Genomic DNA, 72,089 nt, shown 5'->3' with positions numbered 1-72,089 from the left:
AACTTTGAGTTGGCCTTTCCCTTACTCTCCCATCTTTGCAAACATATTCGACTTAGAGGATGTGATGCGGACGGGAAGCAATCAAGCTTGATCACTGCCCTTATGTCATTAGTATCGTCACCAAAACTTTTTCTTACACATCTGAATGCAGTGTATGATATCACCCTGGACATTGTCAAATCAATATCAAACATTTTCTTTGCTTAAACAGCCATTAATTCAAAAGCAAAACGTTTCCCCATCTGTGGGTTAGAGAGCTGGTAGTGGAGTGGCATCATGCCTATCTTGGTCGAATACGTCCTGCTAACAGAGGTTACCATTATATTCGTTAGTGTATCGGAAATGAATCAGCTGCGTTGTGGATTGGGTTCACATAGTCTCTGAAAATATATCAGAGTACATTAATATCTGCATGAAAGAATATTGCAATTATTGCAGGCGAAATTTACATGGCGGATTCATTATGGATCGATAAAGAAAAGGTGTAGTTACCTTCATTTATTACAACACTTAAAATTATTGCCGTAAATTTACTATATCTGCGGCGGCTACCTCACTAGGTCCTTAAGTAAGGCAATTAGCTCCCATTTCCTTGGTACACCCACCCCACGTAAATTTGCCTTGACCGTTAGTAAGGGAAATGAGTCATTATATTGATTAGTTGGAATTCAAAACAACTTTCATTACTTTATTGTATATATAATACCGAGGAAACGGAAGTTAAGAATCGTTTCCAAGGACACATCGAGAAAGTCGACTAGCGCTGACTTGGGCGGGTATCTAACCCGTGACTCTCGGATTTCGAGTCCATCGCTCTGCCAACTAAACTACCGCAATTTCCTTCGAACAGTTAATCTTTTCTTTTTCAGACATAGTAAGTGATTTTTTGTTGTTGTTTCGTTTGCTTACTTTCGATAAAATAAACTAATTTAGTTTCATATCTTTCCAATCCAATACGTTTGTAACTTTACATAGCAATTGCGTATATTGTTTACGATACTATTATTGTCTTTACAGTCTTGATGATTTCTAAATTATTTTCTATTTACATCATTGCTTTGGCTAATAAACATGTTTATGAGGAAACTGGTTAATGTTGTTGGACTAAGTTAATTGCAGTTGGAAAATCGAACACGAAACAACAGCAGTTTCAAACTATTCTGGCTTTGAATGATATGTAAGTGACTCTTAGATGACTGATTGATTAATCTGAACACAATTCGAACAGCACCCTTCCTGCCGCGACTCTGACACCCTAACTACTACGCTATTACGGTTCCTAATTTTGATGTGAACTGTCCACGAGGATGGCTACATCAGTTGATATTTTTGACAATGCCAAAGCAAAATCAATGAGTATTATGGATACATAATTTTCTTATTTTAAAAAGAACTTTCATTACGGACTGTACTGGTGTTCTGCTGTCCGTTCGTGTGTCTGTATGCCCATTCGGCCACTCGAAATCGGCGCTTTCACACATACACTATTTGATATAAATAAATTCTGAATTATGCTAATGATCTAATTTGATCGGTAAGACTACTTGTTTGGATATGCTAGTGACCTAATGCTTATGATAAAACTGGATACGTTAATGACCTAATGTTCATAAGACTACTTACATGGATATGTTAATGACCCTAATGTTCATAAGACTACTTACATGGATTTGTTAATGACCTAATGTTCATAAGACTACTTACATAGATATGTTAATGACCCTAATGTTCATAAGACTACTTACATGGATATGTTAATGACCTAATGTTCATAAGACTACTTACATGGATATGTTAATGGCCCTAATGTTCATAAGACTACTTACATGGATTTGTTAATGACCTAATGTTCATAAGACTACTTACATGGATATGTTAATGACCCTAATGTTCATAAGACTACTTACATGGATTTGTTAATGACCTAATGTTCATAAGACTACTTACATGGATATGTTAATGACCTAATGTTCATAAGACTACTTACATGGATTTGTTAATGACCTAATGTTCATAAGACTACTTACATGGATATGTTAATGACCCTAATGTTCATAAGACTACTTACATGGATTTGTTAATGACCTAATGTTTATAAGACTACTTACATGGATATGTTAATGACCTAATGTTCATGATAAGACTACTTACATGGATATGTTAATGACCTAATGTTCATAAGACTACTTACATGGATATGTTAATGACCCTAATGTTCATAAGACTACTTACATGGATTTGTTAATGACCTAATGTTCATGATAAAACCACTTACATTGATATGTTAATGACCTAATGTTCATAAGACTACTTACATGGATTTGTTAATGACCTAATGTTCATGATAAAACTACTTACATGGATATGTTAATGACCTAATGTTCATAAGACTACTTACATTGATATGTTAATGACCTAATGTTCATAAGACTACTTACATTGATATGTTAATGACCTAATTTTCATAAGACTACTTACATTGATATGTTAATGACCTAATGTTCATAAAACTACTTACATGGATATGTTAATGACCTAATGTTCATAAGACTACTTACATCGATATGTTAATGACCTAATGTTCATAATAAGACTACTTACATGGATATGTTAATGACCTAATGTTCATGACAAGACAATTACATGGATATGTTAATGACCTAATAATGTTCATAAGACTACTTACATGGATATGTTAATGATCTGATTTGATCGGTAAGACTATTTACACGGATATGCTAATGACCTAATTTGAATGTCTAGAATACTTGCATGGATATACTAATGACCTAATTTGGTTATTATGCCTTTTTAATCGAAATTTGCTTGATTTTATACTTGTGGACTTTTTCATAATAAAACATTGAATGCCCGTTTACGCAGAAGCAGTTCGTCATAGGATTATCAATTTTAAGCATGTTTATGTGCATATTGAGCCGACCTGATTATGTTCTCATGCTATTCCATTAGTGATGGTAGTTCTTATTGTTTGCATTATTATTATTATTATTATTATTATTAACATATGTACATGCATATGTAGAAGATGTAATTCATTTGATATCTTAACTATTTGTCTATTTGTACTAGTTTTCTTCAGATTAGGCACTAAAACGTTTTTTAAATTGAAACCTTGCAAGCACACACACACACGAACGCGCATATATATATATATATATATATATATATATATATATATATATATATATATATATATATATATATATACACACACACACGCACACAGACTACACTGACCAGTTGACCAGGAGTTCTATGTTATTTGAATGGATCTTACAAGCGTGATTTGTTTCAGATATTTTGGACTTTAATCAATTTTGTGTATTGTGTAGCTATAGCATTTTAGAACTCAGAACTCAATCTAGTTGTTTTCACTCAAACAATATCCCTATTTATTTTAAGTGTAAAGATTATTTATCATTACATATTAGTAAGGTTCATTAATAGTGGCATTCTATTTAACCGTACCCATCCTAACAGTTTTCGTATCAACCAATGATTGCTACAATAGATTCAAAATTGTAGTTTTAACAAATTTATGTCCTTGAATGTACTTTTAGAGGCGCCCACTGTGGATATAGAATAGGTACTTGTGGCCTCCTGCATGTCATCATACGCAGCAAATTGAGGTAGGAGACGCGGTAGCGCAGTGGTCAGCGTGTCTGACTCGACCTAAACGGTGTGGGTTCTAATCCTACGGCCAGTCTGGGGCGGATACCATTATGTTTCCGTGGGTATAAAGGGTACAATACTCCAACTGCCTCCAAACTAACCTCAGTTGCTCTTCTGTACAACATGAGACGAAACGCTTCCCGACATAAAGCAAAATGTCATGATGCAACATGTGGTTTACTACGATAATCAGGATGTGAATCGAATTACGGGAAATACAGGAAGTGGGATTGACTGGCATGTCCAATATATATCTCATCTGCATACCAATTGCACATGACGTGGGTGTGTATACAAATTCTGAATGTGACGCGCGAGTGCTGATAGCTGTTGAAACATGACTAGACGGCTTATTTATCAATAGGTAATTAGTATAGGACCAACTGTTTCATTTTTTTAAACCTAATCTTTGCTTTGTTATTGTAAGCATTGTAATTTTATACATGATAAATTTTATGTCATCTACTTTTTGTGTAGCTCATAAAATTTGAAACAGTCAAAAATATTTCAGACATTTTATGCAGAAATATATATCAATGCAGGGGCCTCCAACTCAAACCACCCTGAGGACCGCATAAGGGCATTTTCGATGGCCCAAGGGCCGAACCACATTTATTATCTCTTATGACACCTTGTGACGCCATTCATTTTGCGGTCCACAGAATATGGCATGACAGGCCGCATGCGGCTCGCGGGCCGCGTGTTTGAGACCCCTGCATTAATGCATTCACACTTGGTTTGCCAAAAATGAATAAGGGCAGCTGTGCTGCAGAAGGTCATACCATTAAAGTATTTAAACAGTGTAATCAAAATCTAAAGAATGGCGTATTTGATTCAGATAAATAAATAAATAAATAAATAGACCATCGGTGATTTCATAATATTGGTACACACACAGAGTGTTAAACGTACACTGTGTGCTATGGCATAGCAAGAAATCAACCTCCACAAAACTTAAGTTTTTCCCCTCACCCGATTTAAAACGCAGTATGCCCCCCCCCCCCCCCCAACTGGGCCTGCCTGTCTCCCACAGTTTAGGCGATTCCTATGCCACCTACCGCACCAGGATGTTGATTAACTCACCTTTGCTACATTGACTTATGACGTTACTGACACGTACCTATCAGGAAACAATTTCGATCTCCACTCTCGCCTCGCACCATGGGTCAATGATAAGAGATCAAACGTACGAATCTTGAATTTAAAAGACAGAAAATGCGCGCGCCTGCCATATCAAATTCATTAAATTTTTACTGAACATTCCAATCCTTCTTCCTAACCACCACACCATTAACATTCCTTAACAGCGATGCAGGGGCTATCTCCTATGAGTGTATGTTAAGAATGGTTTTAAAACATGTCATTATAATTATATTTTTGTACGTTTGATTATTGATCCTTCCTTAATGGACCTCAGGGGCGGAAGCCAATGATAACTGGTTACCAAAGAGACAGCATAAGTATCAAGTTTCGTGAATTCAGTACTTTTGGATGAGATTATGCAACAAACGGACATGTGGACGGACGGACATACTAAATTGTTACAATATCATCGTGAGTATATGTCTCCCTCTTGCCTGTAAGCACTGTAAGTCCAACGTCGTGGTCATTGCAGCTGAAAATCTGGTTTTCCTTTATGCATGATAAGTGAAGCTTCCTTACCTAATTTTCATGAAACTTTATAGGTAGACTTCACAGGTGTAGCTCTCCACTGATACCGAGGTCGAGAGATGAACGGTCAAGGTCACTGAAGTCGACATCATTGAAAAAAATCCGCTCGATAAGTCGAGTGTTAGGAGTCACTTTTCATCAAACTTTATAGATAGTCTACCCATTAACAGAGGCATCTCACCGTGGAATCTCGAGCCCAGATGTCATTGTCACATTTGCCATTTTCGGGGTCCACATACTAAATCTGCTTTGCTCAAGTTCACCCACCCACCCCAATTTTTTATTAATCAGCTTCATAATTGAAGATAGACAGTTCATTAGTGAATCGGAGATTAACAGATCAAAGAGTAAGGTACTGGACGGGAAAATGCACATTTATGTTAATTTTACACTGATAATATCAACTGTGGTCTAAGGTTGACATTGCCCGGGGTGGGAGTGGGAGACAAGCGCCCCAATCCTCCAAAATGCCCCATACGGCCTGCGTCTCTTACTGCCTCTGTCAACTAAAATCCAGCTCCTGGCCTTCGCGAGTGGCTTAGATTTGAAGCCCGGCAGACCATGTTTTCTACTGACAGGAGAAGGGGTGAAGGCGGCCCACTGGCGCCTTAAAACCAGTTGCTTCGGGTAGATGGGACTCGTAAACCTTGGATGGTAGCTCATCTAGGAGAAGGAAAACTCCGATTTCAAACCTCTGCTGCCTTGTGGCTATACCCACTCATGGGAAAGGCTAAGGGAGTAAACCCCGACAGAAAATCCGGAGATGGAGTCCCTAAGGCGGTATGACATTGACTTCAACGTCATTCCGGCAACTCCTGCGACGCCGTTGGTGCCAAGCTGTATCGGCATTCGTCGTTCCCTTGGGCACACCAGCTGCGTGGAGAGGGGGGATCTGCTGCATGGGCAACAGCTGATTCTCCATACCACCCTGCCCAGGCTTCATAGCTCCACTGGAGAGGACACTCCAGCGTCGTCGTACGGCGTCGGCACAACACGAGAAGTAGCAGTTTACCGGTTCTAAGTCAAAGCTCGATTGGCGTAGAGCTTGGCGCCAGGGGTTACTTCTGACGGTGGGAGAGATCATCAGGTCTCACTGGACAGCTACCGCCCGCCTCAAGCTGGGCAGCCCCCAGTCAGTAAGGTGCTGCCCGCCATAGCCTGCCTGCTTCACTGGGTGCGTGGAGCTTAGAGAACCATCTCGACAAGTGGGCCACAAAACTCTGCACCAGGAAAGACTAAAAGAAGAAATAAAAAGACTCCAACTCTTCGTTTTGCAACCTGGAACATCAGGACCATGTGTCCTGGATTGACCACTGACCTACAGCAGATCGACGATGCACGGAAGACTGCCGTCATTGACAGAGAACTCTCCCGACTGAACATCGACATTGCCTGCCTCCAGGAGACCCGACTGGCTGACAGCGGCACCATCAGGGAAGCCAATTACACATTCTTTTGGCAGGGGAAGCCCTTGGATGAACCTAGGCAGCATGGTGTAGGCTTTGCCGTCAAGAACACGCTAATCGCCTTCATTGAACCTCCATCATCAGGTACTGAGAGAATCCTTGCCCTCCGGCTGTCAACATCCTTAGGCCCGGTCAACATCTTCAGTGTGTACGCCCCAACCCTCTACTCCACCTACAAGGAGAAAGACAAGTTTTATGAGGCTCTGGATCAGGCAATATCCAGCATCCCCAACAATGAAAGCCTTTACTTACTAGGAGACTTCAATGCTAGAGTGGGAGCTGACCATGAGGCCTGGTCCACCTGTCTCGGCTTTTACGGAAGGGGCAAGATCAACGAGAATGGTCAGCGACTGCTGGAGATGTGCTGCTCCCACAGCCTATGTGTGACAAACACTTTCTTCAAATGCAAGGAGATCCACCAGGTGTCGTGGAGACACCCACGTTCACGCCACTGGCACCAGCTAGACCTCGTCATCACCAGGCGTGCAGAACTGGCCAGTGTCCTCCTTACCCGCAGCTACCACAGTGCCGATTGTGACACGGACCATTCCCTCGTGGCCAGCAAGGTGCGAATATTACCCAAGAAGCTGCACCACGCCAAGAAGAAGGGTCACCCACGTATCAACACCTACTGTGCAAGCAACCCAGAGAAAACACAGCAGTTCATCAGCAAACTGAAGGAAGCCCTCACCAAAGTGACACCTGATGACACCATTGATTCCAAGTGGTCCCATATCCGTGACTCTGTGTACAAATCAGCCATCACAGCTTACGGGAAGAGGGAGCGAAAGAATGTCGACTGGTATGAGGCAAACTGGGAGGAGATGGAGCCCGTGACTGAGGCAAAGAGGAAAGCCCTTCTGGCATACAAAGCTGCACCTAGCCCCAGAACACTACAAGCCCTCAGGATTGCAAGGAATAACGCCCAGAAGACCGCCCGCCGCTGTGCCAACACCTACTGGCTGAACCTTTGCAACAGTATACAGACAGCTGCTGACACCGGGGATACAAGAGGAATGTATGAGGGTATCAAAAAAAGCGACAGGCCCCCCCAGCTACAAGACCGCCCCCCTCAAGTCCAAGACGGGCGAAGTCATCACAGACCAGGGGAAACAACTGCAGCGATGGGTTGAGCACTATCTTGAGCTATATGCAACCCAAAACAATGTCACTGGAACTGCCCTGGACGCCATTCCAGACCTGCCTGTCATGGAGGAGCTAGACACACAGCCCACCCTGGAAGAGCTCGGAAAAGCCATCGATTGCCTTGCCTGTGGGAAGGCTCCTGGAAGCGACGGCATTCCGCCTGAAGTCCTCAAGAGCAGAAAACCAGCACTGCTCCAGCCCCTACACACACTCCTCTGCCTTTGCTGGGAACAGGGATACATCCCACAGGACATGCGTGATGCCAACATCGTCACTTTGTACAAAAACAAAGGAGACCGTAGCGACTGCAACAACTATCGGGGCATCTCCCTCCTCAGCATCGTCGGAAAGGCCTTCGCCCGTGTTGCCTTGGCACGCTTGCAGATCCTAGCCTCCCGCGTCTACCCAGAATCCCAGTGTGGATTTCAAGCCGGCAGGTCAACTGTAGACATGATCTTCTCACTACGTCAGCTGCAGGAGAAGTGTCGCGAGCAGCGGATGCCCCTCTACATTGCCTTCATAGACCTGACGAAGGCGTTTGACATGGTTAGTCGGAGTGGACTCTTCAGACTCCTGCAGAAGATCGGCTGCCCCCCACGTCTGCTTGCTGTCATTATGTCGTTCCACGAGAACATGCACAGCACAGTGTGCTTCAATGGCGCAACATCTGAAGCATTCCCAGTCGTTAGCGGAGTCAAACAAGGCTGTGTCCTTGCACCGACGCTCTTTGCCATCTTCTTCTCCATGCTTCTCCAGTACGCATTCAAGGACTGCAGCGAGGGAATGTACATCCATACCAGGGCTGACGGCAAGCTGTTCAACATCGCCCGTCTCCGTGCTAAGACTAAAGTCACAGAGGTACTCATCCGTGAATTGCTCTTTGCCGACGATGCAGCCTTGATATCACACACGGAAGATGGACTTCAGCAGCTGGTATGCTGCCTCTCCCATGCATGTAAGGAATTTGGACTGACCATCAGTTTGAAGAAAACAAATGTCATGGCACAGGACACAGGCTCCCCTCCCTCTGTCTCCATCGATGGGTACAATTTGGAAGTTGTCGAGAACTTCACATACCTCGGGTCTAACATCTCCAGCTCACTCTCCATTGATTCTGAGGTGGGCGGCAGGATTGCCAAGGCAGCAGCAGTGATGGCCAGACTTAACCAGAGGGTCTGGAACAACCCCAACCTCACAGAGAAGACCAAACTGCGTGTCTACCAAGCGTGCGTGCTCAGCTCACTTCTCTATAGCAGCGAAACATGGACCACCTATGCAAGACACGAGAGGAAACTCAACAGCTTCCACCTGAGATGTCTGCGGCGCATTCTGCACATCCAGTGGCAGGACAAAGTACCCAACACAGAGGTTCTAGAACGCGCCAACATGAACAGCATGTTCTCCATACTCAGCGAGAGGCGCCTTCGCTGGCTCGGCCATGTCAAGAGAATGGACCCAGGTCGCATTCCCAAGGACCTGTTATATGGGGAGTTAGCAGAAGGTGCACGACCAACTGGACGACCACATCTGCGCTACAAAGATGTTTGCAAGAAGGATATGAAGACAGCAAACATCAATGTCAACGACTGGGAGAGCTGTGCAAACAACCGTTCCAGCTGGCGTCTAGCTGTCAGGCAGGGAGTTCAAAACGCAGAGGAAAAGAGAAGAATAAAGCAAGCTGAAAAGAGAGCTAAAAAGAAGGATAAGCAAAAGCGTACTTTGGAGCTATGCCATCGTCTCTCGTAGACGGACGGATGCCAAGACAGGAATATCAACTGTTTGTTGACCATTCCTTAGAATGCCGTTGTAAAATAAGCTTGGGCATTATAATAACAAGTGTTAAAGTTACATTCAGGTTCAAAGGACACACAAACACCAAGTACGTTTACACGATAGGTTACAGTTCTGCTCATACCGGGCACAGATACCTGGTAGTTAACATCGTTTACCTTTTGGACCACACGATAAGGTCCCTGCCATTGTGCCTCTATCTTGGACGAACATGATGGCAAGAGAATAAGGACTTCATCCCCTGGACTAAACTTTCTTGTCTTCCTGTGACGATCATGCAATACCCTGATTTTTCTTTGGCGATTCAACCGTTTATCTTTGAGAAGAATTCCGATGTCGGCCACCTTCTCATGTATATTCACAATATGCTCCACAGCTGACTTCTTCCTGACATCCTTTTCTCCCGTAAACAAGCCTCGAACATTCGGCATTCATCTCATCCCATTCATTCTTGTTGTCTGTATAGAATTTCCGCAACATTGACTTCAACGTCCCATTAAAACTTTCTACTTTTCCATTCACTTATGGGTGATAAGGCGTTGTTGTAACTCCACGGATAACCACTAGTTCATATAACTGTTTCAATAAGGTGCTAGTGAAGTTGGTCCCTTTGTCTGTTAATATTACCCTTGGAAAACCAACAAGGCTAAACAGATCAGTCATTACTCTAGCAACACTGGTTGTCTCCATATCCTTCAAAGGAAAAGCTTCAGGATACCTCATCAACCACCGTCAGAATGTATTAGCGTTCAGACTTCGTTCTAGACAATGGTCCTACAATATCCATTACAATTTTTGAGAACGGTTCTGTTATCACCGGTGGGCAAACCATTGGTGCTTTCTAAGCTGCAGTCCGTTTTGCTGTTATCTGGCATTCATGACACGATGTACATTATCTTTTTACCTCGGAAAGCATTCCAGGCCAAAATAACGATTGGGGAATCATCTCTTTTGTTTTCTCCAAATCCAGATGATCTGCAAGGGGGTAGATCATGTGCAAGCTCCATTACCATCTTTCGTAATCCTGCTGGTACCACTATTTTCTCCCTCCATGTGAACCATCACCATATTGCCATTTTCGTCGCAAAATATCATTCTCCCAGAAGAATGCCAGTGGCTCCTCCTCGGCCTCTTCACGAATAGCAAAGGACTTCTCTCTAGTACTTTGCAGTGAAATATCCGCAATCTGTAGTTTCGACAACGTGTCCGCATTCATTGTTGGAAGTTTGTCGTTTTCAATGTCATCACGTTGATCAGCATTTGCTGTCTTGATGCTGTTCTTGACAACTTCATTCTTATCCTCATCCTAACATTGGTAAGTATTTTCCACAGTTCTCTCATCGTTGAGTCCTTTTACCATCGAGCTCGTAACAACAAATGACCCTTTCTTGCTAAGTATGTCCATCCCCAATAGAGCTTCAGAGGCTAAATTTGAAACAAGAACCACTTGCGCAGGTCCCTTACAGTACGTAGTGCCGATATTTACCACGGCCAACTGTGCGGTAAATGGCCGACCCACTGCTGTGTATAACGTAACTTTGTGCCCCTCCAGCTTGCAATTCTCGTCAACGAGATCTTCTATTATCAAGGTCATATTGGAGCCAGTGTCCTTTACAAACATGATCTCGAGCCCATTGACAACTCCTGTTTCCGAAATCAGCCTTTCACCAATTGTTGGCTAACAAAACGAAGTTGCTGGGTTGCCACGATGTTTCATGTCATCTGTTGGACAATACCTTGCAATATGTCCCATTGATTGCATCGATCATACTGCTTATTCTCATGTTTGGACTGGTCAGTCGTCTATGTTAGTTTCGCTTGCTGCTGTAAGTTCTAAATAGTTGTCTTGTTACTATTTACATTTATATTCTGACCAAACTTATTCTTCTGCCATTGATGTTGTACATTGGTGGGAATATAAACTTCTGCAGCCTCTACAACTGAACTAGATCCCTTGTTCCTCCTAATCCGCTGTGCTTGATCTTGTGCAAGGCTTTCAAGAAATATTCCTCACGAAGACAAATAAATGGGTCACGATCCTCCAAGAAACGCTATATGTACTGATCAATCCTGGCCATCAGACCACGATACGTCTGGGTGCTTTCCTTCTTCATGCTTACCAACGCAGTGAAAGGTTCATACGGTCTCTTTCCAAAACGACCAATTAGTCCTTTTCTGAGTTCGAGGTAATCGCCACAAGCTTGATTTGCAAAATATCTAGCATCACCTGTCAAAAGGGTTCTTACCTGTAATACTTTCAACTCGTCAGAACACTTAACATGTTTTGTAATTGATTCAAACTCTGCTAGGAAAGTCACAATATCTTCTCCTCGTTCATTGTCATATGCATATAGCTGTACTTTAAATGGCATTGAGGATGTTTTTTTTTCCGTCGCGTTTTCTTGATGTTTTACTGTTTGTAACTCAATTTCTCAACGCTTCATTTCTAATCTTAATTTCTCTTTTTCCATTTCCCATTCGGACTCCTTCTGTCTTAACTCCAATTCTCTTTCATTTTTCTTTGCGCTAGTTTTTCGCTTTGTTTCTTTGGGTGGTTGCATGTGCTCAGGGTTAAGTTCCTTTTTATACTCCGGAATCTCATTATCTGTAAATTCCATCAAATTCTGCGCTGCCGCTTTTCTTCGTGGTCGCCCTGAAGCAACCATTGCTCCCTCATCTTCTACCTCATCAGCAACCGAAATACTGACAAACTATATGTACGTACTGTAAGTTCTGTCACTTTATTCACAGCCACTGGATTAGTTTTTTCTTTTCTTTGAATTTCTGGGCTTATACGCGTACCCTCGTTACAGTGATAACACACTTTGCACTTAGCGATCAATAACTGTACGATATACACACAGTACAACCCGTCACTGCTAATATAACACACAGATTCGCTGAATTCGCAGCTTTCAGAATCGTCAAACACAATTCCAACGTATTGAACAGTTCCAAATAATTCACACAGAAATATTGTAATCCGTACCGCTGCCACCAAAATGTTACATTCAGGTTCAAAGGACACACAAACGCCATGTAAGGGTCCTACAACTTTATGTAAAATAAAGCTACAATCTACACAAAACCTAGAAGAAAAAAACAGTGTTTCTTACAGTACCAAACTAAAAACTGCTTGCTGTACCACTTTGTTATTGTTCTAGTAATCGGTAAGGGTTAGAGAAAAGGTATCTTAATTAATTTAACATCTGTGCCTTATCAAATGGGCCCGAATAGTTCAGGCTCAATAAGCATGGGAAGATAAACAACAAAATGGAACCTGTTGCCAGTCTCTGATCTCAGATATCCAGAATGCTGAGATTAATGCTGTGGACAACTGTCTCTGCTAATAACTAGAATATTGTACAGCACTTAGAGTGAAATCATACTTATAACAGTTACTTAATTTTTTGTGCCATTCACGATGATCTTTCCTACCAATGCATGTATAGTTTGCCCATGTGGTAAACGCTTATCTTACATATGTGTGCACTGAGTGAAACAAAATAGCTTATAACCAGGAATCCTAGCCCACAGCAAAAAATGCCTGGTAAATATTTTAGGTTCTTTATAATCGTGCAAACCTTTCAAACACTACAAAAAATTCATACCAGTGACTCGTCATTTTTTAAACACTCTTACCGGATTTCTTTTAACGCTCTTACCGGATTTAAAATGAGCAAAATCCGTCGATGTGGAATGGGATGGGAAATTCTCAGATCCCACCTTGTGTATAATCATGTTTTCCAATGTAGAACGTTAAGGGGATTCACTCTTTTAGAACACGGAACCTGTATTTACCACGTGACCCTCTGCCTCAATCATAATGCACACTCTGACAAAACCTAGTCGATTTCCATTTTCACTAGTCCGAGTTTCCTCCAACCCTTGTCACCCCATTTTTGATATTTGGACATTTATGTTGGGGTGTAGGGTCAGAGTCCATTCCCTATCGAAAAGTTGGAATTCGCCGACACCAAATGGTGTCGGCATGGGGTAGCCGCTTATTAGCCGACCCAGTAAACTTGAATGAGCTTTCATTGAGATATACCTGCATGAAATCGATAGGAATAAGATTTATTTTCTCAGAAATTGCGATCATAGCATTCGTTATGTCTTTCATCCGCTGACAGACGAGACGAAATTACATCGTCGCTGCAATTTGACCTGGATCTGGCCATTTGCATTCCTAGTCACGTGACTACACAACTCTCGTAACCTACATGACAATGACATCAAAGGTCACACAGTCACGTGATATCAAGAATAAACCAGTTCTAGTGCTGCTGTAGGAAAACAAATCGAACATATAAATGAAAGTCACGTAATTTTTATATAAAAATGATGACAAAAAATCCTTCTTAAATATTTATTGTCAAAACAACGAACGAAAATCTGTAAATGTTGCAGCAATTTGAAGAAAACCAGATTCTCTACGCAGATAGATAATATGAATGTGGTAGTCAATCGACATCAACAAAACACATCGCTGACATATGCTCGATACTTTTTTAAGATGGTTTTCTCCGCCCTGCTGCGACATGTTTCTGGTCGTTGTTCTCAGAATAAATATGTTGAGAATTAAGTGTGCATTATATTTTTTTTTACAATCATTAAGTGATGTATATAATATGTCCAAATTCTATGTACAACAACTTTGGAAATTTGTTTATTGTCGATATCACGTGACTATATGACCTCTGATGTCAATGACATGTAGGTTGCGAGATTTGTATAGTCATGTGACTCGGAATGCAAATAGACATATCCAGGTCAAATGTCAGCAACGACGTACTATCGTCTCGTGTGTCAGCGGATTAAAGAGTGACGAATGTTATGCTCACGATTATTTTAGAAAATAAATCATATTCATGTCGATTTCATGCAGGTATATCTCGATGAAAGGTCATTCAGGTTTGCTGAGCCAGCTAGTAAGCGAATTCCATCTTTTCGATAGGAAATGTACTCTGACCCTACAACCCAACACAAATGTAGCAGTATTAAAAATGGGGTGACAGGGATCAGAAGAAACTCGAGACTACATTATCACTTGAGAATTTTATTATCAGCAATCAAGGTCAACATTAATTGCAAACGTGTACATTCTAAAGCGTGCATCGGTTGAAAATGCATCCGTTGTAATTTTTACTTTTCATACAAAGTGCCGGATTTTCCTAGTAGCAAAAGTAGCACACGCTACGAGCCCCACACCTTCAAGGGATCCGCGCTAAATGCTTTCAAGCTATAAATTACCTACATGTAAATAATACTATTACTAAAATGTCAAACATATTTTGACGTATTATCTGGCTGTATAGCAAATAAAAAAATAAAAATTACTTTTCTATGCAAGTTAAAAATGTGTGTGTGTTTTAATATTTATGTGGTTTTTTAAAAAAAATTATGGCTCTTTTATAACATATGCTACAAGACCCGCATTTGCTTCTACTACGGCACTGTTAATACATCATAGTCACATTATATTGAATCAATGGTGTGTGTGTGTGTGTGTGTGTGTGTGTGTGTGTGTGTGTGATTTAGATTTGTAACGTAGCTTTAACAATATTTCAGTCATATCACTACGATATTTGCAGTGTGACAGTTTATAGTGGTGTCTAGCACTGGGGCATAATGCGCAGACATGTAGCATGATGTCCCACCCAGTCACATTATCCTGACATCAGGCCGACCAGTCCTAACACTAACCTCTTAATGCCGAGGCCAAGCGAGGCAGCTGTTAGTACCATTTTTGCAAGTCTTTGGTATGACTCGGCAAGGGGTCGAACCCGCTACCTCCCGCATCCGAGGGGTACGCTCTACCACTAGGCCACCGGAGCGGTCTTGAATGAAAAGAAGATTAATTCTAGATCAAAGCTGGATCAAAGACGAGATAATTATTTTTAGTCAATTGTGTTTAATCTTAAGGACATGAGGAGACTTTTATGTTACCTGTTCACATTTTGTATCATTTGTCAAACTCTCTTTTAGTACACGAATCGGATGAGGCTGCATTGTATTACCTCGATGGTCACTGTTCATTCGACGATGATGGGTGTTTAAATTGAATTTAAAGTTTCCATTGAATTATTTCAGTGTAAATCTCTCTCTCTCTCTCTCTCTCTCTCTCTCTCTCTCTCTCTCTCTCTCTCTCTCTCTCTCTCTCGGGTCCCCGAGTGGCCGAGTGGTCTAAAGCGCTCACCGTTACGTATCACTGCCATCTCACCTCTGTCTGCGTGGGTTCGAGTCCAAGGCTCGGCTAACGTGGGTACGTGGGAAAGCCTGCCAGTAGCTTCTCGTGGGTCGGTGGTTCTTTCCTGGGTATTACAGTGTTCTTCCTCCACCAGTTATGCTGGCCGCCATGTATGGCCTATCTTGTGCTGAAAAATGGCGTTAAACCCTAGAACGACAACAACAACAACAACTCTCTCTCTCTCTCTCTCTCACACACACACACCCACACATACCATTTTTACTTCCATCCTCATTTTTTTATTCATTAAGCACTGATATTAGATAAAATTCCCCCTCGTCACCAGGATTTTGTCAGAAGTTTAATCCAGGCTTATCGAAATTCTTATTCAGCATGGACATTTTGAATGCCGGAATAAAAATTGCTTCAGTCCGACCCAGAATTTTCCAGTTCGTCAGTGTGGTATTTATTCCCGTCAAAGTGAACCGCATGTATGGTTATGCAACATTGTTTTAAAATAGTTTCGATTATATTGCTTGAATAATAAGGCTATTGATTAAAAGTAGTAACACGTTCGATGCAGTTAACATCATAAATTTAACGACAGCCTTGATTTCTTTTTACGTGTGTCGTTTAGAATTGCTGGATGAATGTAACATAAAAGTCGGCGCGAGGGAGTAGGTGAGTGGGCGCCAGGCGGAAGGGGGGGGGGCGGCTCGGGATTTTTTTTTTTTTTTTGCAGCTAAAATTTTCATTGTGTTTTGCCTTAATCTTTATGTAATGGGGCGATTCTTTAACAACTTAGGGGGGCGGGATAGGGAGGTTTGCAGCTGACATAAAATATGTTCTCTGTAGCACATCAAACTGTCGAGCCGCCACTGCCAATCGTTCACTTGTATTTATTTATTTATTTATTTATTTATTTATTGAGTCAGTTTTGCCAAGCATATCTATATCAATATATTTTGTTTACGGAATATAAGATTGTAAATCGCAAATGACCTAGATCTGACTGGCACACTTCTCGTATCTGAAGTATTATTATTCGTAAGCGGGGTTTATCTAATTGGATGTCGCTTAGCATTGTGTTTACCTAGGTATTTTAAGAAATACGTCATTTTACTACCTTGAAATTTTTACATTATTTTTGTAACAAAAGTCGGATTGTTATGACCTAAAGGTTTCGCGACTTATCATATCCCAGAACAATGTTCTACACCTTAGAAAACTAATTTAAATATAAAAAATGAATTTTAGTAGAAGATAACTTAATCTTTCCGTCTAAAAAGTAGTGTAGTTGTGACGTAAAACACAGAGGCTTTTAATTTACTTGATAAAGCGGTTATGTAAAAGGAAACAAATTATTACATGGATGCATTATGACACGAAAAGTTACCATACACAACAAAAACAAATGAAGACAATCTCATTTAACTACACAGTAACATTTAAGTGTTACTTTTGTTCTGAGCGATAAATGCTTTTGTTGATCAATATTTGGGAAAAAATAGACACCCCCTCCCCCAAGAAGAAAAAAACCGCCCCCAAAAAAACAACGCTTTAGTTCAAATAAAATATAACAGCCTAAATTATTTCAGCAATCCGATGGCTACTTCGCGTCGCACCCATTTCCATGTAATAATAAAGTGTTGAAAATACGCCCTATTTCCCATCATATGTTTAAATCAGGTTTAATCAATGGGAAAATTAAACGTCACAGCAATTCTTCTATACTGGTATCACGGCGGCATTATGTCATGCATCACCAGCTGTGATGAGTCATGTGATGATAGAGGGTCATACCCATTGCATCATCACTCACTCTGGGAGGTTGTACGCTTCAAACGTTATTAAACGGAGATTATGTAACAAGCTGAACTTATCAGTCTTACATAAAATATGCTGAACAGTCTGGATGTTGGCGCTTGCGTGGTCTTTTGTGGCGGAGAAAACCGGAGAACCAGGATAAACCCACCAACCTTTGATGCGCGAGCATCTTACACTTATAAATGCCAGAATCGGAGATTGAACCAAGGACCCCAGAGGAGCCAAGCGAGCCCGTCGCCACTGCACAACCCGATGAGCAGACTGTAAGATATCTATAAATGCCAAAGTCGGTCATTAGTTTTGTTCAATCAGAATCTCGCGTGACTCCAAGAGAACTACTCCGCGACTGAGAATCTGTGGTAAGGTTGAAATGCAGTAGATATTTTCTTTTCTTCTTCTTCAATCAAAGTTGGGCAATTGGCCCTAACAAATTCAATACGAGTTCAGACTATACAGGTTTTTATGTACAGAATATAAAACGGATTTATAACAGAGCCTTTAAAAACCATAGCGCCTTTAAATAACGAAAAATTTACTTTGAACTGTTTTGTTTGTTACAAAATAAATATTTTTATTTTCAAAAGGCCATATTTAAATGCTTTAAAATCTTACGCTCCCCGAATTTCGCCGTCTAAGCCTATTGCCTAATCTGGCTTGTGGGAAATCCGCCGTTTTTTTTATGCTCGATTCGAATGACGTGGTGTTCTGGCCTTTTATTGAAGATCAATTCATTGGCCCTAACTTGTTCATCTCAAGTATTCCGATGCAACCACAGCACAACTTTTCTGAACTGAGCTGGGTATAATTAATATACTAATTAAAGTAGTCTGTTGATGAATATGCAAGTATACCTGAGTTGTGAAGTTAATGTATTATTTATTACTATTATCATCATTGACGTTTACCGGACACCCATTAGCCAGATCTCGTTGAATCATGCGAATGTCTCGTTTTCGAGACTATCGCTGAGAATGTGCACGACACTAGCTAAACAACATATGCAACAAGCTCTTCCGATTGATCTGAGGTATGCTGTAAAATACTGTAAAACTTCGCTCTTTCTACTAACAAGAAATGAAGGTAGGATTCTTTGAGTGAAACAAATGAGAAAAAAAAAAAAAACAACATTTCACCAAATTAATTTATGTAGACTATCATGGAATGTTGGCATACATATTATAAATGCTTGAGAAATACAGATGAGAATGTTAACAGATTAGTTTTTCCAAAATATATACACACAAAGGCAATGATATTTAAAATACACGCATATTCCTCTCGTATTGGAACTACCTCGATATAAGTTTTTCATTCACAGATTATTCAGACACAATACGGTACGAATTTATGACGAGAATGAACTCGTGTGGGGTTCAACTACCATCAGTGTGCATCGCGACTCTGTTGGAAAATGTTCAGGCATACATTTTCCGTGGGAGTAAACATCAGGATGAAGATGATATCATGCAATCATGCCACACGTAACCTCAGGATGTGGATGTATTAGAGGCATGGTTCAATTACACAAAAAAATTTTTAAAAAAAATGGCCCTGTATAACACAATATGTTCTGGTTTCAAAACTTGTAACCACAGATGATGTAACATGAAATATCAAATGAAAGACAAGGATTATATTATTTGTTGAATGGGTCACATCATGCCATAACAAAATCCGTTAACTAATTTATAAATTACAATAAACATAAAAAAGTCACTAGAGTTAAAATAAGTGACAAAGGAAAAGGTAAATCAGATGTTTCCACCAACCGGAAACAGATATATCACAATTATACTAAAGTTATGGACAGGTATAAATGATGATTTTTTTCTTCTTAGCTCGACTGGACGAAGTCGAACTGGCTATTGTTCTGACCCCGGTGTCGGTGTCAGTACGCACACAACAAAATACACAGGTACAGTCCATTTCTTCATAGCTCCAAGGCAATAGCTCGGAATAGGTGTTTTGGTACCTACCCCGTAACACTTCTAAATACTATATGTTTTTTTTCTCCTTCAGATTATTGTTTTTGTTTTGTTTTCTCAACATCATGCTCGCGTCGAGCACCTGTGCACATATGTGCAGTAGTTGTACATTGCTAATTCAGTTTTGCTTCTTGTTGAATTCGTATTTGTTGCAGTGTATTCTGTTGCACCTACAGTCGTTCAATTTGTGAAGGGGATGCATCTCGATGAGTACTGAACCCTCATAAGTAAAGTAGGTTACTGCAGCCCACAATTCGGGTATTACTGGGTTGGGTTCCGTTTTGTTTTAACTGGTCATGTTTGAGCAAAATGAGTGAAGACATCGATATTATTACCATGTTTTCTGTGCCTTATATGCACATTTTACTTTCTTAGGTTAAGTTTGTACTTTTAGCTAATCCGAAATAGATTGAATATATGCTATGTACATATTATTATGTCTTGAACCATGCAGCTTGGTGAAGGGATGCGTCTTGATGAGCACTACTCCATTATTTCTATAGTAGGTCATTATTGCCGATATTTTATTCTTCACTGGGTTAAATGTTGTATCTGACGATCATTTCTAAGGCATTGTTCATGCTAGAACTGTGAAATCCATGATGATATACATGATTGTTACTAGTACGCCCTTTTTACGAAAGCAGTTCATCGTGATCTTTATTTCGTATTGTACTATCAGGGGTTATGCTTTAGCCACATGCTACGTGCACATTATCATTCTACATAATGAAACTTGATGACGGGATGCATTTCATTACTGCCCTTTCATTACATAAACAGTGGTCTCTCTAAAATGTATTTCATGTTTCAGTCACTTTGTTGAAATTGTTTGTTTAAAGCTAATTTATTATGTGTTGTTTATGTTTGAGTCAAGAAACTTGATAATTGCCAGAACCTCTATTAGTACTATATCTTTAAAACTAAAAACAAAGGCATTGTGGCCTACATGTTATGCTTTACTGAAACATGTTAAGTATGTATTTATATATAGCTCATAACTGCTTATATGTGTATGTGTTATTTACACCCTAACATATACCAAATAACCTGTCTGACCATAGCTACGATGTCGTAGCCTCAACTTGATTTTGTTGTGGTTGAGGCTACGAACTGATCCCATATCATGCAATGGAGCACACACACACACACAAAATCATCACTAAAGTCAGAAAAGCAAACAGTGTAGAAATCTACTACGTAAGTATAAACATGCTGTGAAAGAAGTTTGGCTTATTTTAAATTTATTAAGCCCTTACACGATAAAATAAATTGGCATGGTTATACTAACCTCACCGTAACCGCCATAACAGATAACGCGAGACTCTCGCCGTGACCCCTTTTCTACGTAAGACTTGCCAGACCATATTTGGATATTCTACCCTATGTTATTATCAATCAAGTGGCGAATAATGGCTTCTTGGTGGAATTTCAACGTTGCCGATAAACCGTATTTACTTTTAATGCGCAGAATTTCTGACTCGGACCGCGCCAAATTTTTACTACGATTTGTTTACGTTTCCAAATAAGGCCTCAATGTCCTTATATGGCACACAAACAAACGAGGTTGAAAACGGAAGTAATCATTATTTGAACTAATATGGCGGACGATCTAAACGAAAATATCGGATAAAAAATGTAAACGAGATTTTACAACTATTTCTACAATGATTTTCGATACTTCCGGTATTAAATAAGATGGCTACTCAATTTGTTGGATTATATGCAAAGAATATGTTCGAATTGTTGATATTAGGCTAAAAGAGCGCCGGGTGTGAATCACACCCGGCTTGCTCCATTGACACATATATGCTCATGTTAGTACCCTGTCCACGAGGTAGGAGTAAGGGTACTAATATTAGTACTAGTCTGACCAGTGTAACCGCTCCGGTGGCCTAGAGGTTAGAGCGCCCGCCTCGGCCGCAGGAGGTCGTGGTTTCGATCCCAGGCTGAGTCATACAAAAGACTTACAAAAATGGTACTAACAGTTGCCTCTCTTGGCGCTCAGCATCAAGAGGTTAGTGTTGGGACTGGTCGGCCTCGTGTCAGTATAAGGTGACTGGGTGGGACATCATGCTACATGTCTGCGGCATGATGCTCCAGTGCTAGACATCACTATAAACTGTCACACTGCAGACATCGTAGCGATCTGACTGAAAAATTGTTAAAGCTACGTTAAAAATCCAAATCACACACACACACACACACACACACACACACTGTCAGGCTAACCGCGTACTGCATATGTGAATGGCTGAAAGAATTAGGCTAGTGGACTACCTGCTTGTCACGTGACACCTCAGCTATGTTAGCTAATCACTGTAGTTACTGATGCATATAACCCCAAGATATCCAAAAGCCTACGACTTTCAACCAGTAAAATTGGGCTGTTCGGGGAAGACAGTGATATCAGAATCTGAAGCAGATTGCAAGAGCAACAGTTTAAGGAAATAATACCAAAGTAATCTCTGGTTTATATTAACTAATTATATTAAGTATTCCTACTTTGATATCAGCGAAAAGAATGTTCTTATTACGTACTTAAGTGTTAGATAAAGAACGTTATTGACAGATTAAACTTCATATTTGTTTCACATGAGAAAAACATTACCATATATTTTCTTACATCTGAAAATACACGTATTTTCATCTTGTCATGTTATGTTTGATTGTGTGTGCTTTATACGTTCTATCTGTAGCAACAGAGCAAAATAACTATAAACTGCATTACTCTTCAGACATGGACATTAATATTTTTTCTGAAGATTGATTCGACGCCGTTTGCGGCTCTTTGAAGCTATTTCCACTTAATTCATAGAAAAGAACGATAACCGTCTATGCTGCATTGCTAAATGACAAAAAAAAAACCAATCCCATGACTCTTTTAAGTCACTGATACTTTTATGAAAGCGAGGTGACTTTACGAAAGATGGTGGGTGGTGTTTTTTTCTAAAGAGTTTGGTTTTCTAGGTTTCTATCCTGCAGCCAATGCCCGTTATGTTTCGCCTAGAGGTATCTCAAATCAAATAGTTTAACTCGAGGCTTCGCCACTCGATCAAATATCACTTTTTTGTACCACATGATGAAATATATCTGGTATTAATGTACTAAAATAAAATATCCTCTTTTTGCTGTTTTGATGCCTGTACGCTCTGTCGCAGTAGGTTAGTAGGTTGATAGGTATGTAGGTTTTGGTAGGTAGTTTGGTAGGTAGGTTTGGTATATATGTCCATGTCCGCAGAATACTAGCAAACTAGTGCCAATTGAAAAGTTCTAAAAATGTAGAAACGAAAAGGGCACAAAAGATCTTTAATAAAGGGGCGGACAGTCAGTTGTTAAAATCACTTTAGTCAAGGTGTATTATCTTCATGAGAATTAATGAACACGTACGTTACCGAAGAATACTAATAACCCTTTTTTGAGGAGCTACGTGATTACACTCTGGTTTTTAATGTACATTAGTGTTCTTTCATACCCAATTCATTCACATCCATGCGTCATTATATATTAATTCAAATGACAACAATATCTATTATTATTATTAGTAGTAGTAATAGTAGTAGTAGTAGTAGTAGTAGCAGTAGCAGTAGTAGTAGTAGTAGTAGTAGTAGTAGTGGCCTCCGGTTGGAGAAAGAATCCTATACTTCAAACATTCCGATCTTTGAAAACTTTTCATATCGAAGTAAAGAATGAATGTTAATTAATTTTTTCGTAGGAATTAATCATTGCAGTTGTGTCCTTAGACTCATAGATTTTAAAAAGTTGTATAGTTCTTTGTTCTTTTTTGTCTTAAATTTCGTGGTTTGCAGCAACCACGAAATCCAGGAAAATTGGTATTCACCAACAAAATAGTGAATTAAGGGTATATTCTAACCCCGTGGATGTAATCCCGTTAATATATATATATATATATATATATATATATATATATATATATATATATATATATATATATATATATATATATATATATATATATATATATATATATATATATATATATATATATATATATATTGTTACACGGGGGTAAGTGAATGTCCCTCCGTATTTGGTTTTCGTTATCTAGGGGTTGACCGCCCTCGATGTTATTGCCCGGTTCGAGTAAATATAAATATAAGTGGTGAAACTTATAGGTGGAATAGATAGAGATCTGAGCAGGTATATAGAACAAACCAACACGAGCCCCCGTACATGTAAACAAACAATTTAATCAATTACATACAAACACTGTGAAAATTCATTACATCAGGAATGTACTCTGCTTTTAAAAATTTAACTTTCACCGAAATACAAAGAAAACGCAAATAGATTAAAATAAGATAGTCGATCTGTTACTGATAGATTTAGTTCATCATAGGATCGAGTGAACAATCGAAGTCAGCGTCTTGTACGGTTTCATAACCTGCTCGTCCTCAGTCTGTTTTTGCTTCCTCTGTCGCTGTTCAGACCCTTGGATCTCGGGATGATACTTTCTACCACCCGTCTCAGGACACTCTCATAATACTTCTTCAGAAATTAATACGTCGCAGGGTTGCGTCACAGGATTATATGTCTCACTGCACTCTTCTCTATGCTTCTCCGTATAGGTCTCAGAATAACATCACCTCATTCGTTCCATACATCTCTGGAGCTATTTTCTCCCTTTTAGATAAATATAAATAGAGACAACCTAAATTTCACGTTATTTATGAAACGGTTAATTCTTCATTATTCTCCCTCGTTATCAGATTTCACTATCAGTGCTAAAACAGACGCTAAGGCTATCAATCGACTCCACATGTCCTATAATGACCCTAGTTAGTCAAATGGCTAATTCGTTACGCCTTGACCTTACACATTACCACATACACAGCGAATAAATAGGATACATCACGTCAATCAATTACTAGATCATTTCCGTCAATACACACTTATTCTTAATCATACGTGAAATCTTCTAAATTCGGCGAATTCACACGGATTCTTGAAATCATATTAACTAATGTAATGCATTAAGTTCTTAGAACATAATTCTTAGGCAAACAAGACGACAAATTCAAACAATTCGTCAAACTTATCTAAAGAAGATTAATGTACAACTTCCTATGCATAAACTCAACACAGTTATACTTCATAAAGCAAATTATTACACGAATGTAGAGAAAGATTCATGCAGATACAAATAAATAACTTCAGCAAAGCATTATATATGGCATCAACAAATTACATGGAATTGTCACACTACCTTTGCTGTCACGTTTCTCCCTCTAATCGGTAAATTAGTTCGTCGGTTCCTTTCGACAATCGTACCCTTTTTGGACAACAGTTTTACGGAAATTTCTTGCAAATTCCCGGAGTCGTAACCTTAGGGTCCCCTCTTGTAGGAGAAGCTTAGACTGATTAAAATTCGATGCCAGCGATATTAAAACCTATGAAATTTTGTGTTGGAACACTCCCTCTCATTTAACGTACCAATCAGAATCAAATATCTCTGCCGCCTTTTTCCAGAGGCGCCAAAGTCAGGGTCAACTTGACCCTGGTAGTTTGAGTAACAGAGAGTTTCTGCGTTCTCTCGATTGTGACAACTTTACCATGAAAATGAAGTTTTCCTTGTCCTAAATTGTCCGCCTGACTGCTGTATAAACAAATGTTTAATTAGGAACAGAATTCTCCCTCTAAAGGACATTACCATACACGGTAGTATGGCGATATGATACGCGCTTGTCTCCATAAATCGAATTAATGGTTGTCTGGTCTCAGCTAATGTATTCTTGTTAGATCGACATAAAATTTGCCACTTCACATATATGTGTATATATATATATATATATATATATATATATATATATATATATATATATATATATATATATATATATATATATATATATATATATATATATATATATATGTATATGTATATAAGTATATGTATGTATATGTGCATATATATATATATATATATATATATATATATATATATATATATATATATATATATATATATATATATATATGGAACAAAAATGCCATCTCGAAACATGTTGTATGTACGTCTTCGAGCGCCATAATCCACGAGTGTCATAACTTTATTTGGTAGCATAATTTATGTGATATTATAATAACAAACCAATGAAAATGAACGCAAATGCAATATCATTTATTTACCAGAGAATTTTAACCCTCTAATTTATACACATGTACTATACATGCCTATTTTCATATTCATTCGCCATCCAGTTGCAGATAACGCAGCAATAAGGAAGGGGACATAGGCTAATGACTTGAGCTCCTCAACTGGTAAATTTACGCCCTAAATTAAACACTTTGATATATACGTTATGGGCATTTGCAATCTTGCACTTTTAACGACTCCCCAAAAAGTGTTTTGTCTCTCATACAACGCGGTTGTGCTTGAAAAATCTCCAGATACAAACTGTAGATATAATCCTTGATTTTGATTTCAATAGTTTTAAGATTTATACAGTCATGTTCTAAAATACGAAGCGTTTGACTGAAATAAATAAATGACTCATGTAACTTTAGCTACTTTTGGAAGCCTTCGAAGATTTTTTACTATTGCCTTTAATAAAGTCACAAAAATATAAGCGTTTTTCATTTTGCATACATTATGTTGGCGGAGTGCGGGAAAAAATAGGCAACTGAAATGTACAAGCTAAATATATTCCATTAGAAGTTGAGTCAAACTGCAAACAACAAAGACCCTTATTTGCCATCGCATAATGTTCCGGAAGATGATGATCTGTTGTTTGCTCGACAGATTACTACTAACAATCTGCATTGACCCGGATTCGCCGGCATTTTATGAGAGAGAGAGAGAGAGAGATTGTTTGTTGTAAGATTCATTAACTTGTATAATGTACCACTCGACCTCCAACAAAAAACTTAAAAGAAGAAAACTATGAAGCCGTATATTTGTTTCTCAGAATCTATTTTATTTTAACGTTATTTCAAAGGCCATATAATAACGATGGCAGCATTAACAAGCATAAAAAATATTGTACAGAGACATTCACGCATTACATTTCTCGCTATTCTTTGGCTGGAAGAAATGTAGGTACACAAATCGAACAATACATACAATCAACAAGATCTCCATGTGAACAAAATCTGTCACCATTTAATAATGACATCCATAAAGTTCTCTTGGATAAAATGAAAGTACGAAACTTTAACACAAAATTAGTTTAGTGTGAAATACATTAGTCTAGTGTGAAATAAATTAGTCTAGTGTGAAATAAATTAGTCTGAAATAAATTAGTCTAGTGTGAAATAAATTAGTCTGAAATAAATTAGTCTAGTGTGAAATAAATTAGTCTAGTCTGAAGGAGTTATTTGCTGGACATGCTCTATTTCAAAACGTGAGCACAGATTACAACATATAGACCAATGTTAGCAAGGCTACCAGCGGTCAGTTTTATCGTCAGTGCTCACAAATTTGGTTGGTTTAATTTAGTTTTGTCGGGGTTTAACGCCACATTTAAGCACATGAAGGGCTATACATGGTGTCCAGAATATGTAGCGAAATATGCCTGGGAAGATCTGCCGACCGACGGGAAACTACTGGCAAACTTTCTCACATGCCCACATTGGTCGTGCAGATTCTGGAACCCATGCGGGCAAATATGACATACGTCAGTTATTTGTAAAGGCGAGCGCGTTAGACAAATAGGTCACCCAGGTCCTTGGCTAGAAATTTATTTTAGAGGAGTATAAACTGAAGGCTGGTCCTATATAACTTAACCATTTTCATCATGCGATACTGCGACAAAATCAACATATACATTACTAATAAAGTCACCGACAGAACGATTCCATTGAAGTATGCGTTTTTTTGTCTAGATTAAATAACACATACTGCAATCATCACATCCTTGCATAATCGGTAGTATATTCAATGACTTTAAGTCCAGTATGATCGGTGTCTAGTACATTTCTTGACTAGAAACTCTAGACTAATAAACACAAAATTAACAAGGATGTAGAAAAAAAGGATAAATGGTTTAAGAACTGTTTTTACATATAGATACATTGCCAATGAGTCAGTAGAATTCGGATGAAGATAGTCAGAAAATCACCAAGTATCATGTTACTAACTAATCTTTAATAACTGCGCTAAAAATAATTAATAAAAATCAAGTTGTATACTACTCCGTACTCGGACGTCTAATTGGTCAATTATCGAAAGTGAGAGGAAGGAAAAAGAAAATGTTAAAGATATCACCAATGAGTGAAGAAAACATATCTCCAATTTGTAAAGTATTTGTTGGAATAATGTTAATGAATTCATTGATACTTGGATACCTCAAGCACGAGTCACTCGATTACTCTGCAATACACGAATGACTCATTGACTCCAGGAATAAACCTTTCACTTGCCCGCAACCAAGACAATCTAAAATAACCGAACACAATTTTGGAACCTGCAGAACTTTTCTTTGTCGACGTTTTACTGCATTTTAATGTTCGTGATATGGATATTGTTGTTGTTGTTGTAGGGTTTAACGCCATTTTTCAGCACACGATAGGCTATACATGGCGGCCAGTATCAATGGTGGAGGAAAAACCCGGGGAAAAACCCTGGGAAGAACCATCGACCCACGAGAAGCTACTGGCAAGCTTTCTCACATACCCACATTGGCCGAATCCGAGACTCGAACCCACGCAGACAGAGGTGAGATGGCAGTGATCCGTAACGGAGAGCGCTTTAGACCACTCGGCCACTCGGGGCCCTCGTGATATGGAAGGTTTGGCTAATTAATTTTTGCGGGATCAAAGATACTTTCATTATTTAGTCAAGTAATAACATGTACATATAGTCAGGATTACTTGACGACTATTGCTACTTATTTCCTACTTTCATAATATATAAACAAACACGGCATTGGAAAAAAATTCGATTTATACTGCAGAATTCAACCCGCATAAATTACAATCAACATTTTTACATCCCTTACTGGCCAACTAACTATTTAACAAGCTAAATAAATAGATAGATAGATAAATAAATAAATAATTTCTTCAAAAAATGGTGATGCCTAAAATCACGTGGTTTAACAGGAATATAGTACAATTGGTTTTAAACAGGACTTACAGTACAATGTTGACTATTGTTTTTGCCGAGGAAATGAGAGCTGAATGCCTATACCAGGGATTACGGGGCATACTCTTTATCAGCTCAGCTATCTTGAATACGTGTATGCTTTATTGCAATGGTACATACTAAGAGCCCATAAACTTTCATTGTTAGCACAAATTCAAATTGTATTCTGATATTATAACATATAAGATAAAATGCCCGGGTGGCACATTGGTGGCATGCAAGACTCACAACTGGAAACGCGAGAACTCGATAGGGCTGTCATCGGATCAACCCCAGCCGGATGCCGTGCTGTGTCCTTGGGCAAGACACTCTATTCCAACTGCATCGGCAACATGTTACTGTGTCGTAAAACACCAAAACCAAAACGATTACTTTAAACGATTTATAAAATTAAACTTTAAATACAACATTAACCAAAACGGTATCACAATTCTGTAGAAAAGTACAAAACAGGACCATACTATACAAAAATAAGTATTTTACAGCGAAATTTTTGTAAATAACAAAAATGAAAATGAAATTACTATGACCCTTAAGCGCAAGTAGTGAAAACGTTAGAATACAATTAAATCAGAGGAATGCAATTTAAAAAAAAAACAAAACATGTATATAATTTTTTTTTGGAAATGAAAAAAAACCCCCATAGAAATGGTGCTAAAATGAAAAAATGGGGTTAAATGTATTGGCCTATTCCGTTTCCGATCAGAATCAAGCCTAGAATGTTAGCAAGAGCTTTTATGTGTATCCAAATTTAACATTTTGGTTCGCCGGAAAATGCATCGTAGTTGTTATCACGTCATAATAACTTTATTGGCATCACAATGACTAGATGACATGGTATGACAAACATATAAGGAAAGAATCGTTTCAGGCTATATAAACTGAAAGATTTTTTTAATTTTTCATTACAAACTCACAGAAATAAAAATAAAGTTAAAAAACGCAGGTATTTCATTGATCGTTGAAATTTCGTCAAGTATTATTTTCATCACTCATACAAGAATATGTTCTTGATACATATAACCGCATGACCGTCCGCCCAAACAGTTAAGAATACGGGAGGGATCACTTCGATGACTTCCAAGTCTTCTTCACTAAGTCGAACTATCGACTCGCATCGGAAAGAGATGGGGATGTTCTGAATGGCTATCATGTCTTTCAGATAGGCCTCGGTGAATATCTGATAACATGACTCCAAAACAACGTAATGAAGCACGATTGTTTGTTTAAAACGTACTAATTTCTTGAGTTTAGAAGTTCATATCTTTGGAATAGAAAATAGCAGTGGTTACAATAAAACTATGAAAAAGGACAGGTACCCGGATCGGTCGATTTTTTTACTACTCGGAAATACACCACAGTGCAGGATTTTAAGATAAAAATTTGATCTTGCCGAATCTGGTTCCAGTGGATAAACCAGATCCGGTAATTACCAACCGGGCCGGATCCCAGGACCTGGTATCCGGCAAAATGTGCCTACCCGTCCATCACTATAAAGGACATACAAGGCATGAAAAAGTCTTCGACAAACTATGAAATGACAAATAGACATTCGGGCTAGATTTTGAATTGAAGTCTGTCACATGCGCACAAAATTACCACAGTCCTCGAAAATAATTTGCGGCTTAACAAACTCATCGTATCACCAACGAAAAATTCACGACATAAAATCTATCATCTCACTAGTCATGTATAATTGCACATATGTCCACTTAGCAGTCTTGACAGCGCGTTTTACATCCACCTGCCACTCCATACACTATTCTTGACGCATAAAGCCCCGATGATGCGAGAGATATGATGTCAAGAAAACATGTGCATTTCTACACACAGAACTTTTTATGAAAACTACGATACGAGGATGCAGAATAATTTGTTTTGTCTACATATGAATCAAACATCCCCGTCCGAAACTTGGATCAGCATATGGGATTTCATCATCTCCATACGCCTATTGATGCACATATCATGATGTTTAACAATACATTGTCCAACTGCAGTTAATGTCACTATTCCTGGAAACATGGCACGGCGACGACATGTGTCCTGAATACTGAGGTAAGTCTGTATAAAAATGGATGGATTTTCGATTGGTTCATTTAAATAATAGGCAGTTATTTATCGCCTGAACGCTTTGACATGAACACCATTCTTTGGGAAGATTGTTGCACCTTCAACCACTTCTAAAGGTCCTTGAGATAAACTTCCAAGCGTTAAGGTGAACTCTTTAAACACTCTAACTATTGTCATTTTGCCCTCCAGTTGGGCCAGACGAAGGCCAACACACGTCCTGGGACCACCACCAAACGGAATCCAAGCCATAGGGTGTCGACTTCGTTTGCTCTCTTCCCGGAACCTGCAATCAGTGAAAATTAACTAAAATGCTAGGTCTATGAAAATAACACCAAAGTGAAGAAAGAAACATATCCCTTGCATGTTGCCAAATCGTGCGAGTGTACCATGAATTTAAGACTCATTGCTAAAAAAGAAAAACCTTATTTAAATAAGCGTATAGGGTCTCACTGACTGAACATCATTTATATGACAATTTTAGACGACAACGACGATGATAATAATAATAATAATAATAATAATAATAAGAAGAAGAAGAAGAAGAAGAAGAAGAAGAAGAAGTAATTCAACGTCAGTGCTTCCCTTACAAATACAAGTGTGGTCTGGAAAATGTCATATGTTCATTTTTCATTTTTATGTTATAATACTATTTCAAGCGTACACCTGTACTGCATATATGAATGGCCCTGCCGTCCTCGCAAAATCAGAAAGCCAAGTCATGCAATCCATCAATCTTTCTTAACTCTTCAATAAAAACGAATTACTAACACAAACAGTTTTGTTAAATATTTCATTGTATCTTCAATTTTTACCCCTTGAAAATATCATCGGAAGAAATTGTTTCTTCTAATGACAATAACATATATTCAGACATTTTAATCAAACTTTCACAACACATTCGAAAACGTTTCTGAACTAGAAAAATAGCTGATACTTGTCGAGGTTGAATCAATATGTAAATCAATACGTAAATCAATACGTAAATCAATATTGTTTAAATTCTGGTCAAATATTGGATGAACTATGTGGATTGGCACAACCTAAATCTTCACTGGCAAGACTCTATTCTTTCTTTAATTATATTTTTTGTTGTGGGAGCGATGAACGGCACCCTACGCGACGATTTTCTTTCTAGCTAATGAGATCATTGTAAAGTGTTCGTTCAGAACAATGGGGTCGGTTAGATCCATTTCACATTTGTCCTGATAGACTTCAGTCGGTCCCCCGCTAACAATTAATGAAAGCCCTTATGTAGCGATTGTATTGTCTGAGCTACGAATGTAACATTTCGCCATTGAAACAGGTAAGTTCTCCTTAACTAAATTCTTCGCGGGAGATACGGACAATATTTGGACTATAAGAGATTACACTGAATTCATTTTATACTTCTTGAAAGCATGTTAAGAAAAAAACTGAACCACAAAGAATACAATTGGAATGAAATCGTGAAGCATTTTGTTTACATGTTGTTCTTCTTTTGTGTCCTGAACAATCAAGTAGACATGTAGTCTAATTTCACAAATTATTGGTAAAGCTGAAGTAATTTATTTAAATACAGTACTCAAGGAACTCCACGTGTTTCTGACTAAGCACAAACTGAGAGAGAGAGAGAGAGAGAGAGAGAGAGTTTATGTGCTTGTGTGATGAGTGAACTGGACAAATGTTTATCTTTACCAAGTAGACAACTCAGAACACGTTCGTAATCTTATGTGGAAATGTACATGTATGTACGTATGCACAATTTTGAGCAACAAAACAGAACATATGCATATTTGGGCACACTGTTACAATAACTTACCTTTCTGGGTCAAATTTTTGTGTTTCTTCTCCCCAGAATGTGGAATTATAGTGTACGTCCCAAATATTTGCTTGAATGATCATCCCTTCCGGTATTAGTATTCCTCCAACTTCTGTCGACTCCGTACATTGTCGAGCAACAACACTACAACAAAATGAATAACATGACATAAAAGGTATTCGATAGATAGATAGATAGATAGATAGATAGATAGATAGATAGATAGACAGATAGATAGATAGATAGATAGATAGATAAGACAGACAGACAGACAGATAGATAGATAAATGTTTGAAGGAACACCTTCCAATTATATATATATATATATATATATATATATATATATATATATATATATATATATATATATATATATATATATATATATATATATATATATATATATATATACATTTCTTACGTCATACTGCGCAAATACATATATCACTCTGCTAGTTTTTTTTTTCTCCTGTTGTACAAAACTGATCAATTCTAGATCGCGGCGTCATCGCATTTTTTCTTACACTCTCTCATTACGTCATCACCCGGATTCGACCAATCAGGACCTGCTTCATAAATTTACTTCTTGACGTTTAAATGATTTACTCAAGCGTATTAAGATTATTTTCATTCGGTAACTAATACCCCCTCTAACGAGGCAAATATTAACCTTACGTACGTTGGAGACCAGCGAATAAATTGTTCAGTATGAATCTAGAAATAGAAATAGTTTGTACAATTATGAGATCCGTGGGATAAAATCTGAGCAAACCGAACAGGTAGAACTTCTGCAAACAGGACCGCATCACGCGCGCGCGCGTGTGTATGTGTTTGTGTGTATGATTTAGATTTTTAACGTAGCTTCAACAATTTTCCAGTCATATCGCTACGATGTCTGCAGTGTGACAGTTTAAAGTTATGGCTAGCACTGAGGCGTCACTGGGGCATCATACCGCAGACATGTAGCATGATGTCCCACCCAGTCACGTCATCCTGACACCAGGCAGACCAGTCCTAACACTAACCTTTCAGAATTAATTAGATGCATTCGGACCTTGATGACGTGGCTGTACAACACGGTATGCGTAGGACGGAGAGAGTGTTGGAGCTACCAGTGCAACATCTGGTGGTATCATCCCAGGACGATTAACGGGGAAGTACTCCATTTATATCGCTGAAATTACAACTATTCTGAAATCTTTGAACTAGCCCCAATTATCGCCACCACCAGAAAATAAATGTGTGTGTGTGTGTGTGTGTGTGTGTGTGTGTGCGTGTGTGTGTGTGTGTGATTTGGCTTTTTAACGTAGCGGTAACAATTTTCGAGTCATATCGCAACGATGACTGACTTTATAATGTTTTTAGCACTGGGGCATCATGCAACAGACATGTAGCATCATGCCCCATCCAGTCACATTATCCTGACACCAGGTCAACCAGTCCTAACACTAACCTCCTAAGGGTGAGCGCCTAGCGAGGCAGCTGTTAGTACGAATTTTAGAAGTCTTTGGTATGACTCGGCCGGGGTTCGAACCCGCGACCTCCCGCATCCGGGGCGGACGCTCTAACCACTAAACCACCGGAGTGTTCATATCACGCATGTAAAATGATGGATAGGGAAGCCTACTTACGTGCTAGCAAGAGGGTATTTTCGGAGCGTTTCACACCAGACCATGTCGAGGTATTCCATTTTCATAACGGTGTCATAGCCAGGTTCATGCGTGTTTGTCTGGAAATGCTGGTCTATCTCTTGCTGAAGCTTGTGTTGCATGTCGGGATTGGCTGCCATTTCGTACACTAAGTATGCCATAGCTGTGCTGGTGGTTTCATACCCGGACAGAAGGAAGAGCAAACATTGCGAACGCAGCTCCTAAACCCAGAGAAAATGTTGTTAGCTTTGTCTAAGGTCTATTTTCCGCTCAATGAAGAAATTATGTACGGTTGAATCTATAGAGGACAATTGTTATTAGCTCTGAGGTACTGCTTCAAGAGACTCCAAAGTTAAGGCGAAAAGGTATGAACAAATTATTAAAAATTAACGTTTTCTTTTTGCACGATGACCTTCAAAACCAATTAGTTTTGATATACTACATCAGCTACTGTATTTATTCAGTGTCAAGGATTAAACGTACCTCTGTTGAAAGGAATCTTTTCTTTGCAATTATATCGACAACATCCTTATTGTCATCTAGGACCTCTTCCTCAGTTTTCTGTGGGTCCCATTCGGACTGAAGAAATAAATCCATAAGCACGGACTTGTTTGGTGCCTGGAATAACAACAAATCATTCCTTAAGTTATTAAAACGAGCGAAACGACAAAAATCAAGTACGGACTTCACCCACGCACGCACACACGCGCGCATACACACAATGTGCGTCCTGTTCACAGTCAACATTACGTGTGTGTGTGTGTGTGTGTGTGTTCTCACATCTGGGTGATTATAGATAATAATAACAACACAGGTGTTCATTCCTGTACAAAACTCAGTAGTCTTCTTTACATTAATACATTTCATTTAAATCTATAAAAAAAATCATAGGGGAATACTTATTTTGCCTATAAATGGTTATCGAGTATTTTAATTTAAATGCCATAAATGAACAAGTTTATTTGTTACAGATCAGACACAGGTTAGTAATTCATCGCCTTGCTGCACAAACAAATGAACGTTTCACGTATTGATTATTTAGTATCTTTAAATGGCATCAGCTCACTCTAAAGTGAAAGCCTCCCACGCGGAGAGAACTATTTTAATAAACTTTGATGACTTAGCGCGTGGCCAGTAAAATATCTAATTAATACGGATATGAAAATCAATAAATAAACAGCGATTTTTTTTTACTCGCTTGTTTTCTAAGCTATTAGACCGCTACGGTGGCCGAGTGGTTAGAGCGTCCACCACGGATGCGGGAGGTCGTGGGTTCGAACCCCAGCTGAGACATACCAAAGACTTCTAAAAATGGTACCAACGTTTAGCATTAAGAGGTTAGTGTTAGGACTGGTCGGCCTGGTGTTGGTATAATGTGACTGGGTAGGACATCATGTTACATGTCTGCGGCATGATACCCCAGTGCTAAACATCACCATAAACTACCACACTGCAGACATCGTAGAGATATGACTGGAAAATTGTTAAAGCTACGTTGAAAAATCTAAACCGCAAACCACTAAACTATTAAGGAACACCGTCTATACTAGCTTACAAGTCAATCAAACAGTAAGCAATACAGATCTTGATTTGCTGTAGCATAATGCACATGCAGATCAGGATCTATGCTTTTTGTTATTTTCATCACTCCTAACAAGCAACACAGACCCAGACCTGCCGGCGCATTATGCGACGGCAGATCTGTGTCTGTGCAGTTTGCAGTTGGACTCTACTTATAAGCTAGTACATACACAGTTATGAGCTATTGCCGTGCTGCTTACCCTTTGCTGTTGCTTGCGTTCATTGATGACTGCCTCTATCCTTTTCTCCAACCATATTACAGGGTTAAATTTAATTTTCCCAAGTAAATAATAAATGTTTATCCACAGGGAATGCAGTGCGGGAAAAAGAACTGGAAAGATACAAGAGATATCATGTAGAATGATACATGACGGTTTCATCAATGACATGAACGCATCTTTGGTGCACAGTCATTTTCAGAGCTATCTATGTATATCCGTAAGTTTGTAACTTTCATAAACATTATCTAAAATAATAAATAGGGATTGTCAGTCACTTTGAACAGTAATATACGGTTCTGTTTTATAACAAAGGTTTAACGAACCGATGACATACATTATTTTGTTTTGTATACTTTAGGGTTTCATTTCACTGTCAAACAAAATCATGTCCTCTTGCAGTTAAATCCATAATCTGCTGATTTAATTAACGATATAATTAACTATCTAATTATCCTGTATATTGTCTGATGTATATCATGTAAACTCTATATAAAATCATATATTAGATAATTCACCAAATGAAATCGCTTTTATGTTTCCGATCAGACACTTAAAAAAAACACCCTCCCCAAAAAAGACAACAATAAACCAACAAAGTTGTAATTACTTACATCCAAACATAAAAAGTATAGGTCTCTTTGTTGTGTCATTGATGACGCCTCTGCAGTTTTCTAAATATTCATCATTCGGTTGCTCTACAGAATTTGCATCAAGACCGAACCCGCATTTTGCAATCGTGTCCAGTGTTAGTCGCTGTAACAACCTGAAATTAGAGCAGACATTTCCTGGATAGTTAAACTCATTGTACCGTCATTTGTCCAGACAACACACAATTCTGTGGACACGCACGCTTTTTTAAAGTCAAACATGATACAAATGCGTACTATAAAACAACTCAGCTAAATTTATTACACTCTTTATCACAGTATGTAACACAAACTGTTTCGAGCATGGAACAGGTATGTTATCTTCCAAGTGATGAACTTGGATACTATATTTGTTTGTATTTTCTGGCATCAAAATCTGAATGGTTACTCCTTGTGCATGTATCTGAAATGGAGTTGTTGTGGGCTAAGCACCATTTTCAGCATACGAGATATGTCATATATGGCGGCCAGTAAAAGTGGTGGAGGAAAACCTCGGGAAAACCCTGGAAAGAACCATCGACCTAACAGAAAGCTGCTGACAAACTTTCTCACATACCCACATTGGCCAGAGCCTGTGACTCGAACCCAAGCTGACTGAGGTGAGATGGAGGTTATTGGTAAGGGCGAGCACTCTGGGCCCACAATCTGAGAGAGAGAGAGAGAGAGAGAGAGAGAGAGAGTGTGTGTGTGTGTGTGTGTGTGTGTGTGTGTGTGTGTGAGAGAGAGAGAGAGAGAGAGAGAGAGAGAGATTCCATTTGCAAGCATGAACGGCTTTACTGTTGAACACACATCACACAAGTATTTACTATGTGCTGACTTTTTGCATTACACGTGTAAAGTATTATGTTGTTTTTTCAAGTGTTAGAAAGCAGCAAGCATTTTTTGACAGGAAGAAACATACTCCTTTCGAAATGTTCGAATTTCTTGTATTCAACAGTTGGCTAGGTAATAATCATAACATTTCGTGAGATGTTTTACAGTTTGAAATCGAAGCCTGTGATTGATTGATTGATTGACTGATTCATTGATTGATTGATTGATCGGGCCCCGAGTGGCCGAGTGGTCTAAAGTCGAGTGGCCGAGTGGTCTAAAGTGCTCGTCATTACGGAGCACTGACATATCACCTGTTTTCGAGGGTTCGAGTCTCTGATTCGACCAATGTGGGTATGTGAGAAAGCTTGTCAGTAGCTTTTCATGGGTCAATGGTTCTTTCCTGGGTTTTCCTGTGTTCTTCCTCCACCATTTATACTGGCTGCCATGTATAGCCTATCCTGTGCTGAAAAATGGCGTTAAACCCTAAAACAACAAAAACAACAACATTTCTTGACTGATATTCCATGCTATTTCCATATCCTTTTGAAAAAAGGAATGCTTAATTATGCTCAAGTGAAATAGTGGATGCACAAGAATAGACACGGATGGGTCTTATTATAAAGATCTATAGATATAAAGCTGTCCAAATGTATTGATTCTTTTAAAACAATCATGTCCACAAGTTGTTCAAATTAGCAAAACAAAATAAAGACATTATTAACTCTTCAGCATATTTAATTATGTTGTAATAAATTAGAAATAAACACTTACTCATACATATTAAATTCTTCGGACTGTTCGTTTTTCTTCGCTATAACATCGATTAGGTTGTTAATTTGCTGGTTAATCAGTGGAGACATCTGAAAAAGTGTGAGAATGAAAATATGATCTTAAAGGCCTAATGTGACCTAGTGTATCAAACACTTTCATACAAAGGACACCTTCTAATAAAGTAAAAAGACTACCAACCCCTTCTCGTAATTTCATATATATATTTAACTTCTCAGTATAAGGATAACCTGTTCATGATAATAAAATCCATGTGGTCCCCCGAGTGAGCTTTTTATTCACTCTTTGTGTCGTAAACAGCCGATATGGTCCGAATGGTAATTACTGACGTACAATCGAGTATGATCGTATGACTGACTTAAAGTTGGGTATTTATATTTTTATGTAGGGCGGAACCTAAGCTTTTCCCATGCCGTTATGCAACCTGTCCCATTTTGAAATGTGACGGAGCCGGTTTAAGGCCAAGGCAAAGTCTCTGAATGGTGATCTCAACTGTCAGGAGACAAGCTATGTTGTCATTTTCTCTCCTGTGGAAATTATTTGGCTTTTATCAAGCATAAATATCAGATGTACTTGGTAGAAGTTTATATAATTTTGTGCAATGGACGTATAATAAACTTTAATTTTTAACCGAATGGGGTTAAAGGAGACTTACCTGTCTCATTTTCACAGTGCTAAAAGCGGGGTTTGCTATCGAGCGGAGCCGTCTCCACCTCTCACCTCGAGCAAAGAACATATGCACGTCTTCATCATTGTCCGGATCCACCTGCACCGGCCACACCTAAAATGTGTTAAGTGTGTTTTGGTAAGAACACCACCTTAAAGTGCTTTAAATATGATGCTACTTCTACTGTTAGATGTAATTATGCCAATACTTTCCTATTATTAGTAATAAAGAAATAGCAATTTACAACTACTTCTAATATTCTGCAACTGTTATACAACAGCAACTGATTATTAACAACTAATTAAACAATAACAACTAATTGAACAATAACAACTAATTGAACAATAACAATTATTTTCACCGAGGATATGAAGCTTCACATTTTTAATACATTTAGTCAAATTTAAAAATCTAATTAAGTCAAACAGTTACAGCATTAACAAAACATGTAATCCGAATTGTTTTTGTTTATATGAGAGTGATATCTTTATTATAACACTCACTTTTCTTGAGTGGAATTTTTTGAAATTCTTGACGAGTACTTCATGGAGTAAGTCGACATCTGACGTGACCAACACTGGACTTGGACCTTCAAAATATCTGAAGAAAAAAAGTTGTCAGTGGTGTAAGAGACATATAAATATATTTTTGGAGGATTGCATGTAAAAAATGCAAACGATTAAAATGTCATTATCTATCAATAATTTTAACATTAGTTAATTTAAGAAAACTATAATCTGGACACCGAACCTGAAATAGATAATGTCCTGATTCAGATTTCTTTTCCCCAGAGTCATAATAATTTTTTAAAATTTGAGCTTATTTTTTAACACATAAAACTAATTTCTATCCCGTTCAAAAGGTAATGGGACTTTCCTTTCTAACTTTCATCTCAATCTGATTAAAATCAGATCTCCATTGTCCTGGAAACGGTATGCAATTTTAACTCGGGTCCAATGTGCTCGAAGAGCCAAAGGCGCGCGCCTTTTAAGATACTGACATCTCATCCACGTACGGGCGGTTGAGTCTCGGTCCAACTACGTGTGTGTCACAAAGCTTTCTAGTAGCTTTTCGTGTTCTTCTTCCACAAGACATACCGGCCGCCATGTAATGTCAGCCTACTATGTGCTGAAAAACCGCGTAAACCCACATACAATAAAAGACCATGACACGATGAATAATATAGTAATAATCGATAAATAATCCGTATGCATAAGTCAATTTCAAGTTAACTCACGGGGCATCTAGTGCCCGAGTGGTCTAAAGCGCTCACCATTACGTATCACTGCCATATAACCTGTCTGCGTGTGTTCGAGTATCGGGCTCGGCCAGTGTGGGTACGTGAGAAAGTTATTAGCTTCTCGTGGGTCGGTGGTTCTTCCCAGACCACCAGTTATACTGGCCGCCATTGACAGCCTATCTCGCTTTGAAAAATGGTATTAAACCCCATAACAACAGCCCTCGCACACACTCTCTTAGAGGCGCTTTTTAGTAAAAAAAAATAATTATTGATGCATCTGTATCACAGATACATGCATACAGCCAGTCTATATTTAAGAAAAAAAATGTCAGTTTAAAAAAATACAGTATTACTTACCCAAACGTTTTTCCGTATTCTTTAGCCCAGTCTTGATAAGCTCTATGTAATGACTGAAAAAGAGAAACATTTTGTTTCAGTTTAATTAATATGTTATATCACGCACTTAAAATAGTTCTGACAAACTTTCCAACGCTCTGAAAACAATTATAACAGGTTCTTAAGTCTCTTGGATCATTTTAGTCAAATGTAATATTTTGAACATTATTGTGTTTTTGCCTAGCTTTATGAAAAACATGTTTAAAAAAACAACAACAACCAAATATCAGAATGAGCAAGACGTACACTATGCACGCTAATTTGGGGTCAAAGGGAAGTAGGCGTCGAGAGGAATAATCCAGGAAGACAATAAACGGCGGGCATTATGGGTTCTATTTACCCCAAGGACAAATGTACAAGAAACTGTGTGAGACTTGTGCTATAGTCGCGGTAATAACGTTCACCCTCAGGGTGAGAAATCTCCCTGAGCTGAGTATATTGCACCTGAAATATAATGCAGTTTTTCCTGTGTTGGTTTATGTCTTTAGACACAGAAACAAAAGTGGGCTATTTATTGCTGATGGCAGTGGAGTGAGAAGGGACCGACCATTAATTATGGGGCTGAGACGATTTTTGACACAATTTCCAGCCTGAAAGTGTGAGTGTGTGTGTGTGATCTGGATTATTAACGTAGCATTATTACAAAAATCAGTCATATCGCTACGATGTCTACAATGTGCCAGTTTATAGTGATGTCTAGTACTGGGGTATCATGAAGGTAGTCAACTAAAATGGTATGACATTTGATTTCTCTCACATGTGACGCATACAAACTACGATACTGGCTGATTGTATTAAAACAGTCGGCTACAGAAAATATATCGCCAAATAAAGAGATAAGGATGCTCACTGGGTACAAGAATTCGGTACCCCTTTTCTAACCCCCTCACCCCCAACACCCGACCGACTCTGGGATTCCGCAGTTTTGCATAAAGTATTACTAAAATACAATTTTGATATAATGCATTTATTCACAAGTGATATTTCTTTAGTTGCACCAAATACCCATCCTTGTCAATATAACGTAAACCCAATTTTGTGACTGATTCTTCTGAAGACTTCACATTCTTCAGGTACATTGGATTGTACTAATAACTATTACTACTACTACTAAATTCTTAAAATAAAATTTCTTGTAGGTATTCTTGCTTAGAGACTAAAAAGGCGAAACAATATTCACTTTTTAAAGCGTGTGTACCTGGCTACACATGCGATCTACTCACTTCCTGAATAGCTACTACTTGTGAGGCGAGACAAATGTGAAGTTTTCAAAGAATCAATCTGGAAACAGGCACTCATTGAACAGCTCTATTTATTAGCCCATAGGGCTTTCTTTCTGTCAAAGATGTTGTTTATAACAATTAAACGATAAGGAACAATGTTGTGATGTATAACCTGGCGCAGTTATCCGCACCAGAATGGAACAGAAACCAACACGAGGAGTTTTACGCTACAAGGTCGTCAGGCCGAATCGACTGATGTGGTGTGTCTCTAAACTAATGACAACATTTGATGCGTTTAGGTAACTTTACATACACCAACACAAAACCATCAATATTCTGAAAGACAGGTTCTTGTTGCCGTGCACACAGTGTAATACGGCTATGAAAGCAACTTGAATCAGACCTGCTTGAACGGTAAGCCGGAATAATCGGTGTCAAATATATAACTTAAAAAACTTAAATCGGACAAATCCTGCCGTCGCATTGGCATGGATTCGGAATACTCGGGATGCAGTTTAATCAGTTCCACTTTATACTAAGCCTTTACCCAGACGCAGTGTTACCTTTTTCCAGAAAGATAATAAATTTCCGAACAGGAAGTTAGGTTCAGGGCCGGGAATGGCCATCTTCTTGAAGACTGTCATCTTCTGCCGCCTTTGCCTGCAATCAGATTAACAGCAAAAGAATAGAAACAACCTTAAAAAAGGAACCGAACATAATACAGCACAGATAGTGTCTCAGTACAAATGCTAATATTCGGTACTAGAACTGAATAAAAGTCCAAGTTATTAACCCTATGATACAGCCACTTGTATCAGGGTCATCACGACACAGAGAGGACACATTAGCAGTTTTTAACTGCATAATCTGATTAATTTCCTTTTAAGAAGGTAAACAAGACCGTTTTAGATCTTTTTATGTTTGTTGCAATGGAACGTTGTAATAATTCTATCGAATCTAATAATAAAATCCAACAAACAAAAATTATAAATGAAAATCAATTCTTTAAATGCATCTATGGCGACTTATGAAAATCATATAAAAAATCCTGGAAAATATTCAGTTTTCTTCAATTTTTAAAAGAAGTCTACGCTAATGCCATTTCTGCAGAAAGTACACATAAAGGCGCCCCCCCCCCCCCCAATAACCTTGCAGTTTGCGAACAATTCCATTAAAACGTAACTACATCATGCACTACTGGGACTATAAATCCGTTTTTGGAGGAGTTAATTTGAAAGAGTTTTCATTAGTGTTGGATTTGCTCGTTTAAGGCAAAACTATTATACATGTCTAACGCTAATTACGATTTAATTAAGATCCAGTTTATGTAAATTTTAATGTGCTATAAATTTTGTCTAGAGAAGGTTTTAGTTCTTTTTTTGTGTACGTGTATCTCTGTTTGTTCTCTTTTTGTTGCTATGTTTTGGACTTTGTTGGGATTTAAAACAATACTCACATTGATAAAATTAAAAGAATCCCATGTTTGTGGTTTTCTTTATTTAAAACTACAATGCCTGTCTTCGAATAGCCTGCAAAAACCATATGCATTTAGAAATGAATGTAGTGAATGAACGTGGTGGCATGGGATTAGTACAATCTATTTACTATCTTGGAGACCGCGTCCTTGTTAGCTGTACGGCTGGTATCCTAGATGAAACTATTCCAAACTTTCAGAATGTAAACATTTTTGTGTGTGACCACTTTGACAAAATTTGGGTCGATTAATGTGTCCATGTCCCTATTTCCTTCATTTCCGCACCTACACATGGTTTACTCATTCAAAAGGATATACTTCCCGGATGAATCCCCCACATTACGTAAAAGGGAAACCCAAACTATCTTTAGTAAGTGACTCAATGCGCTTTTGTGTTCTCTGCTATCTATATGATAATATTGAACTTAATGGAATGTCATACTACATAAAAATGTATGTATTATTTAGGCCTTTGAATAATGGACGCTCTCGTACCTCAAACTGTGAGCATCAATCAAACTTTTCTTACCATGCGGATACAACCATTTCATTCATACGAACACGGTCCGGAAATAGTATCAGTACAACAGCGACACTCGTCTAGTGGAAATGTGCTTATTGTTATTGATAGGTACCTTATCGCGCTTTTTGATCTCCACTTATGTAAAGGGCATAATTGATTTACATTATTTGAGGGCACGTACCACTAATCTCTCTCTCTCTCTCTCTCTCTCTCTCTCTCTCATGTGCAACAGGCTTATTTGATTTACATCGTATACCTGTTACGTTATAAACATGCTTCACTATGCAAGATAGTTTCTCAATATTTTGACGGCCGTGTTAAACTGGTTTATTATACTAAAAAATCAATTTGAAATAGTATGTCAGTCAATTAATATGTAGTTGGGATAGTGCACTATAGCGATAGAAGAAAGCAAAAACAAAACAAAGTTGGAAATATGTCACTCGTCGTTTGTATAGGAAATAGCAATACTACCATGAAGAAAGTGTTACCTTGTTTAAAAACTGATAGTCTATAATAGTTCTTTCAAATTGTACATTTTAATAGAATCACGACATCGCAAACCAGATCTGCGGCAAGTTACAGGCAAAACAGAGATTTCCTTTGGCTTGGTGTTTAACTGCACAGAAACACAACGGTGAAAAATATAACAAAGTTTCTTGCAAGGACACACCACAATAGCCGGCCAGACTGATTCAGTAGCTTATTTATCCCGTACTCTTTCGGTCGCGAGGACACTGGAGCCATCAAACACCGCAGCTTTTCATCGAATAAAACCACCCCCGCCAACAAAAAAACCCCAACAAAAACAAACCTGTGTTCATTAGGCTTTATGTAGCCATCTCTCTCTCTCTCTCTCTCTCATACATAGCAGTGTGGAGATGTTATGAAAAATGTTTAAAAAAGTAAATCTTTGTCGATTGGATTTACGTGAGAGACCTACAATTAGTTGATCATACAACGTACACATGTTTAGAAACACCTGTTTAAAGGCCTTTTGAGAGGTATAACTCGCCTCGACGATAATAATACATACACGTCGTACATGCTTCACTGCCCAACCACGATTAGTCACAGAGCAAGAAAAAAATAATAATAAAGATCCAGCAAATAAACTTAACAAAGCTGCATTCCATTATTTTGACTGCATATATCTGTATTTATTATGTTACTTCCATTGACGTGTATAGTATAAAGTTTTGTTTTGAAAATCGCATATTACAACAAACTTCAACACTCCTTTCTTTCATAATTGTTATAAAATTACTTACCAATAAAATACTGCAAAGCAAATCCCAAAGAAAGTTGTCAATATTTCAGTGAGCATACTGTTAAATATATGGCTGTCCACACTGATAGATGTTGGAGGTTACCAGTCCCAGTTCACGTGTTCTGCACTGAAAACAAAACGGATATTAATTTCGGAGAGAAATCAGCGCCGTTTTATGCCCTGTGGCAAGCCTGATATATTCATATGTTGATAACTCCTGACCAATCAGGGCCGTCCTCGTGAGCGGGGTATATGTTTTTATCCGTAGAACAGGAATCATGTGGGCGGTGTCAGTTAGACTAGCTTCCAATGCTACTTTTTTTTAATATTTGAAATAAAAACATTTATCACAAACTTCTCGAACCAATGGAAAGATCAATCGATCAGAATGTATCAGAATTCACTGGAGGTGTTAGATTTACAGCGGCACCTGTAACAATAGCTCAGTGAGTACCGTTGTGATTTGTTGTACACGTGGATTGATTTAGTAGGACCTGGAGAAGATTAACTCTTACTGCAGAATTTCGTTTGATGAATATATTTTACCATTTGTCGTGATAGGTAAATAAAAACAACAACCACAAAGCATCTAAAATTTATTTCATAGCGTAGGAAGTTGTCTATAATCATAACTAAATTTAACCAGTGTATGTCTTTCTATAAAGGCGTAATTGTTCAAGATTATCGATCAAGTCTGTTTTTGATAGAAGAAAACTTTATTCTTATTTTTAATGGATCTGGAATGCAGAAAATTTGTGTATGCGTTTACATTAATAAGGTAGTTTCGTGTTTTGGGAATATACATGGACTACAGACGCGCGCCGCACGCGGGTGCGTGTGTGTGTGTGTGTGATTTGGATTTTTAACGTAGCTTTAACAATTTTACAGTCACATCGCTACGATGTCTGCATTGTTGCAGTTTATAGTGATGTCTAGCACTGGGGCATCATGCCGCAGACATGTAGCATGATGTCTCACCCAGTCATATTATCCTGACACCAGGCCGAGACCGACCAGTCCTAACATTAACCTCTTAATGCTGAGCGCCAAGCGAGGCAGATGTCAGTACCATCTTTTAAAATAAGTCTTTGGTATGACAAGGTCGGGGATCGAACCCACCACCTCCTGCATCGTAGGCGGACGCTCTAACCACCAGGCCACCGGAGCGGTCGACTACAGACGCTAAATGAATGCTAAGACAACACTGGTTTATATTATGTGTTTATTTTAATTTATTTATTTGTAACTTTCTAATTTACTTTTTTTTATTTGTTTACCAAATAATTTTTGCTAATCGTGAATGAAACCAACATATGTGTCAAGTGGTTTCGCCTGTAGATTTAAGCACAACAAACAAAACACACGAAAAAAAAAATGGAAACACCCATTAACTTATAGCAACATTATTTACGAAATATACTTGGTGATGTCTAGATCTTTACACTCTCTCAGAATTTAACAGAACAGAACAAAACCTTTATTGAAAAAATAAATCTCAGACAACATATAGGTGGAATATGAGAATACCAGCAGTGCTGCAATATTGTAAAGCTACGTCACTAACATATGAAGATACACATCACATCAACATTTCCAATCATACCAAGATTAAAGATTCGAACGTTTGTGACATTTGGATACATAAATGTAACATTGTTTTCGTAGAGCACATTGTCTCTCATGGAGTGTACAAAAGTTGTGTGTGTGTGTGTGTGTGTGTGTGTGTGTGTGTGTGAGAGAGAGAGAGAGAGAGAGAGAGAGAGAGAGAGAGAGAGAATTATGGACAATTTACGCTTCCATAGATATCAGAAAGTTTATGATATTGTTTTCATTATTACAGTCACAAATTTGGCATGTTTTGGAGACTTTTCGGTGTCAAATAAGGCTTGTAACTTTCCAAAGGATGATTTGCGGTAATATAACGGTTTTAGAAACCCCATCTCTGCCTGTGACAATGTGACACACACACACACACACACACACACACACACACACACACAGAGTTTGCCAGGGATGTGCCGCAAGGCAATGTCTGTCATTCAATCCATGCGAACACAATTTGGAATCACTTTAATTCACATTCATTCTTACTTGAGGAACTTAAAGTATTAAAACTGATAACTTACTAACTAAACTATCTATCTATCTATCTATCTATCTATCTATCTATCTATCTATCTAACTAACTAACTAACTAACTAATTAACTAACAGCTTTTGATTTTTATATATTGAAGAAAAGAAAATGCAAACCTGTTCTCGATTTTCCAACTCGTTGAATAATAGACTGTTGCGTGGTGACCCGACAAATGCCAACAAAAATGGAATGCGTAAATCTTGTTTTCACAGTTGACTTAAATACCATTGTTTTTGTTTTATTTTGTCTCCCCTCCCGTATCTGAGCTCAGAAGTAACAGTATATGATTTCATAGAGGATGCATACCGTCGTAAGCCACGGTCGATGATCCGCTACGCTCCTTCATCAACCGTAGCCGTATGTGTGGACACCTCCTCGCTTCTCTTGGATATGCATAAACCTGCTTAATCAGCAACTAAATTATTCTCACCAGTATGACCCAACATGACCTTTCGTGCTATTCTAATGAGCCAAAGTTTTTCTTCTAAACACAAAAGAAAGGGGCACTTTCATTGATGTGCTGAAGAATGTTACATTGTGTTACTGATGGCATATGTTTGTTTATGAGAACTCATGAAAAACGAGAAAACCTCACACTAGCCTAAAGGAGAGGAGTAGATTATCTCTCTTTGGGTGTGACCATGGAGGGAAGGATTCAGGAAAAGGACAACCAGTTATCAGATTGTTTGTGGGGTGTATCAGCACGAGTGGGCCGTATCCGCGTAGGCCTAGAGGAATCGGATTTATCTGTAATTTGGTCGGAGTATCGATATATTGTTTTGAGATAAAAATAAACATGTTGACATGAACTTTTAAATGAATAAGAAGTGTACTTTAAAAAAGGAGAAATTTGGCAACAGATCAAATAATAAATTATCCGGATTTCATGTGCCAAATTATAAATTCGATATTAGCACACTATGACCACGGGGGTTGAAGTATGTTCCCTTAATTTTGGGCTCATATGCAGCAAATAGTAATACATTTTGTCTGGTCCCTTATAACTTTACAACAAATAGAAATACTTACAAACCTTCAGTTGAAGTGCCATGTTCAAGTGTTTTATCTAAAACTTTGTATGTGCGTTATAGCTGATGTAAATATCTATGGGTCAAAGAGCATATGGAGTTGCAGCGGTGAGATATGCAAACTGCTTTGGTTTTCACTCAGGAAAAAAAAACAGGAAAGGAAGTTGGAGCAAGAAAGAAACGGAAGGATGAGATAGACCATAAAAAAGATTGGAAGAGCTAACAGAAGATGAAATAGGAAAATAGTAATTTGACATATGGGATTACAGACAAGAATTTGAACCAAGATATCAAAGAACACAAAAATTAGCAGGGAAGAAAAGGAACACGAACTGATGGAAGAAATAGAAGCATGAGAGAAGGAAAATAACACGTAAAATAGCAATACAAAAGAAGCATGTATTAAAACAGAACTAGAACCATGCGAAGGGAAGAAGGGCGGATACATTGCGTACCCACTTGAACAACCAACAAAAACTAAAAGTCTAACACAGCATCAAAATTAACCTATCCTATATGGAGCATCAGACGAGGAAACAAACTAATAAATAAATTAAAAATTAAAATAAATAAATAAATAAATAAATAAATAAATAAATAAATAAATAAATAAATAAATAAATATATAAATAAATAAATAAATAAATAATTGAGGAATTCGAAGACTGCATATAAAAGTCTCAAAGGAAATATAAACTCTAATATTCTAAGGAAAATCCAAATAATAAAATCAGAAATGTTACACAGATCCAGAGGAATTACAGCTACATTTGAGTATTTAAAACACGTGACTAAACTGTTGGTACATTTAACTGATTTATGGGTACAGTATTTATGGGGTAGGGTGACTTGTATAGCTTCCAACAGGGGATGAAGTACATTTGGCAAACATAATCAGTCATATTTTTGACCGAACTCCGCTGAAAAGTACACATTCTTAACCACTTTCATGTGTAACATAACTTCAGTTCTTAAAAGAAACTTATCGCACGGGTATAAAAGTAATACTAATAAAGGTGAATAGGACGCAAACACCCACGCTTAATGCAACAACATTCAGCGCCAAATTTTTTTGTAGGATATACATAGGGGTCTCAAACTCAAGTCACGACGATTAGTCACCAGCGATTCAAAACTCACTAAACGGGGAAACAAGGCAAGGGAACTAACCCAACAGGATTTGTGCCTGAAGGGAGGGGGGCACAGGCCTAGAAACCTAAACTTCGATTTAAAAATGTAAGAAATGAGAAAAAAGATAAAGAGGAAACCAAGAGAAATCTCCTTCTAAGTTTTTTTCCTCCAATATTTGATTTTGTTTTAGGGGAGATAACCAATAAGAATGACCAATAAGAGAGAAGGACGGAGATCACATACATGAAAGCATTTCATGTTTTAGACGACGTGAGAGGACCTCTATAAAGTTCCAATTAGCTCTTTGTGCTTGGATAGGGCTGCAGGGTGTCTACAAATAAACAGTTTTAACTGATATTTTACTAACATATGATGTCTTATTTGCGTCCGCAGTTCACATACATGTAATAGAAAGCACAAACCAACAGTTTTAAGAAAATGAGTAAAAAGAAAACACCTATCCCATAGCAGCAACTATTTGCATGCCAGCTGGACTTAATTCATACTATATAGAAAATTTTAACAGTATCATGTGTGACGCATTATAAAATCAGTAATAATTAATAATAAACTGTTAAAATATAAATCAGTGGAATGTTGCAAATATATATACAAAATGTTATTACATTCATCAGGATCTCTCTCTCTCTCTGGCCGGATCAGGTCAAGTGATGGGGGGGGGGGGGGCGGTGTTAAAATTTCAAAAGGGTCCTGACTTTCCTTGAAAATGCACCAAAGCAAAAGTCTATGTGTCTATTTACTCAAAGTGTGCATACTACCAAATAAACGTGCGCAAGAATAAAACAACGGTCAAATTTCAAATGAAAATTGTCTGAACGTTGCATGTGTGTGTGTGTGTGTGTGTGTGTGTGTGCGCGCGCGCGCGTCTTTTTGTTTTCAACCGGGGGTTGGGTGGACATTTGAAAGCTCGGAATCTCCCCTACCCCTCTACCGATCCGGCCCTATGTACGCAAGAAATGATAACATATACACCAGTCTTCATATTATTTTTAAACAAAACAAAACGAAACAAACAACGACACTTTAAAATTAAAATCATAACTCGCCCGAATTAATAAAACAATAAAATCAGAAATTCGTATTTGAAAGTCGTTTTCATGAAGATTTGGCAGAAAGTTAATGAAATCTGTAAGATATTTCGTATGTCTTCTTTCACACGTGTTTGGGGTTTTGTGTTGACGCAAATTTATGGTTGCGTATATTAAAATTAGGGGATCGTGGGCATCTATGTTATTATGAGCAAGTGTATTTGTGCATTATAGAGAAGGTATTCAGCAAAGTCATCTATTAACTCCGGATATAGCTCATATTAATATGGTCTTTTTTTACATACAAGTTAGTTATATTTTCAAAACGAAGATGATATTGGTTTATTAGCACCTTAGAAGAAACGACATGACCAATGGCGTAGATGTCAATCATCTATTTGAACCGATTTGTTGAGATGATCCAAAATATTTATACGTAATCTTGTAAGTTTTGTTATAAAACTATTGAACTAAGAAATAGTATTCTATAATGCAACTAATTTTTATATTCTGCATTAAAAAATGTGATGAATTTTAAACTTAAAGACCATAATGTTTCCCTCTCAGCTTGAGGACAAACAAAAGCGCGCTTTCCTGCATGTCATAAGAGACGAATAATGGATATTGGAGCCGCAGTGGCTCAGTGGTTCGAGCGCTGAACTTGCGACTGAATGGATGTGGGTTTGAATCCTACATTCAGATCACCCCATGCTGACAACTCTGTTGTGTCATTGGGCAGGAAATTGTGCTGTAACGTCCTTTATATATATATATATATATATATATATATATATATATATATATATATATATATATATATATATATATATATATATATATATATATATATATATATATATATATATATATATATATATATATATAACTTTTTGTTCCTTTCTTATTCTTTTGTAAACGTGCTGCATAACTGCATACCTTATGTCACATTTTGCATCAATTTTTGTTCTTTGCACTAAAGCAAGCTTGCACATGCAAAATAACAGATTTGAAGCATAAAGGATACCTTATGTTGCGTATAGTAGTCTACAAATGAACAGCGCCATCGTTAAGAACTACGCCATGCTGGCAAAATGTTTGTGGCATAAATATTCCTCAGAGCACCACTGTGTCATGTTGGGCATACAACAACACTTCTGCATATGAAGTGAATGGTCTGATAAAATAAACATGAGCCATTAAAAAGAGCGTCAATGATCAAAGGGAGATAAATCAATGAGCGACTAACATTATAGATTAAATTCCTCTTTGTATGTATGTATGTATGTATGTATGTATGTATGTATGTATGTATGTACGTACGTACGTATGTACGTACACGCACGCACGCAGGTACGTACGTACGTGCGTATGTATGTATGTATGTATGTATGTATGTATGTATATATGTATGTAATTATTTATCTGAACGGCATACTGGCTACATAGCGCCGAGTAAAAGTTAAAGTCCAAAAAATTAAAGGTACACATTGCCGAACCTTCGGGTATATAAGAAGGCTCATTTGTGTTTTCTAAAATCCTAAAATTTACTTTAGAAAATGTTGCCACCGTATTAGAAAGTAATTTTCGGCTTGTGAAATTTCAAGAAATTGAATCAAAAAGAGTGAAGTTCTATAACATTGTTGATTTGTATATGCTGCATGGTAAAAAATTGAATAGGTGTCGGACAGTCATGAATCACACCGCCTTATTTTCAGGCAAGATACATGACCGAGGTGTTATTACGTAATGATTTACCCAGAGCCTTGCTTTAGATGGGTTAGCGGTCTTTTGAAATTTTGTGACTTAGGAATGATTGAATGGCTGATATTAGTGAATAGGTGAAGCCTGGGGATTCGTTAATTTCATTTAAATGAGATTACATCGTAGGATCTTTAACCTCAAAATAATGGCCGAGATTTACGGTCACGTACAACGTTTTAATTTTATAGGTTTTTGCATGTGCAGATTTTAAAATGTTTAGATTTATTTTATTTGGACGCATTCCATAAGTGTTATATCTTAGAAAACAGATAAGGACGTAGTTTTGCTTTTAATCTGGTCAAGCAGGTTTCTGTGTATCTTCGCTAGCCAAGTTTCCGATATGTTAACCTACCCATACCTTGGCGGATTAAACAAGTACCGTTCTAACGAGTTTGTAGAAGTCCAGCGGCTGTCAAACCTGACAATTCTTGAAAACCGATCCTTCTACGAACTCTGCAGCTGGCCACCACCAGTACAACAACAACAAAACAAAAATATAAATAAATAAACAAGACAATGCGTGTTGCCATAGAGCACACACCGCCTTGAGATTACGTTTAATTACCCATTATACAGGCCACAAATAGGTATCCACATCCTCACATCCTTGTCCGCAAGGACCAGCCGGCGGCAGACATTTTTAAGAATGTTTGTTTATTGGTTATTTTTATTTAAATTTTATTTATATTTTTACTTTTATTCAATTATTGGTATTTAATTATTTAGAAACTAACTTTTATTGCAAAGGGGGGTCGGGTGGGGAGGGGAGGATAGGGAGGGAAACGAGGAGAGGACCTTTTCTGTATAGAAGAAAAATAATTAGTTTATAAGGAAAATAGATTAAGGAAGGGTAGGCAAGAGGATTGTATGAGGGGAGGGGTGTTACTAAGTTCTCTTTCGATGTAAAGCAAAATTGCCAACAAAAAGCAAACCTGGAAGACATTAAAATATAAAGGAAATCAGCCATTTGATAACAACGATAAATTTGCTGTGATGTATTGCTGAAGCAGACTTGCTTCGATTTTAGATAGGATCAGATGGTTTACAAGATGTCAAATGCAATTTATTGCCACCGATTTGGCCGCTGTCTTGTTAATCGCCTTGGGCCCCGCGCTTTCAGGAAATCAACTCCACAATGCAAAGTTTTTTGCTTGGAGACCCGCTCATCGCTTGCTGCCTTGGGCCGGGCCTGTGATTTGAAATACTTTGGTAGTATTGTATACTGAAGAATCTATTTCATTCGTTTGAGATAAAGTGATGGTTCGCTTGCCTCAATGCAAAGTCTAAGTTCCTGATTCTGTGTCGGATCAGGCGTCTGCAAGTAAGAATTAGATGATTCATACACAAGATTAGATCTTACCAGAAGTATGTGTAACCGGAGCAAGACCTTCCGATCTACTCCATAATACGTGCTTGTCACGACTCGCGTTAATTCCTGGACTTTCTGACATTTGTCTGTGAGTGAGGCAATGGATGAGTTTTAGGAAAGTTAGCTAACTGGTCTCAAACTTGGGTTCACTCAACAATAGGAATAAAACAACAGTCAAGATGGAGTTTTGGGTCATCAATGGACAGACGTGCATAGAAACAGATATAGATTTCAGACATATGAATCCGTTTTCTTCTGCCCATTTTTGAACTCTGTTAAGCGTTTTATAACTGACGTTCAATAAGTACGCATGCACCTTGATCCTTTGTAGATCACAAACTTTTCGATATATAATGAACAGTCAGTTTATGGATCATTGCATTTCACTATGCTGTTCACATTTTATGTTCATTTGGGTGACTGACAATATGCCTGCCCCGAGACACGCTCATTCCGTGAGGACAGTTTTCAGAAATGATACTGCCTGCAGTAACTAGTTCTTTAAGCCGTAAATCGATGTGGTGTCATATTTTTTCTTCAAGTCGAGAAAGATTGCAGATATATGTTCTTTATTTGTCTAAACTTCTCTTGTAAGTGCTTGAAGTCCGACAAAATGGTTTCTTACTACATGCGGAGATGGGAAGGGTGATAGTGGCTGACGGTGCTTCGGACTTATATGTACATTATAGAGCATGGAAAGGTGTAGAGAGGGTGTGGTTGGAGGATACGCGGGAGGGACACTAATGATACTGTCAAGGATACAATTTGGGTTCATTTTTCAACAGACTACCAATCCGATTTAAGAATGGGGCATCTAGAAAAGACTGGAACAATGAAATAGGTGTCGTCATAAGTAGTGGATCGAGTGCTACATTATATACAGATTACATATGCCTTGCATGGCCTCCTGACACAAAGCACTAGTTTATTTCTGCAGTCGAGAAAACGGGAAAAATGTACGTATTTCTGTCATTAATTTTCTCCGCACAGACGCGAGGAAAAGGCAATGGAATGCTCTTTGTTGCTTTTTTAATTTAAAACATTTCTCACAAAACACTGCCGTTGTCTGTGGCTAATTATTTTTTGTCACCTTGGGTCGCGTACTATGAGTATATGGTTTTAATGGTCTGAGTCGCAAGTCGCGAGAACAGTGCATTTTGATTTGATGGGTTACGAGTAAATATCGACATCTTAGAACTAAGGTCATCTCTCTGTATCATGTATATCATCTAATCCCTTTTCCTTCATTTTTCGCACTATAGCATGAACTACAAAGAAAGGAGAAATGCGAAATAAAAAAATGTCAGTTTTGTACGTAATGCAACGGGTGAAGAACAGTTGAAAAAAAAATCGGTACGTAAATCTTAGCAATAAGTATAGTTCATTGATTTTAACTTACATATACATGTTTCCGATTAAGTACCTCAAATTTGTTCTTTATTTTCTTTCATTTTTTGTCGTCATCGTCATCATCATCATGATCCTCATCCTGCGCTTCATCATCATGATTTTTTTTTGGTCATCATCCTTATTACAGCCAGCAATAAGAAAGAGAGTGATGATGTTACTGCTGCTGCTGGTGCTGCTGATGACGATGATGACGGAGAAGTTTTATGTTTATGATAGCGAGTGAGCGGTTGTAGCTCAGTTGATAGAGAGTCTGACTCGTAATTGAAGGGTCGTGGGTTCGATACCCGCCAAGACTGGGTCTGCAGCCTCGGTGCGACCTTCGGGAGGGCACTTATCTCCTGTTTCCTCTACATGATACAGCCAATAATGTATTAAAAATGCTGTCAAAAGCCAACCAATCGGCTGATGATAGTGACGACGAGGCTAATCAATGCTAATGATGTTACTGACAACGACAGTAATGATGACAATACATTATTAAAGGATAAACAATGTTCACTTCAAATATGCAGTTCAAATAGCCGAAATTTTCAAAAGTATTCATAGTTTGTATTATCTGGTAAAAATGGCACAAAAGAAAGATTACAGTGCATGTTCTTCGCACATGGCTTCAAATTAAACAGACATTGCAAAACAGGAAATGGTGAGTTTCAGCCATATACTTCAACCTGTCACCAAAATAAATGCTCGCTCGTTTCGCGGTTTTTCCCACAGTTCCGTTTGTTGACCTCGTATGTATCTGTCACCAACGCCTTACTTAAATATGCATAACGGTAACAATGTGGATACGTAACAGTGAAAATAGCGATGGTCCTAATCGGAGGAAAGGTATAGGGCCTACCATCATGGAAAAACAGACGAAATGAATTTTTCTAAAAATAATCGCTGACCTATGCCATGGAGACCTACGTCTGGCTTATTTGTACAATATTTTCAAAAATACTCTAGTCAGTAACTTTAATGCAACATAAAATCGACAGAAATTTCTGAAATACATTTTTAACTACTTTTTAGCGGTGACAGCAGGCTACCGTAAAACCTTATGAAAGGTTTATTATGTAGCCCCATATTATACCATTCAATGGAAGCACAATGACCTAGTCTCAGATTCAAACAAAGGTGTGCTTTCTGCCAATTGTGATATGCAAATTTATGCCAGTTCAGTGAATAGGTGTAATAAGGTTAGGATTAGAAGTACGACAGTGTTTGACATTTTTATGGTTGAGAGCTGCACAAGGAAATCTTTTCGAACCAGGTCTATCCGCATTTCTTTACAGACTGGACATTGAAATCGTCGTTTGATTGGACCTGCCAATCTATAGAAAACATGGGCGGTGCACATCGAAAATTTAAAATGGCATTATCTAATTTGGGGGTGGGCAAACGTTTAATGGAGCAAAATTAAAATTCGCCAAAAAACATCAAATATATTCATTTCATTTGTCTGTATTCTGAAGATGCCAGTAAGATGGTAAGAAGACGAGGACCTTGGCTTTTGCAACTAGACTCGACTTATAAGCGAGAATAGATGGTAAATGTGAAATCAGTAATTTTATTGGCGCATCGAATGATGAATAAAAAATTATCTCGAATCGATGATCGGTGTCCGTTTAGATTTGTGATATGTTGGAGATCTTCAACTTAATCAGACTGGTATCAAACCAGTTTTATGCTTTATATGATGTTCTTTGTGAACAAATATGTTACACATTTGTATGATTATATAAAAACGTGCCGTAAGTACTCGCTTATAAGGCGAGTCAAACTGCAAACAACAAGGATCATCATCGGTAGCATAATGTGCCTGCAGATCAGGGCCTGTGTTCTTTGTTCTACTGATTACTCCAAACAAAGTGCACATACCCAGATCTGCCTGCGGATTATATGCCAGCAGATCAGGATCTTTTCACTTTGCGGCAGGAATTTTCCTATGAGCGAGTATAAATTGTATAGGGACAAATTAATCTTTCTTATCATATTGCAAATACTGTGCCCTAGTCGAGAAAAATCCCATAGTTTCGTTTCTATTAGACCTCCCCCATAACAAGAAACAAATACGATTAAGAAACAAATTTGGGGTTCCTATTCCTAAAAAGAAAAGGGATCATAATGGACAATCTGGGTGGATGAGGCAGGTAAGCTGACTATGAAAACAAAACTAATAAAATATTAACAGAACGAGAAATAGTTACGTACCCCAACAATGTAATTCAGATGCCTTTGAAATGTGTTTTAAATGCATTCAAAATGCATTTCATTCGCTTCATCGTTTCAGGCAACTATCTTATCGTTGGCCTATCATCATCTCATCGTTCTCAGATTATCTTGTTACATTATGAGTTTTTCGTTTACTCGAATTTAAGAACTGCGTCTCTTTCGCGCGACACGAAGCGCTTGGCATATACAGTTTTGTCGTTCTTTCTCGTTCATTTTCCTTTCATTTACCATTAGTTTATCATTCCGTTTGCATTTCATAGGGGCATTGAAATGGTTTAGGACCTGTATGATACGACTCTACTTTCAGTTCCGTAATGTATTTCAGGGAGACTCGGTTATAACATAGTAACCATATTCTCTGATGCATAGGACGATGACAGGTAAATAAAAACATGGAAGGTATCTATCAGGTTAGCATAAGAAGGATGACAACCGTCTTACTTAAAAAGACGGGTATTTTTCTTGTTACATATCAAGTTTAAAATTCGAATAATATGAATCGACCTTATTATTATTTTGTCTTTATTATCTTTGATTTTTTTTTGTATACCAAATGCCATGATATGGTACTATAAATTTTCGTATAGTAAGGAAATTTGTTGTTGTTGTTGGTTTAACACAATTTTTCAGCACACGATCGGCTATACATCGCTGCTAGTATAACTGGTGTATGAAGAACCCGGGAAAACTGACGTAAGAGCCACTGACCCACGGGAAGCTACTTGCAAGTTTTCTCAAATATCCACATGGGTCGACCCCGAGACTCGAACCCACGCGGACCGAGGTGCGACGGCAGTATCTGTAAAGGCGAGAGCTCTAAACCCTTAGACCATATGTGATGCCGCATAACACGCTCTGAACATTTTGGTGGCCGTAATGTGTGCAGCGAGATACTCTAGACTAGTTCGATATCACGTGTGCTTTGAACCACAAGAGCGAAGGTCAAGTTCATACAATTAGGATCTCTAAGTATCTAGTTTATTGTGGACATGATTGTAGCCTTGTGCTAAGTACCGCGAATAGGACCATTCTAACTTTATACACTTTATAAACGGACAAAGAAATTTGTTTCCAAACCTTATTGAACTTATCGCACAATCTGTTTTGTTTAGCATATGCAAATATGTAGTTGGCAACACAGAGAGCAACACAGGGAGCACTTTCACGTGGTCATTGATTGCAACCTGTACACAAAACTGACAAACATAAAGGTTATGTCAGATGTATAGAGTAGAGAAGGGTTGTGGGTGTAATAAATATTGAATTTACTATCGCAAGGCCGGCCTTACGCTGATTTTCCCGCCCTCACAGGAGCCATGCGCGTTAGTAATTTTTATAATTTAATCTATGGAGAGACAGTAATTTAAAGCGATAGAAGAAACTTTAAAGTTCAATATCATTTGAATCTTGTATAAAAGTATATTTCCAAATGCCGTGCTCACGCCCCCCCCCCCCCCGCCCTCCCTCCCCCCGGCGCATAAACCCAGCAGGGGGCCTGGCCAAAATTATCCTAATTGGGCCCGCGTTTGCTAAGGTCATTACTGTAATCCGGTATGGGGTATTCATAATTTTATCAATAAAGGTTCATCAGCCTAAAGAAAAGAGACTGAAAAAATGCTATTGACAACAATCTGTTTCTACATATATCATTAAGGCCGAGCACACATATGATTATAAGTAAAGAATTTATCTACATAACACATTTAATGAGTATATATTATTCCTGTTTGCAAACAAATTTCATTAAATATGATAAAACAATTAATAATGGAAGATCTTCAAAATAATCAATTATGTCGCCGTCTTGACTCACACGCGCAACATTAAATTCAAAATTCTAAGACTAAGGGAGATAATTCTTAGGCTAATCTCATTTTTAATGCAATATTTCATATAAAATAGAAATAAAATTGTTTTAGAATTTGAACACGTTACTAAGGTCAAATACCCGTAATTTTACTTTTGTAAACCCGTATAATTAAGACATGGGCGTCGGCTTCATACCGTTAAACGTTGATTTGCATGTTAGTATATTTTGGAGGACATTGACATTTTTACAATTTATTTCATTTGAGAGGACACTGACCTATTTATTCTTTGTTCAAGGACATAAACTACCGCAGTAAACAAGCTACTTCTGCGTGCTATTTGCGTGAGGATAGATAGTATTAGCTCAATTCAGTGGCCAAGAACAGAAATTTAAATAGCTTTGAATATACCATTTGTGTGGGAAATTAAATAGACGAACAGCAATCTAATTGCTACTACATTGTTGTCGCATCTAAATACCGCGAATTTAGTAGCCGTTGAAAATATAATTTTAGAATATATATGCATAATACTGTACGTTGCAAACTAGCTTTCACGAAAGTAAAGTTTTTTCGATGAGCTGTACACGACCACCCACGTTAGCCAAATTTGCTATATGTTAACCAAAGCCACCGCATCCAATCACAATCAAGTTTATGCAAATTTGAACGCTGTTCCTAATGATCAAGAAAAGGGGAGCACACAAATTGAAATGGACTCATAAATAAGCAATTTTCCATTGCCGATCCGTTTTTGCACAAATACATCCTTTCCCTCGAATGTATATGTTATGGCTTCTCTCTGTTACGTAGTTACACTTTCGATGTCAAACGTACAAAGTATGCTTGTTAAGTCAAATGCCTCCACTATTTTCGGCCGAATGTACAATGCACCGCTGTTACATACGATAGATAGTTCCCGAATGACGTCATATGCCACCATATTTGTGGCATGCTGACAGATTCAGCATTGAGTTAATACTGTGTTAGGAAGTTGAAAGAAATTCATTGGATCCTGGGATACTGTTACAAAACATACATACAGAAACAGACCCTAAACCAGGCTTTCTGTTAGTATATATGTGTGCAATTTATAAACTGATTTTGCTTCAGTGAGTCTTGTTCAAAATTATTAATTTTGTTGGTCGCATATAGGAGAATCTGCTAGGTTGCTCATTGTCCAGGTAAAATGGGCAGCATATCGTCTGCTAGTGACCTTATTGAGAAGCATTATTAGTTATGTTATTACACATTAAGGTCGACAACTCATAAAATCAAATAGATGTCGCTAGGAGAAAGCACTGAAATATCCGATTGATCACCACACGATATGGATAATTTAACAATTCAGGACTTTGGCAAGCGAAGATGAAAAACGATATGTTATTATATATTTACCAACATGGACGTTTCCGTTGATTTTAAATGACAAAACATTGTGAAGTGAATGGCGCTGGACAGCATGTAATGGAAAGTGCCTGAAAATCTGTGTTCGAAACCTTACAATCAATTAACCACACATGTCAGACATTAAGAATGTAACGTCATGTAATGTATGGAAGATGTTCCTTATTTAAATCATATACTAGATTCAATGACAAGAGAATCGGTACCTTGCGAAAATACAGAAATTAAAGAACAGTGACAGTGGTCAAACTCAAAGAAGTTGCTAATACTATATATGAAGACTATATCCGCTCCGAGGCAGACGCGGGAGGCCGTGGGTTCGATCCCTGCCTAGTCATACCAAAGACATCTAAAAATGGTACTAACAGCTGACTCTCGTGGCGCTCACCATTAAGAGGTTAGTGTTAGGACTGGTCGGCCTGGTGTCAGGATAATGTGACTGGGTGAGACATCATGCTACATGTCTGCGACATGATACCCCAGTGCTAGACATCACTATTAACTGCCACAATGCAGACATCGTAGCGATATGACTGAAAAATTGTTAAAGCTACGTTACAAAATCAAAATTTTAAGAGAGGGACAAAGAGCGAAGAATGTTGATTTCCGCCGCTGAAGTAGTGAAATCGTCAACGTGACTGCGGAACAGAGACGGCTAAATGGTTAGTGTTCTTGAATGTTGTGGGTTAGAATTCTGCCAGGACCGGACTGGATAGGATACAGTTATTTTCTCTGGAAAAGGCGTTATATAATATTGTATGTGTCGATGTACCGCTCAACACCAAACACAAATCCTCAGATATACCAGCTTTGCTATCCTAGGGTAGTCTATACATTTTGTTTCACATTGACCCTAGCCCGATATAAAAATACAAAACCGTATATGTCGATTTGCTCTCTGCACGGAAGGAACTCCGATAATACTACGTTACGTTTACTTTCGAAGCCAATCGTGAATAACCATTGCGGCATCCGTAGACAAAGTGACCTTTCGTAATCAGTTTCTTCGATTTAAATCGTCTAGACGTAAGTATTTCTTTTGAGTTAAGGCATGTGGACATCAACAAAGTGGTTATATTGAATCTCTATCCTTTTGTAATTGGTTCGTGTGTAACAGGCCTGTTGTTCAAAATAATGTTGGATAAACATCCAATTTGTCAAATATTTGGCATGTTGGCTCAAGCTTATAAAATCTATAATATTGTGCTAAACATGGAAGCAAACAGTTAAATACTGACGCTTTTAGTTATGATTATGTGCCTAAATATTTTTTATTGCTTAATGGAAAAACAAAATAAGTTGTAGTACCATTAAGAGGGTAGTTTCAAATACATATTGTGCGCCCTCTTTCCTCACACAAAAAAACTAGAGATATAGACACGTCTATCCATTTGCTCCTAATGCATTCAATTCATCGCCTTCTAAGCAGGTCGTATTACCAAAGTCTGACTAGATGACGCTTTCATATCTTTTTCTTCCTGAAACTCGGGCACTTACTCATTGTTGAATATCTCACCGTGATTATTAGCAGCTACACGCAAAGTAATGGAGATTTCTACAAAACCTTATTGTGTAATTTAGACACATTGTGGCACATAAAGCACAGGGTTCTAACTGGAAATATTGTAGCACACCAAACACATGGTGCTAGCTAGACATAATGTAGAACACCAAGCACATGGTGCTAACTGCACATAATGTAGCACACTACGCAAAGGGTTCTAACTAGACGTAATGTAGCACAAAACTCCCAGGGGCGAACTATAGCTAATATTTCACCTTAATAACAATAATGTAGCACACTAAGCACAGGGCGCTAACTACACTTAATACGCAAATTGAGCACAGGGTACTAACTAGACATAATGTACTACACTAAGCAGAATGTGCTAATAGTTTAGCACATAATGAACATGGTGCACTAGACACAATATTTCGAACTAAGCACGCTGTGCTAACAATGCACAATGAATCATAATAAGCACATTGTACTAACTAGACACACTGTAAGACAATAACCACATGGTGCTAACTAGACATAATTTATAACACTAAGTACATGATAATGCGTACAATTTAGCACACTGAGTACAAAATGATAACTACACATTATGTAGCACACTAAACACATGGGTGTTAACTATACATAATGTAGCACACATAGCATAGGGTCTAAGTAGACATAATGTAGCACACTAAACACGTGGTTAACTACACATAATGTTGCACATTGAGCACAGGGGCTAACTTAACACAATGCTGGACACTAAGCACATTGCCCTAACCACACATAATTTAGCATGCTAAGTACAGGCTGCAAACTAGACATAATGTCGTACTCAAAACACAAGGTGCTGTATAGACATAATCGAGCCCACAAAGCACAAGCTGCTAACTAGACATAATGTAGCCTATCATGCATAGAGTGCTAACTCTGCAATGCACAGTACCCACGTGTCATTTCAGTTGTTGTACCTAGAGGGAAAGTGTGTCAAATATTTACGCGAATTCAAGAGTGGAGTCGGCTGAGATTATTCTTCTTATTCGCAGAAAATCAGCAATAAAAACACAAAAAGTCAGTGCATTTCCTTATATTTTGTTTATAAGACTAAACACAAGGGCCATTTTTGTGTCATCATCAGAATTGCCATATTCTATATAGAGAGAACGCCGCGTTACTCATATCGATCAGCAACGTACTTCCACATGCCACGACTTTCTATTTTGTTTAACAGAATTTGCAGTACTTCATAGATTTAAACGAAATATGCCTTGTGGCTTAATCTGATGTTAAATGTGCATCATTTGCTCCGTCAAATTTTGACTGTAAGTCCATGTTTGACTGAGTTCTGTCCATATTTAACTTGAACTCCTTCGTCCAAACATCCTGCTTAATAATAAATCTGGAAAGAATTCATGACTTAAAAGTTCATTCTATTGGAAGCTTAACAGCTTGAAGTTGTTGGTAAAGTTCGATTTTTAACAATCAAAACTATCGCCATGGTTCTTATTAGTTTTGAACACTGTCCAAGCATAGAGCCTTATCAAGTATTCCATATCGGCGGATGCATCCTTGTTCTACAGACAGATGTTTAGTTTTCGGTAAAGTCTAAAAGCTAAAGTTCTCTTTTCCCTAATTAGGTGAACGGATACTATGTTTAATCAAAATTATAAAGTCTTGCTCAGAATTCAAGTTACATTTATTTCACACGATAATCTGTATTTTTTGCTGCCAAGCATTTTGCAATGTGATTATTGTATCAACCGTTTTTGCGAAAGAAGTTTTTAGATAGATACTGAGAGAGAGAGAGAGAGAGAGAGAGAGAGAATACTGTTAGCGATATGTAGATGAATACAGATATATAGATAAATAGATCGAATATACGGTCAATGATGTGCCGGCTTTTTTTTGCAGAAACAATGCAATAAAATAAAACAGTTTGTTGGGTGAACAAAAACGTAAGAGCTATATTAGTGGAATTAGTGCACATACTGTATGCTTTTAAATATAGATTTTTAAAAACAAAATTTGGCAATAATTATGTTTGAATCCAACTCACCTATCCTGCATTGGCCAAGGCTAAGCTCAGAAAGGTGTGCCTTTACCGGAATCAACGATATGAAGAACTACCTTCAGATAACAAGTCCAGCTTATGACAAGTTACTCAGCGGATTGTCTGTAACCGGAAATTACATGAAAAATTAATGTAGCGGTTGGATGATCGAGACTGGTCTTAATGGAACTATTTTCTTGACCTTCTGAAAGGCAAGACAAATAATATTCCAGCCAGGTGTGCGCGAATTTGTTGTGTCTGCAGAATTATTTCATTTTGTATTAACATGCTAAGATTCTTATCTTGCCTCATGATATGGTAACTAAAAGCATTTTCTAATTTACATTTCACGTGTAAAAACATTTTGCAGGCTTTTTTTGTCCGTGTATTCACATTGTTTATGGCAGACCGCAAACATTACGAGTCCGACCGCACAATAATCGTTGTATACGCTTCCTGCCAATAAAAACCACTCCAATAAATAAACATAAACACGACGAACTATACAATAAAGGTTCTAAGGTGAATGCTGTTAAAATTCTATAAAAGGTATACAAAGTGAAAGACAAAGGAAAAAGATGTAAAAATCCTTAAGAGGTATGGTCCAAATATCTCATGATGTTTTATTCTGATGCATCATCCTAAGGTTTATTCATTCAGTTCACACACACACACACACACACACACACACACACACACACACACACACCTCAGAGTTGGAAGTCTGCACATGACAATGTGTTCAGCTGTCAGTGGACACTGACACGGTATGAACTCTTGTCATGGTTTACTTTTCAGGTGTATGCATGAGTGAAATATATTGTCAAAACGCAACTGACGCAACACCACCTAATCTCTGCGATTTGTTATATATAAGGGATGCCAAATTCCAGTGGTCGGTTTGATGTTCTAAAGCTTATTTGTAGAGTTATCATTCTACTCATTATGCCAAATACGAAGAAAATGCTGATTTAATATTTAAATTAGTGACTGCAAGACAGCTGCAGCTACATTACACACCCTTTCATAACCATCAATACCAATATGACTTGGTAGCTAACAAAAGAGAGCATCTTTCCTCCAGATTTAATGAGCAAACGAATGCTCAATTATTTGGTTTTGCAAGGCTTTCAGCGTGGAAAGAGAATACGTAAATAAAGCAAATTGATTGATTTATTTTTTATTGGCCCCAGCCGAGTCATATTAAAGACTTATAAAACTGGTACTATTAGGTGCCTGGCTAGGCACTCAGCATTAAGAGGTTTTGTTAGGACTGGTCGGCCTGGTGTCAAGATAACGTGACTGGGTGGGGCATGCTGCTAGATGTCTGTTGCATGATGCTCCAGTGCTAGACATCACTATAAACTTCCACAATGCAGTCATCGAGGCGATATGACTCGAAAATTGTTACCGCTACGTTAAAAATCCAAATCACGCACACACACATTTATTTTTTCTGGTGTTGGCGATAGGTGGGGTTAATGTAATTCAAATATTTCAGAATAGTTGTAATTTAAGCGATATAAATGGAGTTCTTCCCCTTTAATCATCCTGGGATGATACCACCAGGTGTTGCAGTGGTAGCTCCAACCCTCCCTCCATTTTACGAAGCATATGCATACAATGTCGTACAGCCACGTCATCAAGGTCCGAATGCATCTAATTAATTCTGAAAAACGAGTGGAGTTGCTGAGGACCTTTTGAATTCACAAAGATTAAATATTACTTTTGTTTTTTTGGAGTTATTTGTTAAACATAACGACGGTGTTTGAGAATACAGAATTTTTTAAATATTTGCAACAGTGAGTTTTGATCTTTCTAGACGAGGACAAATTCGTGTGCCAAAAGGTGGAATTAAATTTGATATCTGAGTGTACTGGGTTTGATATCTAAGTGTACAAGGTTTGGTATCCGGGCCTAAAGACTATATCAGCTTCGTGATTAAATTGATGAGAGGACATTTTGGTGGAGTCAATTTCGGTCGTCTGAGACACATTGAGACACACTGATGGTTCATTAGCAGCAACACAGAGGTTTCGGGAAGAGGTTTTTTTCTTCTTCTGACCGCTGATTGACAATGCTGAAGTGTTTTCTGTCGAAGTGGTGTCAGTATCAGTGGACGTGTTATCAGTCGAAGTGTTATCAGTCGACGTGTTATCAGATATATAATCTGTTGATCAGATTTACGAGCAGATCTCTGCACGGTCCAGTCATATTTAAGCTTAGATCTTACTATAGTCCTGTACACTCGGATTAAGATCTTTCATTCTGTTACACAACATCTTCACGAATTCTATGTAATTATTAAAAATGCATAAAAACTGTTTTAGTTTCGAAAATGTGAATCAGAGTTGTCCCGCCCATTTCTGAATTATGTTTAAGCGTATCTGCGGCTGACGTTCAACAGTATTCACACTCAATGATCCATATCAGATTAGAAAGTCGATGACATAATGAGCAGTCAGTTCCCATGGTACAGAAGTTTACTATGCTGTTAATTGTGATGCTTAAAATGATGACTGCCAGCATGCTACAACCCGAAGATTGCTTACAGAAATGGCGGCACCTACTTTAACTTTGAAATAATATCTTTCACAAATTTGGATATAAGGAAAGATAGGCGGGCTTTTAACGTAGGTTAAACTGGTAATTCATTGTCCCGTAAGGAAGTTTGCTGTCATATGCTTTCTCCATGTCCTTAACGTAAGGATGCGATATGTTCTGTCTTCGTGAAAGTTTCTCTAATAAACGCTTAAAGTCAGACTAGATGGTCACTTTAGTATCATGGCGTCTGCATCCACAATAAAAGTCTAATAGTTTGAAGAACTCAAGATGCAAGAGGGATCTGTCATTTACCATTCCTTCGAATTTGTTTGGCAAATACAGCTTGCTAAAGATAAAGCACGGTAGCTTAAAGGGTCAAGATGGCGGAAAGTTGCAATTTTACAAATTCTAATTGAAAATGTTTAGTTGTATATTGAGAGTTTGTATCAGGTAAATGTTTCAAAAGTTGATAGTGGGTATCTTCTGGTCTTGATGAAGAGTCATAGGCTAGTGGACTTCCCATGGTCTTGAGAGAAGGTTTTGGCCTAGTATTTTCTGGTAGGGTCCTGCCCAGGTCATCATATTCATTAGGTGCGTGAGACAGTCGAGTTTAGTCTAACAAATGATATTCCTACCATATTACATACTGATTTTGTAGTAGAGCAAGAGTTCATTGCTAAACATAGGATCTCCATGTTATTTTTCCTGCTCTCTCTCGCTCTTTTTAAGCTTGAGTTTGGTACAGACGGTATTTACCGAGATTGTCAGCTGTTGAATTGATGCAGAAATTGTAAGGACAGTTTTCGTCACATCATTACATCTTTGCAAGCATCAACAAACCACGATTTGTTGATAGTTAGGAATCGCCAAAGGTTTTGATACTGTATTCCCAGCAGCATCATAGAGTATTTTTGCAAATAACAGTATTGCATCCACTACGTTCTCAAAGCAATCAATTGCTAAACTCAGTTTATAGATATCTGCCTTAGCCCTCGGTGATTGATGATCTCGCTTCTCAAGTATATTGGAATGTGGTCGCCGCCACTGCAGTCATTACCACCTTTTCAAGAAAAGTCACGTAAAAGAGATGAACCTCAGAAGGTCAGATATGAGGTTGAATATGAACCAGTGACATAATGCATGTAGGTATAGAGTTAATCATTAAAATGCAAAGAATATGTTTTAGATTATGTAGTCTTCTATGTTTTCCCATCTTTTATTGATATATGTACAACCCAGAGTGCATGGCGGACTTTGAATGAAGCTGCCAAGTACAACAAAAGGTGTTCGTAACTGCAAACAAAATGAGTAGAGTGTACGAGTCTTTTGCATAGACACACAAAAGAATCTAGCCTGTAATGTAGAAATGAGATTAGTTTGTGAGGGTTTGGTTACTGATAATGATATTCACTAATGCGGTTGCCTTATCGGTATTTTTTGAAAGTTGTTTTCCCTGATGGAGCTTTAAAGATTAACACTCGTTTACATTAAGAAAGTTCTCCTGAAAACAGACAGGTATTGTCTTATATTCTTCATCTGAAGGCTAATTGAATCAGCATGAAACTCTAAACCTTGTCATTTTACAATGCATTATGATGTCAGACATGTTTGTGGGTATTGAAGAAGTACGGAGCATATGGGCAGAATCAGGGGCTCTTCTGTCTTTAAAATATCTTTAAAATATCTCTTGAAGCTTGGGATTACTAGCTGATTTATCATAGTTTGTGTCTGAGTCCTTCTATCTAAGTAATTTTGAGGCTTAAGTTATGTCTTGCTTGGAAGTAGCAATCATTGCTTTAGCCTCTACTCAGCTACCAGGATTTTCTACGACACAGGACGCAGCCTATGACAAACGGATTGCCTCTACTATCACCTCTTAAATCATACACAAGGACAAATCGGGCCAATTTTGCAGTTATGAACGTGCTAATGTGGGAGCTTCTTCTCAGAAGGACAGAAAGTCAGAGAGTATTGATTATATGTTTTTGTTAACAGAGAGGAAAGTGCTAAATTATATTTTTAAAGCTGGATTTGTTGTCACGAAAGAGGGAAACAAGGGTTCACATTATTAATAAATATATGAACACTCATTGCCTTGCTCGAATATATTCCTGCAAGGATTTGATAACCAATGTTTAAATCAACAATTGGGCCATAGCAAAACAAAACATCAACGAAGTTTGTTTATTGCTGGCCTTGATGGAAAGTTTCGATTTTCTCAGTTCTAAGATAGAATAATTCAATCTGTTCTCGAGTACACGTCTGTGTAAAACATAGCAAACATAATTGTCTGTGTAGCTTCCAATAAGAAAGAAATAATGGAAGATTGAGAATAAGTTACTGAACCACGGTTTGTTAATGAATTTACTCCTTGAGGGAAATTAACAGTACTTTTATGAGCCCTTTGCAACCGATTTAGTTTCCCGTTGATGTAAAATATAGTTTGCTCATCCTTCGATGCTGTTTTTCTTTTTATTTTACCATTTCACTTTCGTAGCAACACTGACTATTTTCCAACCATTTCTTCGTTTCCGAACTGTTCCTGACTGTTCTCCAGCGTACCAGACTCTCATCTGCAACATAAGCCTACCGTTGTGAGCTGTTTTCACACCTTCTCTGATTGTGGTTTGTTCTATCATACCGTCTCTGACAGTTGGCCCTTCTTTCTCTATCTTGGGACTCTGCCGCGTGTCTCTGACCAGACAACTAAACTAAATCATTGAAAGAGAGTTATTTCTGTTCATGTTACACTTCTTATGCTCATTTGAATGAGTTTTTGTTAGTTTTTACTTTACAAGAATTACACCATATATACATTTGACGATAGTAAAATATCCTTTGGTCCCAGTATATGTCTCCTTAATAAAAAAAAGAAAAAGCCTCTTCATTCGTACATTGTCTCAAACGCAAACCTTTGATTTTCTTGCCCATCCCTTTATAACAAAACATTCTCAGCGGAAGTGGTGCTTTAAGTGCATCTTTGAGAGTTGTTTCTGATACTGTAATAAAGGATTGCAATTTGTTTTTATTATCAACTGTTTAAACCGTAACCAACACAGAAGGCAAACGAGTGTTGAGAATAATTAGACTTTTAATATATTAAACGGTGGTGATATGCATATGCAAAGTCATAGCTAAGTCATAGTTAACAATGAAGATATAAACTATCATCCGAAGGATATCATTGTCGATAGTCTCATGAAAGAATAAATCAAATTTGAGCAAAAATGACGCTTAGGCATGTGTATAGCTTTCAGTTCCTGAAACGGTTTATTGAATAACTGGGTATAAAATTTAAACGATGGGAAGTTCACAGAAACACTAAAATTGCTTGTAAATAAGCAGTCTGAATTTTTCAGGAAAGATATTTTGTACCCATACAAATACTTGCATGTCTTTAAAAGAAACAGTTATACTCGAGATAAACACGTTCTGCATATTGCTTAAGGATTAATTTATTGAATGATGTAGTATAGTATTTACGTGAACACTGTCAACTGAAAACACTTAGTGATCTTCATGGTAAGTAAGATACAATAGTGCCTTGCCACAATTTTGTGGAGTTTAGAAATGCGTGAGAAATGCCAGCATGAACCTGTCTCCTATTATTCGAATTAACACATGATGCAGTTTTATAGACAAATGGTGTAGAATTAGAACTGTCGACATATTATGTGCTCCTGGTTAATGACGTTGGAATAAGAGGTAGAAATAGCACGACACCACATACACTGTATCAAATCATGAATACTACTTAGACAAGGATTGTCAGGTAAACAATGATGAAGAATACAAAAGATCAACATCGAGATAATTCTTTATGTATCCAGATCATAACAACCGTTTTGCATGCCAGTTTATGTCAGAGAAAATTAGACATGCAATTGACATCAGTAGAAGAACATCTGTTCTAAATACCAGAAGACTACGATTGTACCTTAAGCAAAACATGATACCATTTGCACATTAGATGTGGATTTGTAGATTTTTGTTACAACTGCAAGACTATTTTAAGGGATAGCCGTTAACTGCAGATAAATTTATTAATAATGAAAATGATTTATCTCCATTAAAAAATAAATTAATTTATGATTATAAGGGGACAAAGTTGTCATTACTGAAATTGTTCTGGACTTTGAAAACTAAAGAAAGAAAAACCTCCATTCAGAATAGAAATATGTACCGTACCATATTACTGAGTTTCAAATCGAAGAACTATACCTTGTTATCTTGATGGATAAATAACCATATATTAACGTTTACTTTGAACTAAGAAGTGTATTTGTTTTATTTTTTTAATACCAAATGTGGTAAATGCTTTCAAGAAAGGTTGCTTTAAAACTGATAATATGATATATTCGGTAACCAAATTGATACGTGAAGAAGGAAACAGCAGATTAATAATGCACAAATGAGAATAAAGTTGGAAATGCCAGAACGTTATATATTTTGCCAGTACAATAAAGTTATCTGAAGAGTTCAGTTCTGGTGTGCACGCAAAAGAAGAATATAAAATAATGGAACTTATTTAAAGTGTATTTACAGTATTAGGAGTATTTAAATTGTTGACGTATGAAACTCTAATAGAACCAGCTGAAGAAGACGGTTCTTGAATGAGGCAGATACGGATTCTTTATGTATTTACGCCGTTAATGAGAACTCTTACAATTACACGGTGAACAGCGTCAAGTTATAAGACAATAGTAACTATTCCAAGTACGAACATAATCGGTATCCCACAAATGAGGAAGAAACTTTGTTTACTTTCCAAGGATAAGCTGTAAGGGGTTCGAATTCAGCTATTTAAGGTCAAAACTTTATTCATTCATTGCTTATAAAAAACAAAATGGAAATTTTATAAAGATGCTGAATTAATTAGATATTCAGCATGTAGGATGCGGATGCAAGATTACAATTAAGTGAATTTACTCAGGGCTTACAGTCAGGAGGTGTATAGGGACAAAGCGACTTTTTATGTTCTCTGTATGATGGCAAGTGTTTCTTTTGTCTGAGGTAAAAACGTAAACACATTACCATAGTTACGTCAGAGTGCAGGATACAATACATGTTTTAAGCATATAACCATAGTTACGTAAGCGTACATGATGCAAGACATGCTTTAAGCACACAACCATAGGGATAAGTAAGCGTACATGATACAACACATGCCTTAAGCACATTACCATAGTTACGTAAACGTGTACGATGCAACACACGCTTTAAGCACATTACCATAGGGATACGTAAGCGTGCACGATGCAACACGTTCTTTAAGGGCATTACATGCTTTATGTACAAGCGTGCCGAGAGCAACGTGTACACATGGTACAAGCACTTTGTATTGACAATGAAATTCAGATTTTATTAAAAGTATTTTTTTTTTACTCTGACGGAAAGTATATGCAAACTCTCTTTGTACATCATCTGAGATGAGCT

At 37.8% G+C, this 72,089-nt stretch overlaps 1 protein-coding gene and 1 long non-coding RNA gene across 2 annotated transcripts in view; both read right to left on the bottom strand.

Moving 5' to 3' along the window:
- Positions 1-5,766, bottom strand: part of LOC149795422 (uncharacterized) — a 22,966-nt gene extending 17,200 nt beyond the window's left edge. Inside the window, exon 1 of the long non-coding RNA XR_016422325.1 lies at positions 5,356-5,766. This is a non-coding gene — a long non-coding RNA (uncharacterized LOC149795422). The remainder of the gene's footprint in view (positions 1-5,355) is intronic.
- Positions 5,767-26,686: 20,920 nt separating this feature from the next.
- LOC149795421 (cytochrome P450 3A24-like) lies at positions 26,687-64,220 on the bottom strand. The gene is made up of 13 exons (XM_089965215.1): positions 64,116-64,220; positions 45,241-45,366; positions 42,536-42,632; positions 40,711-40,763; positions 39,617-39,713; positions 39,102-39,227; positions 38,429-38,517; positions 36,809-36,960; positions 36,177-36,307; positions 34,879-35,013; positions 34,378-34,616; positions 32,747-32,890; positions 26,687-31,231 (listed from the first exon to the last, which is right to left on the bottom strand). The coding sequence occupies exons 2-13, from the start codon at positions 45,294-45,296 to the stop codon at positions 30,994-30,996; spliced, it is 1,557 nt and encodes a 518-aa protein (XP_089821341.1). The 5' UTR covers positions 45,297-45,366; positions 64,116-64,220; the 3' UTR covers positions 26,687-30,993.
- Between the last annotated feature and the right edge of the window lie 7,869 nt (positions 64,221-72,089).

The sequence above is a fragment of the Sinohyriopsis cumingii genome, chromosome 7 (assembly GCF_028554795.1).
Source record: "Sinohyriopsis cumingii isolate HCF-2022 chromosome 7, ASM2855479v2, whole genome shotgun sequence".
Lineage (NCBI taxonomy): Eukaryota > Metazoa > Mollusca > Bivalvia > Unionida > Unionidae > Sinohyriopsis > Sinohyriopsis cumingii.
Note: the sequence above shows the minus strand (reverse complement) of the source record. Positions and strands in the feature narration are given on the sequence as shown.

Bases quoted from the DNA above. Each gene is read 5' to 3' on its own strand.
- LOC149795421 (XM_089965215.1), bottom strand. From the start codon at position 45,296: ATGCTCACTGAAATATTGACAACTTTCTTTGGGATTTGCTTTGCAGTA. The intron at 34,617-34,878 runs GTACGTTTAATC...CTCTGGGTTTAG, and splicing joins AAAGATTCCTTTCAACAGAG to GAGCTGCGTTCGCAATGTTT. The intron at 32,891-34,377 runs GTAAGTAGGCTT...ATTTTGTTGTAG, and splicing joins AAATACCCTCTTGCTAGCAC to TGTTGTTGCTCGACAATGTA.